Raw genomic sequence first — 72,089 nt, 5'->3', positions numbered from 1 at the left:
GACTAAAGTTTAAAAAAAGAATAGCTGCCAGAATTTCTAGTTGGAATGTGTTTTGTAAGTCGCTTCACAGTATTGTTTACTCGACAATTGAACTAAAGATAATAATAAAAAGGACAAATGATAAGCATTACCAACTAGTATATTATTGACGTTCCGAGAAATCTGCATGTTATAAGGAATAACTGACTCATATTTCTTCCAGAGATGACTGAAAGTTTCTTAACCTTTAGAAACGACGATTGTTGCTATTTACTTTGCCAGAACTCAGCTAGACCAAAAATAAACAAGTTCAATTTCTAGCCACCATTATATCTCCAAGTTCAATGCATAAATTGGCTAACAAGACTCAACTTACTTTTTGAAAAAAAAAATAAATCTTGCTGTGAGCGGAACATCTCTTTTCAGGCTCTCATTATAATACTGTGGGCCTTAGGGTTAATTTTTTTATGGTGAAAAGCAAATATACTGTCGCGCAGAAGTTCCTTAACATACACTTTAAAGATACCAGCCATTGAAACTAGAGAAACCATGAGGTAGTAAAGAAGTCCACCGAAGCGCAGCCATATGACTAGAGAGGAAACAGCTCTTGCCGTATCATCTGCTAGCCATACTGGTTGCAATAGTTAGTTGGTAGAGAGACTGCACCAGACAGATGGAGGTCCCGAGTTTCAATTTCTAACCAGGATGATTTTTTTTCAGCTGCGAATTTATACAAAAGCTGCATAGATTTTCTTTCTAATCATATGCTCGTATGCCTGCCCTTGGGTGGGTACTAATGATTAATTGTTATTTTATTGCAAACCTACTCATTGGGGAGTTCCTCGGAAAACATTGGTCTGAATATAATTGTGCCCGTACCGGCACATGTTCACAGAGGGACATAAAGAGAGAGAGAGAGAGAAGGAAAAAATCTAAGCAATTGGTCTTGCGCTCCCTTTCCCAGCTCTTTGCGCCCGTGCTGGATAAAGGACGGCTGCAGCTGCTCTAAAATAAAAAAAATGAAATTTGTTTTTTTTTTATGAAAGAAGTGGCGCAGTAACTGTCTCATGTATCTCGGTGGACCCCCGAACCGCACCGTCAGGAAGGAAAAAGGGAGGGAGTGAAAGAAGAAAGAGGTGCCGTAATGGAGGGATCCGGAATAATTTCGACCACCTGGGGATCTTTAACGTGCACTGACATCGCACAGCACACGGGCGCCTTTTTTCGTTTCGCCTTCATCGAAATGCGGCTGCCGTGGTCGGCTTCAAACCAGGGTACTCCGGCTCAGTAGCCGACCGCCCTTACCACTGAGCTACCGCGGTGGGTTAACTGCGGTCGCAACAGCTTTTTTCTTTTGGTCAGAGCGAGTCAGGTCTGGGAAGAAGTTTGTAGCAATGTTCTCAAGACAGCATAAGGTTTTGGACATTTGTTGTCACGTTGTGGACGACGCCTACATTATGTGTGTATGACATGGGCATTCCCAATAAAAGACGTAGGAAGATTATCCGGGAAATTTTTCTGTGTGGTGTGCTGTACGGAGGGTAATTAATGTGCGAGTGTGTGGGGCGCAATGATTACCGGACCCTATGCTCATCAAGTTTGTTGGAAGATTTGAGACAGCCGTAGTCAATTTTTAGAGTTCTTTAACGGCAGCTGTCCCTCTTTTTTTTTGGTGCGGTCGTTTAAAGTCGTCGTGAAGCTCAGATGTCCTGGGTATACATCAGTGTATCTGCATCTTGATCATGTTGAAGGCTTATTGTCAACCGTGTGTTTATGTTTTCGCAGAAGGTTTAATACTCCTAAGAATTACCTATTCCGCAAAGAATTTGCCTTTAGGGTTGGGCCCAAGTCTGGTTTTGGAGGGTCATGAATATATCAATGCCTTTAGAGCTGCTGCGAAAAATAGAAATTAGGCTGTATACAGCAGATACAGTCGTTTCGAAGGCGATTGAGGCGGAAGTACTTGCTGACTCCTGCCAGGACGTGCTTGTGGTAACTCTGGTGACGTTAGCTTAGAGGAACCTTTCATTTCTTTGAACTGCAGTGTAGTCGGTTGTACAGAAAATCCAGTGTCTCAGTTTGGTCGACTTGTTCGAAAGGAGATTTCGAGTTACCTTAACAGTAACTGTTGCTGTTCGTGCCCTTTCGGACAACTAGAAGGCAAATTTGAAAACAAAAACACCCATAATGGGATAAAAATTTAATATTTTTGGTCAACAGTTATATTGAGGTTTATGATGCGTTGCATTTTAGGTCGTGTAAACACTGTGTAAACAAAATAACAAGTGCTGTTATGGTTTTCTATACTTTCATACAGCTTGTCATAAAAATGTCATAGAGTCGTCTTACGAATCATAAAAAATGTCCACACAATTGTCATTAAATTTTGGGAAATCATACATTAATTATACAATATCATACAAATTGTACAAGATTTGTATGAGAAGCCTGATTGAGCATCGTACAACTTTTTCCCTCAGGGGTTTTATGGATAAAGTGTAAAAAGACTTTATAGAGGCAATAAACTGCGTGTCGCCCGTCTCTTCGGAAATATCCGTTCTGCAATACGTGTTTAATGGCTGTTTATTTACTGCATTTACCCAAAAATTTCATTATATTTTATTCGTACGCGTTTTTTGCGTTGGGTTAACTTAAGACGGGTGTACCTGTATGCCACAATGACTAGCTCTGCTATTAAATTGGGGTTTTCGTTTTGCGTGAAGAATTTTTATTTGGTAATCGCTTCGCAAGGGCACGAGGAATTTAATAAATTAACAATTTCTGCAAAGGCAGAACTAAACCATAAAATGTCGGAAATACTTTGTCATGACAAACGGGATTTTTCTGTGTACTTTATTATATAAATCAAGAATATTCTCTGTATTTTTGTCGAAATATATGAAAAGCATTCACGTTGAGCTGGAATAAAATGAATACGGCCGGGCGTATGCCATTACAGTGAGCGTACATTAAAAACCACCATTGTCAGTCTAAAAGACGGACATACGAAAAACGCAAAAAATAAATGGTTTTTGTTCTTCGCAGTCATTACTCAGAACAGTCTACCGCCAGAGAATGAAAGAAGGCACGCAGACCTAACGTCAGTCACAGCCGCTACCCACATTCCTCAACCCAAAGCGCCGCTCAAATTTGTTTTGCTCTTTTTTGTTTTGTTTTTCGGACAGAACCACAAGCGACCAGCACTTCTGGAGCCGCCGGAAACCCGTCCCTCACTAAACGCAATTTATCCGCCGCCGGGGCATAATGAGCTCGCCGATGCAAGCGCAGCGCCGTGAAGACCGGAACGGACGCCGGGCTCGTTTGTTTCTACGGTTCGGCTGAAATCAGCACAATCTGTGACGTGTTTGTTCTGCTCCCACTCTTTCCGCCCGGGCTTTCGCCCTCCCCAGGTGTGTAACGTTCGCACGGCGCGACTGTCGCACAGCTACGCAGCGAACAAATACAAAACGAGCTGATGCCGCGAGAGTCCCAGTCATGAGATGCGACAGCGAAGGTTGGAGTCCAGGCGAAAGAGAGGCAGGCAACAAAAAAAAAAAGAAATAGGGAGAAAGAACGAGGTGGAAAGAAGAGGCGAGCGCGGCAGGGAACACTAGTGGGCGCTAGAGGGCGGTGGCGCTTGAACACACAGCCCCGCTTGCCGAGGCAGCAAGCGGCATCAGTCCGTGGCTGTTCGGCGCTATTCAGTCAACGCTTCCGCACGCGCGCGCGCTCACGCTCCCACCTTAGCGCCGGGATCTCGTCGACTTTATATAGGAACATCATTAAACGTCAACGCGGCCGCCGCTTCTGGTTGCGAGCACTTCTCACCACCCCTCTCCAATGCCACCCTCTCCCTCATCCTTCCCCCCACTCTTTCGTAAGCGGGCTGCCTCGAGAGCAACACAAAGTTTAATCATTCGGATTCCGTGCCTGCGAATGTGCGTTTGTTTGTGCTCGCAGGGTGGCCTCCCTCTGGAGCCGACACCATTGCTACTGCCGAAGTAGAGTGGCGCTGCCGCGTGCTCCCCATGTTGTACTCTCCCGCACGCACGGCACGCGCACCTTTGCCTACAGCGCAGTCCGTCTTGGCCGCTTAATACCGAGTCCCTACTGAATTCTTAACGCGCCTCGGAGCCGCATCAACAGAAGCGAACGAGGAAAAACCCTTCCTCTCCCGCCGTTCCCTTCGGCGCCGCTGGGGTGACGGCAAAGCAGCCGCCGCCGGTTTCCCCGCGAAGCGATCTTCCCCTCCACACTTCTTTTCCCCTTTTCTTCCCCTCGGCGAAGACCAAGAGTCGCGTGCGGAGCGCCATCCAGGCTCATGAATAAGCCGACGCTGCGGCGTTCGGCTCGTCGGTGAGCGGGGCGCGAAGCCGAAGTCATTGGCAGTCCCCGAAATCAGCGGTGTAGCGACGAGCCCCGAGGAAATACGCGCGAACAGTGACGCTTGTGAAATGAAGGGCACGAGGGAAGGAGGTTTCTATTCACCTCCACGGCCCCGCCGCCAGCCCCAACCCCATCTTCCCTTACAGCGCACCCTTCCCCCGCTCGCTCTCGTACCCGCTCAAACACGCGTGCCGAATCCTCCGTCAGCCTCTCTACGCTTCGCAGTTGTGTCGATCAAGACAGCGCTGGAATCGGAGATAAGATTAAGGGAACGGAAGGGGAAAGTATTAGGGTGGAGAGGGGGTTGCTGTGTACGCCGCGAGTGGGGTGAAAATTGAAGGACTCAAATTGCCTCTCGTTTTTTGCGGTTCACCCACCGAAACGAGGGAGATTTCCGTGGCACGTGCTGTTGCTAAGTGGCTGCGCACGTGGTGAATATTTTGGCGCGAGTGCTCAAAGGAAAGCGCGAAATTCTCCGCATGGCAACGTGGCTCACATCACGCAGGAAATGCGTCCTTGCTGCTTGCTGTGCTCGTGAATGACGACATCGACAATATTGAAATTGACGCCTTTTTCCGCGCTAAACTGGGAACCGGTTCATAACTGAAAACCTTACTAAGATTTTGTTAGAGCGCGCTCCGTGTTACCGAACGCTATCTTGTGAAGCTACTTGTTTCTGTCTACTGTTGTAGCTGAAATAATGATAGAGCGTGAAGACCTAAAAATTTGTTTTAAACTTTGTTTTTTATTTTGCGTTTCGTTCAAGCAAGAAGAAAAGAAAATGATAAAAATAAAACGGAGGCTCAGTTAAAAAATAATGCGATCAGTAGCTTTAAGTGAAGCCGACTGGGATGAAGCCTAAAAGAAATCGTTTCAGCAGAGTGACGTCTGTGTCAATCGAGAATGAAGAGACGCCGTGGAAGTCATGCGGAAGAGTGCAGTGAGCGGAAAAGAGATATTGGGTGAACAATCATAGAGAATCAAACAACAGAAGCATTGCAGACGTCGACTTTTCAAGAAAGAAATTGATTCCAATTTTGCTTCACCTTGAACTTGACATGCGATCCTCTCCATCCTTTTCTTGGCGAGGGAGCAAAAGAACGTTTAGGCCTATGCTGAAGTACTGAAGCACTCAACTCACCCGTAAACTAACTTGAATTCGGAGTGTCTTGTTTTGAGCGTTTTGTTATGTAAAAAAAAGAATTGTCATGGCTTCTTCGTTGGCAGCAGCAAGAAAAAAGTAAAAACTGGGCTTCCTATGACACCGTTGATGTGCTTGTTTCTATATTGTTTGCGACATTTACGAGCACTATCAAACAAGACGCGTTTAATTCTAAATGGTTTTTTCTCGATTCCAGGTTGTTAACTGGCGGTAAAAAATAGGTATGAGCTCTACCGCCTACTACCAAAGAAAACGTCTTAAAAATTTACTAATGGTCTTTTCTTTCGCAGTTGCCCTCCCAGCTGCTACACATTCATTTTCGACGTTTTCGTTTCAATTTAGGAATCATTGAAATTGTTCAATTTTCCTCCGGACCTATTACATTTTCATTTATTCTTTTTCAGCGCCAAATACGCGCTTCGTAATTAAGATACGTATTTTGCTTGTATTTCCTGCGATGTTTTAATGCCACCCTTAAGTCTAGTTTCGTGACATACTTCTCCCTCTCGCCCTGGTCTTTCGGCCTACTTTCGTCGTGACTTCAGTTCGCTCAACTTTATCCCTTACTTAAATTTCGTTGCCATTTGTACGTTTAAGAATGCTTTGTGTTTTTGATGCAATATTTTGATAATAATATAAAATTTCATATCCTGCGAAATGAAATAAATTGCCGCAATAATTATTTACAGTCTCTAATTCACATTTGTCTTTCGGTCTGATTTTTTTTTTTGTATTCTATGGCTCTATTTCTGTCTTTCATTCTTAACACAATCATATTCCGATTTTATGAGCCGAAACTCAAACTAATTTTGTCTTCTATTTATGCCATGTTATTAGTGATTATGAATGCTTTATAGGGTTGTTAATTCTACTCTGTGCATGTAATATATCGTTTGTACTAGTACATCACTGCTGCTGTGCCCTGCGGGAAAGGACGTAGTGAGGAGACCTTTACTGTCCTTTAGTCCTGCTTCGCAAGCAATACCTATGTATTAGCAAATAAACAGTAAATAATAAAAACTTGCCAAGAGAGGACGTTAAATTAAAAAAAAAACAAAAAGCAAGTTGTGAAGGAGACCAAAGAGCAAAGGCTCGCTCGACAGCCTTCTAAGGGTATAATAACAACGCCTTCCTTTAATCTATCCTTCCTTCGTCGTCTTCTATACTTTGTCTTGTGTCTTCGTCGTAATTCCTCGCCTTGGCTCGCTCCCTTACTAAGTTAACATTTTTAGGGCTCTAATGACTTCCGACAAGAGGCAGTTGCTTTTCGCGTGATAATTATCTTTTGACATGGTAACAGGTGACTTTACTCAGGTTACTCATAGTGTATACTGATCTGCTGTTTTCGCTGTATAAAGTCCAGGATTCTCTGACATAAATTTCGAATATTGTAATAATGTACAGTTCAGAAAAGATTGAAGGTAGTGGTTCATTCTTCGGATACGTAGCTAAATCTTTCTTTTAAAGTTTGTTCATCGCTCGCATCAAGTAGTTAAGACTGGCATAGAAAACCAGCCGGCTTTCTACGACGGTAGCGAACGATAGCAAGAACGACTTTTCCGTTGGAAAATGAATTTGTTCAGAACTTATGGGTGTACCTAAAAGAAACGCGTTCCGACATCCTGTTCTTGCGAATAGCTTTTGTCTTTTATATTTTGATTCACTTCACAAATTTTGGCTGCTTGTGATATTGATGAACGGCTAGTATTTAGTTCCCAACAAGACCTATAATTTGCAAGATGTATGGCTTGCAAATTAATTATGCTGCCTGGTTGTTTGCGTCCTACGAATTTAGCAACAAATACGGCCCGTTCGCCATTCCTAACTAGTGGAAAGTATATCACATCATATCAATTTATTTTCCTTAAAGACCCTAAATAGGGTGTTACATAAGGGGTAGAAATTACATGGTGCAGACGTTGACAGCAGTCATAAATGATGATGGGCAAGTTGTGGCAGCGATACGGTGGGGAAGGCCACTAATCATAATCCACTGAGATAGCACCCCTACGGCCACCCACACCTCTACCACTCGGTAGCGAATGCTAAATGGCCACATGTGGACATAGCTCCGAACATGTACACACTCCGGTGTCCATATTTCTACAGTCTAGGAATAACTTTAGGCACTCTCTAAGCCATCGCCTCACCTCAGCCGGATCTTAGGAATATCCTAAGCCGTAATGGTAGGCATAGAAGTAGTGTGGAGATGGCATACCTTGTGTTTTACGACATGCTTCTTCTACCGATTTGCTGCCCTGTAGTGGATGTTGAGCACCAACGCGTGGAGGAAAACACCGAAGGCTATCTTCCTTATTGCATGGTTTGGGTTTTCTAGTGGCTGTAGCACATCAAGCAGTTGCCGCAGGAAGCAATAATGCCCCTGGAGGAAAACTGCAGGCATATTATATACTGGCGTCCTTTTGAAGCGATATTAGGAGGGTCATGAAGGCGAAAACTGTACGACCTCAACGTCCGTGCGAAGCCTACACCTGCCAACCGTGCCAGGTCCACTGGAGACAGAGAAATTTCCCTCTGTACTTGTAGGAGACAGGTGACAGGAAGGCCGGAATAAGAATGACTAAGCAAAATTTGGCTAAGAATTACTTAGAAAAGAGGAATAAAAAAGCGATTAAGGAAAGAAACGCAATAAGAGTAGAATTAGAATTTGAATAGAATTGGAAGGGGAATAAAATCATAATTGGAATACATTGGTGAATGAAAGAAAAACGCTGTTGTATTTCCGTCGCTCCAATCCAACTGGTCGCCATTATTTTTTTTTCCTGCGATTGAACTTGGTGCCTTCATTGGCACTTAAAAAGCGCAGATTACGCGAGGTATTACTTCTGCCAGCGCTGCTTTGGCAGTTGATTCCAAGACGAAACTTACTATACAATCAACAATATTGTATCTCCTGATTCACTTCAAATTCGACTCATGGATGGAGCAACTAGCTCTACTATCTCTGCTAAGCTATATTATCTTTCCGGTGTCCGTTCAGACGCGAAAAATGCGATCCTGACGACTAGCTCAGAACAAACTAACAGCTCGGCGCGGTGCGTTTGTACTTTAGCAAAAAAATGGTTGCCTTTATTTATATAACCTCCCCGTAGATAGATACTGCTTGTGCGAGGAAGGAAAACTTCTTTCTTTTTTTTTGTAACTGAGCCATGTTTTAAATATTCCATAAAAAAAAAGTAGTATTGTTCAGTGCGGCAAATCAATCTCATTATTGTAGCACTAATCGCTATTTTTTCACTAAATCTAATGTTTAAACCCAAGTTTTAACTCTAGTATTTGAAAACTTAATCCCCTCGTACAATGTCACCCAGTGCAAATAAAATAAAGCGAACCCTTTAGTCAAGAAGGAGCCAGGAAAAAACAACTTTTATTTTTGTCACTACAAACATGCTCATTGATGGCTGCTTCATTCCGAGATTAAGTTTTTCGACATTTGCCAAATAATAGCTGCACAGAACACAGTAAAGCTCTGGCAACATAAGAATGGGATTTCTCTACCTTCATTCGAAACATTTAAGTTCAACCCAAGCGCGAAAACTGGCTCCGGCATTAGTCTCACCGTATAAATCGTACAGAATGTGCGTCGTTCTTATAATTTTGTTACATTGTTGAGGTAACAAACACATGCTGCCTCCTGTGATGAATTCCAGGGCTGCTTTCACAGGCAGTGCCTATATTTTCACCATGACAAAAATGAACAGAAAATAAACACGCTAATTTGTAAACAATAGTCAAGAGAGGCAAGAATTTGCGGCAAAACGGTTGGTCTAAATGTGATTTGCCGAAAACCAAAGTAGTGTTCAGCAGCCTCGGAAGAGAACAGCAGTTTACGATCGGTAGTGACACTTTGGAAGAGGTAAGGGAATGCTCCTACTTAGGGCGGTAAGTGAGCGGATGTGGATCTCGAGAGTGCAATAACTAGAATAATAAGAATGGGGTGAAGCACATATGGCAGGTTTTCTCAGATCATGAGTGGCACTTTACCAATATCCCTCCTAAATAAAGTATATAACCGCTGTATGCTACCGCTATTCACCTATGGGGCAGAAATGTGGAGGCTAACGAAACGGGCTGAGCCTAAATTTAGGACAACGCAGCGAGCTATGAAAAGAGAAATGATAGGTGTAGCGTTAATGAACACGAAGAGGGCAGTGTGGTTCAGGGTAGCAAACGATGGTTAAAGGCATCCTAGTCCAAATCAATAAGAAGAAGCGGACTCGGACAGGTCATGTGATGCGAAGGCAATATAACCGATGGTCGTTAAGGGCGATGAACAAGATACCAAGAGAAGGCAAGCGTAACACGGGGTGGCAGAAAGTTAGGTGGGCAGATGAGATTAAGAAGTTTGTGGGGATAAGGTGGCCAGCTGGCACAGGACAAGGTCAGTTAGAGAGATTGGAAGAGGCTTTTGCCTCGCAGTTGGCGCAGTCAGGCTGCTAATGATCATGCTATGGCACAAGGTTGAAAGAATAAGTTTTGAAATAGTTTATGACTTCATTTTTATCGCAAAGTGATAGCTCGGATTAAAGAGCGCCAGAAAATCTGCTGCACTACTCTTTACTTGTAGCAGCAAAGGAGCATCAAATATTGATGTAACAATCCATACATGCTTCGACAAGCTATGAAATCTACGGACTCGTCTGCCAGCCATGCTGCAAGGTAGTTTGTCATTTTATTTTGCTTTTCGAACAGCAGGTTTTAAGTAATTTTATGTGCTGCATTATGTTCATTGCCGCCGTCACAGCAATATGCCGTAAATGAGGACTCCTTCATATCCTGCAGGATAAAGAGAATGCTATCCTGTTGAAAGTCAAATTTTATTTATTCATTTATTTACTTATTTAATTATTTTTACAATACCCTCAGAGCCCGCAGGGCGTTATAGAAGGGGTGGGTGAAAAAAGTAAAAATACATATTAAAAAGTACAAGCAAAAGGCAAAAATCATGATGCAGACGCTTATTCGATGACATACTTGGCGATAAGTGGCTTGAAGGATGACGCATTTTCAATGCACGTGATATGGGGTGGAAGCTGGTTCCACTCAGTGCTAGGCTTCGGTAAGAAAGAATGAAAAAGCACATTTGTTGGCCGTTTGTTCACCACTGGCACTCCGAATTTTTGTTTGTCCAACTTTCGACTTCGTCGGCATTCGTTTACATTTGCACGAAGATCACTCGTTCACTCAATACAAGTCCAGTACAATTAAATTACGACGAACAGGTAGAGAACAAAGCAAAACTTTCACTTGAAACCGGAAGTTACGTATACGCACCACTAAGAGCGAATGAGACTACCATTCGTGAAGAAGAAAGAAAAAAAGGCCGCCAAAATCAAAGCAGCTAGCGCTCTTCTGTTGATTGGGTCACGACTAAGGTCCAGGTAATTGGGCATCGTATAAACGCCGCTGAACTAAGAAGCTGAGATGGTTGTGCAGAGGATCTCTCTGCTGCTCGCCTTGGCAGCAGTCCACTAAGTAGCGCAGCACAGAAGAATCAAGGGCGCGGAATCAATTGCAGTCATACGGCGTTGCTTTCCCAATTAATGCTGGATTAATACAGGGTGTTTCACGTAAGAGTTTAGGCAGTTTTTAAAAAATAGTGTTTTTGAGTCAGAAGCGCGCTTTTTTCGGTGCACTATTGTCCGCGGTGTAGTTCATCAGAAAAGACGTACGACGTGCTAACTAGCAGCTTGGTTAAGTGATGTTGATTAGTTAACCTTTAACTATCATTGTTAGCCTTCTTAAATATTGAAAGGTGTGTGGCCCACGGTAAGTAATATCCATAACATTTTTTTAGAATTTCGGAAACGTGATTACCCTAGGCGCTCTGACCCAACAAATTCTGAATACTTCGACTAGTTACATGCATTGGAAAGGTTGCTTTGCTTGCAAGCTCCTCGAAAGCGCATGTATTCTGGCGCGATGTAGGCAGAATTTGTTGGGCCATAGCGACGAAGATAAGCGCGTTCTTGAAATTCTAAAAACTGATATAGATATTACATACGGTGGTCTACAAATCTCTCAAAAATTATAGAGCCTAACAATAATAGTTAAAAGTTAACTATTCAATATTAGTTAACAGGCCGGCTAGTTAGCACGCCTTAGCGGTATTCTGACGTACTTTGCCGCTGGCAATGTTGTGCCAAAAAAAGCGCTCTCCTAACTCAAAAAGCCAATTTTTAAAAATTGTGTCTTAGGTGAAAGGGCCTAAGAAGAGCCATTGGAGTTCCCCAGGCGGCTGCGAATAAGGCAGTACTTCATGAGTCCCTATCGAAATCTCTTAGCCTTATCGCTTCTCAGAGACTATTAATGCATCTTGACCGCTTAGGAGAGACGGTAGCTGGGCGATCCCTTCTCCAGCGGCTCTGCAAGAGATATGAGTCGAAGGCTTACTTGGCACTCAATACTCTTAGTTCTTTAGGCATTAATGTCCGAAGGCAAAGGGAACCGTTGAAACCCCGCTGGTCTTTTCCGACCATCGACTCTAAGGTCACAATTCCCCATGTGAGCGCAAAGCGCAGCTCTCCTTTGGCAGCAACGCGTTCGCTTGTACTGGAATACTTGGAAACAGAGTATGCCCGCCATCTTCAAATTTTCACGGATGGTTCTGTGGACAAGGTCAAACAAGCTAGCGCAGCGGCTTTTTACATTCCTTTTTTGGACTGTAAATGGTCCGTACGCTGTACTGCTGTCGTATCCTCCACAACAGCCGAAAGTGTTGCTATTGAGGCGGCTTTACGGAAGTTCGGGTCTGGTCCGGCTCAACCTGTTGTCATCCTAACTGATTCAAAATCTGCCCTTCAGAGGTTAGAGCGCGGATTTCCTACTGACGCCTTGTCTCTAAGCTCTCTGCGCTTGGTGCAGAATCTGCCCAGCAGAGGTTTTACTCGACATTTCCAGTGGGTGCCCTCTCACATAGGAGTCAACGGTAATGAGGTGGCAGACAGTCTCGCCCATAAAGCTCTCTCAAGGATTCCATCAAAAAAAGTACCTCAAGATGGGAAAAGTCTCTGCAAGAAAACGGTGCTCGATCACTTCAGTACCCTGTGGAGTGCGTCCCACAAGCCATGTGTGACCAAGGAACTGAGAAGATTTCAGGAGACCCTTCTACATCGAATTCGCACGGCCTCTGCTCGCACTCCTGCATGGATGCATAAGACCGGCATAGCATCGTCTCCGCTCTGCTCTTTATGTGGTGTGTGCGGGGATATCGAACATTATATTATGTACTGCCCAGAGTACAACGCGGAAAGGCATGTGATGTTCGCTTCCTTCAAGAAGACAGGAACCCGTCACAGCACAGTGCAGGACATTGTCTATCCGAGTGGAAACGAGACATGCAGAAGGGAGGCTGCACGCCTTCTTTTAACATTTCTGCAGATCACGGATCTTGTTTTTAAATGGTGACAGCAGGAACGGACTATGGCCTACTGTGATTGAATGTGTGCGTGAATACTGTGAGTGAATGTGTGTATGGAGTGTGGCACTACAATGGCCTATGTTCTACTGTGACTGAATATGTGCATAGATGGTGACTTCTGGAGTGGACTGTGATGTGAACTGTGTGATTGATTGTGTGCATGGATGGTGACTGCGGGAGAGAATGTGTGCTATTATAACAAAATGTGCGCTTAGCGGGGTAGATGTGACATTGTAAATATCGAAAGGACGCTGCGGTGGAGCAATTGCCGGCAGATATAGCAAGGCTAACCCCACCTGTAGCATTCAACACCTCAACCTCAACCTCAACCTCAATAGCGGAAACTCCCCTAGCGCATACGTTTGTATATCTAGTGACAGCCGTGCGGAAAGGCCAAAAACTGCGTAAAGAGAGAGAGAGAAAACTTTTATTTCTTTCCAAGAGGTTCGCGGGGATGAAGACTTCCTGGTCGTCTTGCTTGGGTGCTGGCGACTTGAGTCTCTCGACTTCGCTTGAGTCTCATAAAAGAAACTCAGTTTTGATGGCTGCTCTGATCCACGGATCCGGAGACAGGTTTAGTTGCCCTCGTGATAAAAGGCATATGAGACTGTAATAACTTTCGAATGGCATATCTTAGAAGAAGCCGCGTAGACAGTTGTTTACTTGCAGACGATATCTCACGTGAGAACTGCTAAATGCTTTAGTACCAGGAAATCCAGACGTAAAAAGCCACTGCCGAGGTTTCGGCCACAGTAGATAACGTTTGGACACAGTCACAGTTCTATTCCTGTCTTTAGGAACTACTCAACCAGGAAGATACGTTCCTTCTAATTTATATACCCTACCTTAGGCAATTGAGATATCTTTAATGCACTGCTTGGTGAACTGGTTAGGCTTTTATGAAAGAAGTAAATGCAGAACGATGCTTAATGCTCACAATAATTATAACTGATGAAGAAGAGAGTACAGATTTTTCGATCTCCTCTGAGATTGAACTTAACACATTTTTATCAGCCAAGAATGTGGAACCAGAATCTCGCGAAGTTGTATACGGAAAACTGTAAGGAAGCAGGTGGAATATGTGAGCCCCGTCTCTTAATCTATCGTATGCTAGATATCGCCATTGGCCAACGCATGAGCGCCGCCTCAGCATGAGCAACTTTTCCACGAGTTCTTTTTGTATGCAGCTTTTCGTCAGCCTACACTGCCTCGAGCACCCTCTACAGAGCATAACTTTATAGGCACATTCTGCCCGACCTTGGTGAGTGGTGCAATGGTGTCGACGTCGGCCTTCCCCTTGGTATCGTCGAGTCGTGTCTTTCAGAACTCAAACCGAGGCTCGCTAACGCACGTACTTGCTTCAGTTTTTTCATTCGTTTAACGCATGTTTCTCTGGCTTCGTCTAGTTTAAACTGATCCGGAGTCGAATAATAGGAGCACGTGATCGACACCTGTTAAGAGTTTTAATCTAAGCTTGCGCTTCCCGGCATGTTGCTCAAGTCAGATTTTCAAGATCACCGATCACATGCGCACCGTGAATCTGCAACAATGCTTAACCTGCGATATTTAACTACAGGCGTTACTAGCAATTTCCAGTCCATTTTTGGGCTTTGCTATTGAGGCTGAACAGAACGTTAAAGAAACAGTGAGGAGAAATTTAAGTTTGCCGGCATCGATAGAATACTCCGCTCCGATGCCAAATACATTACTTTCACAAAAAATGGTGCTGTTAAGCTAGAAACGGGCAAGAAATAAGTACAGGTGTCGTCATCGATAGCCGGTTTCTCAAGTAAAATACATGCGTCGACGCAGTTATCACGGATCTCAGAGGCTAGGCTACACCACCATACATATAAAAACAATGATCACAGAGTCCTATTCGGTGAAGACGTCACGAGTTTGAACAGCGTGGCAGGAAGGTTTCTCAATGTGTTTTTTTTTCTTCAACAATAAATATGTCTTACGCCGCAGGACAGACATCAACCTACCCAGAAATAGCCATATTGCCGAATGTTGCCGAGAACAGAATTTTTATGAAGCTGTACAGAGTCTCTCTCTATTAATTCACAGCACTGGATTAGAACATAAGCCTTAAACAACCTCACAGATTATAAAAGAAGGAAGTGTTTTTAAGTTATGCGATTGCAACCAGTGTTCCGTTCGCAACAATGCATGTTATCTGTTGTTGCTGATCAAGAAGTTTGTAGAAAGGAAACTGAACGAGACACTGGAGGCATTGTAAGGTCAAGATTGCAATGCCATGTCCACGAGCAAGAAGCAGCTCCAAATATAAAGTGTCGGCTTCTGAATGGGTCCAGATGATGCGTAGTTTAGGAATACGTAACAACCTAAACGACTAGGAGCACAACTCTTTGACCGCGCTCGTAAAGGCACACGTTGAGTGCTATAAGCGGCAGCGAGTGAAGAACGCAGAAACGAGACGAAGGCTGTTGCACTATAATGCAGCCCAATAATGTCCCTATTAGAAGACTAGGTCGCAGTAGCAACGTGTTTTACCTAAAAATTTAAATACCTCATTTGGGATAAACGTCTTCTGTTAATTAGGATAGTGTGATGTTGCGGCACTTTACTGCTTGATGAACGATGACCAGCATGTTTCTAATGTAGGTAATGGCTTCTACAGCATGTCGCTCGTTACTACTGTTTCTTCGTGTGCCTTTGAGTTTCGTTTTTGTAACGAGCCACATAAGCAGTGCCGTGTCTGAGAAACATCGGGCTAAAGTTTCAGCTCTCCACTACTGATCCTGACCTGAAAGCAAAGGAAATGATGCCAGAAAAAAAAAAACAACGAAGGTCGAAAATGCGAGCCTAATAGCTGCAGGAAAGTGTTGCTTTCTTTAAGAAAAATAAGTTTCCGGGTAGTGCACAGCCAGAAGTGTTTTGATTTTTAAGAATGTTGTGGTGGCAAAAAATTCATGACACGCGTATGATAGATGAGCTGGCTCGCACACACGCACCCTCGCACACACGCAAGCGAGCACGCACGCACGCACGCACGCACGCACGCACGCACGCAAGCACGCACGCACAAATACCACCAGTCTGGATGAAGGTGTGTTGCAAAAAGAATAAATTGGCAGAGTAGCATTAAGCTTTTTGCTGGGCGTTGACATAAAATGAGTGGTTACTGAAATTCCGGAGCACTTCCGCTAGCACCACGGGCAAAGAGAAGCACTCCATCATTTTAAAATAACAGTCCTTCGTCGCTCAGAGGCAGGATTGCTCATGAGTTTCTTGCGGGCTCTCTGTCCATTCTTGAACGGTAACACTAATGCTTTGTTTAGTTTTAAAGCACACCTTCATGACGAAAACATCGTAACAAACAAAAAGATGTTTTTGTTTTTGTCCTGGGCAGACATGGACGAGAAACTTGCGTAGGATTGAAGCGAATTTTTAAAGTACAAATGAGTAACAGCCATGCTCGTGCCCTTTCATCGACAATTTAGTGCGAAAAACGGGAGTGACTACCCTGAAATCCTATTGTAAACTACGCAACTAGCTTAACCAACAAAGAATGTTCCTGAACATTCATTAATGTATGCTGTTTTTTTCTGAACTGAAGTTGAGATGCTGACGGCCGCGGCCAGAAGTAAATGGCTTCATTACTGCACAGTACTGTTTCTGCAACTCACGCGTCACTGGTCGACAGGGCAAAAGAACGACTCGCTGAAGAGCTAAAGATCCGCGCGAATGCGGAAAATTTTAAAACATAAATAAGCCTCTAGGGTAGGTTAGCCAAACTAAGCTGTCAGGGTTTACCTGACGAAGCCCATCCCAGATCCACTCAGAGAGAAAATACACCTTTTTTCTTGAAGTAAAAAAAGTAGACTGAGGCCTCTTAATGAGTCTTGTGCAGATCATTTTCTTTCAAGTAAATTAAAAAAAGAGGCTCAGTACACAATAAATTCCATTTCTGTCCTCGACACTCTGCAAAAATATATTTCTCCCCATAAACCAGAATTAGCTTTCACGGACGTGAACATGGGCTCCGAGCAAATCAGTTTTATAAAAGTGCGGTAAGACATCAAGGGGAAAGTATGTGAAACTGGAGTGACCAAAGGAACCGAAGAAATAAATGCTCTGAGAGAGGAAACAAATTAGGGCTAACGGGCATCAAATATGAAAGGACCGCAGACTGCCGATCCAAAAAAAAAATGAAAGTGAGGGAGTGAGGACCACGCACAGCAAAAGCAAGAAAACAGACGATAACATTAAAACACGATGGAATGCGAGAACTTTCGCTCTGAAGATGCTATGAAACGGTAAAAAAAAAGACAGGCCAGAGGACGCCACAAAGGTGTCACCAAATGTAAACTCACAAACGCCCGCCAGGAAGCCAACAAGAAATAAAGAGAGAATGTCCACTCGAGGAGTTCTCAGGAAACGGCCTGGCGGTCGTCCTCTATACGTAGCAGAGCGAAGGCAGGCTGCGTATTTTGCTCCGACGAACGCTTCCCGAGTGGCGGTGTTTGTTTTGCGGGAATAAGCGCTTTCGGATGCCGCGTTCCGATGCGACATGCCCGGTGTCGGCCACGACCTCGCTCGCACAAACTGTGGCGCGCCACAGAACAAGGACGCACAAAAACAAAAGGCTTTCAAGGTACAAAAAACAAAAAAAGAGGAGTACTCACAGCTCCGGACAAGAGAGGAAGAGCGGGACATGAGGCAACGGGGAACCGGAGCCAAACGCAGGCTAAGGAAGCAAAAAAGAACGCGCCTTGGTCTTTGGTGGAAAAATAGAAAAGGAAGGTAGGAAGCTTCGGGGGAGAAGAAAAAAAAAAGGACGCGGTCGCAACCACTGCGCGCGTGATCGGACTGGGCGATCAGCCTAGGCAGTTGTAATTCCGCGCCTAGGTCTCCGCGACCGGCTGGCTCTTCTAACGTGCGTCGCTTTGCTGCACGGCTCATGTTGTTGCCCATTTTATTCTGCGGCGGTATTCATCGAAGTTTTTTTGTTTTGTTTTCGTCTGGCTCTTCTTTCCTGTTGCATTTCGTCATTGCGGCTTTCAAACTTACCGAAGTTCCCCCTAGGTGTCGCAGTATAATTTGCTCAATTTCGGCTGGGCCCCATTGAAGTGCAAATTTTTCGCCGTGAGAGGCTTCTCTCCAAACACGTGGAGTTATCTAAATTTTTTGATGTCTTCAGTCGCGTATTTATTGTGCTTTGCGCGGAGAAAAGTATATAGCTGAAGAGGTGCGCATGGCTATATGTTGTCCTTTTTTCGCTTTTTACAGAGTGATTTTGCCCGTTTCCACAGTTTTTTTGTGGTTTATTGATGCATGCGTGATGTTTGCAGTACGCATCATCAGCCCATTCTGTTTCCTTTGCGGGTCAGATTACTCTATATTTTGTAGCATTTTATCTCAGCTCAGTATTTATTTCTTGAAGTATTTTTTCATGCAACAGCTTAAACTTGCGCAGCGATCTTCCATGCTGTAACAAAAAATTTCTCATTGAGACCCCGAAACTTTATTTCAGGCTCTTTTTCTTAGCACTAGCTTGAAAACTTAGTCATTTCAGAGAAGCGAGGAAGTCTGTTCTCAGATTTACTAAAACCATGCAAAATTTTTTTCTTTTCGCCGAAGTTTTACTCCTAACATTCGTTCAAAAAGACAAAATTCTCCGAACGGAACATGACTGAACTTTTGCACTCGTTCCGGTGGTATGTGCAGTACATCTGTTTGGAGTAATACTGTATGAACCCCATGCCTTCGCAACACTTGGCGATTACTAGATTTCTATGCAATACAAGAAGCGCTTGCCCCGTGTCGGTCTTACTCGTGTTTGTGTCCCTTTAGGGCTATTATTTTCTGTATCAAATAATATTCACCATCTAGCCCAAGTTGACGTTCTTTTAAACGAGGGTATTTCTGCATCACACGGCCAGTTCTATTATAGGACGAAAATGATCATTTTGCGAGAAGTCTTGATGATGTGGCGACGAAAGGGTCAGTCATAATTTGACTCGACGACCGGTAGAAGAAAAAATAGGGTAACATGTTACAAGTGCACCAAACAGTGGTTAATCAGGGAATGAACCCACTGAAGAGTAAATGTTGACGAAATAAAAAACGTTGGAAACCGGAGGTCGGAACAAAAGCGTTGCCTTTTGCCATAATCAATGGCTTTTGCCATTGATTATACCTTGAGAAGTGCACCATATGATTCTAATGAACTTAGTTATATGCCAGCTGATTGTCCTGATTGCGCTTTCTTATGCTGTTTCTTTTCAAACGACTTTTGAAATATAATGCGTTTAAAATGACAGCTTAATGAGGCGAACTGCTCTGAAGTTAGCAATAATCGTTAAACTGAAAGTTGAGTACAGAAGTAAATTGTGGTCTTGATTTGCGGTGTTCCATGAAGCTATCTTGTAGCGAAGAGGAGGACGAAACATACAGATTCCGCAAAGCCTACTAAAAAATTTTCGTAAATTTTACTGCCTTTTTCCTTTTTCTATTTAATAAAGAGTCCGAATCAAAGCGTATAATTCAAAAGTAGTTTCTCTCTCATTTTTACAAAGAAAGATCTCGGGTTTAAAGAACGATACGCTTATAAAACAGCCAATATTAGCTTTTTTGCAATGTCGTGCGGCCGTTTCTCGAATGTAGATGAATCCTCCCTGCTAAGAATAGCCTTAGAAAAAAATGCGATTTTCAAAATATTTTCATCTTGGCCAGCATTTGCGCCAGTGCATAAATTTCACCAGTAAGACTATGCTCATCATAACCTTGCTTTGTCAAACTGCGATCAAATCGCTTTGGAGCCAATAATATTGTGCTCCTTACATTTCAAGAAATACCGCTGGCATGTTTTCCCATGCGGCTCTTTTAAAACAAATATTCTTTTATTTCGTTTCCTCAATGCTTGTAATTATGTGTGCGCTGTGCCATATTGTTGTTGTTTTTTACAGCGCAGGTGTCAGTAGATCATTCCCACTGTATTCGTCAACTTTGGTGTTCGAAGCCTCATCACGTAACCAGTTCATGCAAACGCGATCTTTGCCGTCAGTGAGCATGCAGCCTTCCGAACGTGTTGTCCGCTCTCAAATTCTGCTACTACTCGACTCTTCTGATTTGTTGAAGGACTAATGGTCTTAATAAAGTTGCCCACATTGACGAAAGAAGAGTTCAGAGCAGGCGTAAAGAGAGGTCGCGGGCGGAACGCCGCCAGGTTGGCGCCAAGCAGTTCGCGCCAGACACGCACAAACCACAAAAAACCACGCAGCAGCTGCGCTGGTCAGATACAGTAATAGGAAAGCGTAATTGTCTTTTATATCGTATACTAACAACACGTAACAGAAGCTCCTCATAACTACTACAATGGGCCCGAGAGCAAAACCATACTAAATGAAAATTTAAATCCGTGTTGTCAGGGGTGTGTTGCATTCTCTCCACATGGCAATTCTAAGCAATTACTGTGAAATTATGCTTTTCACAGTAATTTTAATCGAATGTGAGCCATTATTTTTCTTTTGTGCAATAGACTTTTTTTTTGTTTTTGATCGCCATGAAGCATAAGAGGGCGCCTCTTTCATTCTCACCTCTATCTGATGTTCTAGTTATTGCGCAAGATAAGCATAATTACACACTCTAAGTACTTTTGAATGAACAAAACGATTCGAGTAATGAAAAAAAAAGCGCCTATATTACAGTACTAGTGTGAATAGCGACACTGAATAGTAGGCACTGAGAAAAACACCAAAATGTGTGATAACAAATTTATTTGAAACTCTTATCCGTTTTGTGAACACTGATAAAGCGGAATTTTTTTCAACGTTTAAAATTTTTGTATGAAACGTAAGCGCGCCATTGCTAGCGCCACTATTGCTATTCTTTGCATTAAAATAGAGAGGAAAAATTAAAATTGGTTTTGAGGAAATGAAATGACGCAATAAATATCTCACATATCTCGGTGGACACCCGAAGTGCGCCGCATGAGAATGAATAAAGAAGGGAGTGAAAGAGGAATGAACGAATAGGTGCCGTAGTTGAGGGCTCTGGTATAATTAATTTCGACCACCTGGGGATCTTTAACGTGCCCTCTCATCGCACATAACACGGACGCCTTTTGCGTTTCTCCTTCATGGAAACGCGGCCCCCGCATCGTGTTCAAACCCGGGTACTGCCACCCCTTATTCCTTTTCATCAACACATAAGTGGCGAATGATCTTGTTTTCATTTACGAACACTTCATAAAAGATGCCAGTTTTGTAGAACATCCGTTCAAAACCCAGTCGACGCAATATTTATTTTATTTCTGCATGGGCTATTGCAATGCTATGTTTTGCCAAGGTTACCTTTGAGGTCAACTTCACATAAACTATGGAAGCCGGTTAGACCTCGTGAAGTAATCCTTTCGCACTAAAACACTGATGAATTACTATTCATGTAAAAAGAAATAAAGGTCAGTGTGTATTCATAAACTATGAGAACCAAGTAAAGTGGTCTAGTTGAGCCAGGAACATTGCTCTAATCCGTGCTTCTTCACGGGCCTGACCAAGAATGATTGGAGCCTGTGCATGCGTGCATCTACGTGCATTGTGCTCCATCGACTTGACCACAGGTCGATGAAAATTCCTATAGACTATAATAATCAGTGGCGCAAGAATGACACTAAATTATACTAGATGCAGTGCTTTTAAAGCTTCATACTAAATAAAACACGTTTGTTAATTCATTTAGCTGCTTATTTTGCTCTGTGTTGAGTTGCATTTTCTATTCAGGTGCTTTATTTATACCCAGTTCCATCATCATCAACAGCCTAAATGCATGCACTGCAGGACAAAGTCTCTCCCATTGTTTACAGCAATAACATCTGGTTCCGATACAGTCGCCATCCATACGACCACCTCCGGCTTATTGCTTCTGTAGAACCAATCAGTGAGTTGATCCTTAAATGTGCAAAGCGTAAAAGTCAAGCTGAAGCCTTAGTTATTGTAAGAAGCATTGATTGTGCAAGAGCGATAGCTGTGTATACGATCTTAAAAACATGGAAGAAAAACATACACTTTTTTTTAGACAGCCACAGTAGAATGAAAGATAAAAATAGCAGGAGATTTGAGTAATAGGGCCAAATGCGAATATTGGCGCTAGCATGACGTCATTTGTCGGTTATAGCTGCGACCTACTAGGTGGTGCCAGGTTAACATCTAAATACCCCCCCCCCCCCCCCCCCCGCCCAAGTCATTCTTCCGTTTAGCTACTGTGCAAGCATAATTCGAATCGCGTTCTCCTATTTGCTGCTGCTCATTCCGCTTAGCTCGGTGTGAATATGGGCGGTGCCGCCTAATTACCACCCCAGGTTCTCGCCTGGTTACCACCGGCTACACCTTGGCAAGTAAGCCACCCGGTGGGCAGGCGGGCAATGCCGCAGTGCTTAAGGCAGGTGCGACACCAGTTGCTCTTCCCGAACAGCCTCTCACGAATAAATGGGGCTGCCGCCTACCACAATGGGCAGGTTGTCCACCACCAGGCGAGCAGCCTGCCACAAAACTGGCTTCTGAGAGACAGACAGACAAACACACAGCGCCCAAATCTGGGGGATGGCCACTGTAAGTGCTAGCGCATTAAAAAAAAAAACTTGAGGAGACACTTAAGCTCCGCCTTAAGGGTATGACATGGTAGCGTTGACGTCTTAATGCCCATATATGCGGAATTGGTCGTTGCCTACTCTGCATTCAGATTTCCGGAAGTCCTCAAACCACTCCCGGCGTAGTAGTGCAGCGATTAAGCGATGCACCCCTGCCCCGGCCGGCGGCCGATTTGAACACTGCCACCGACGAGGATTGTGAGTCCCAGGTTGCTTTTCCCGAACAAACTCTCGCGACGACATTAATTTAGCTGCTACCAGCCACGGTTGGCAGGCAGTTTGCTCACAATTCGATGGACAGATTACAGGTGCTCCCCTTCACGGTTAGCACAGCGGAAGGCTGCTTCGCAATTTTCAAGGGCATGTTCCTTTGAAGCCATTTCGCGCAGGTTTGGTAGTCCCGGTAGCTCTGGAAACCATGGTCAAATCCGGAGTTCCCGGGTTCGAACCCGACCGCGGCAGCTGCGTTTTTATCGAGGAAAAACGCTAAGGTGCCCGTGTGCTGTGCGATGTCACTGCACGTTAAAGATCACCAGGTGGTCGAAATTATTCCGGAGCCCTCCACTACGGCACCTCCTTCTTCCTTTCTTCTTTCACTCCCTCCTTTATCCCTTGCCTTACGGCGCGGTTCAGGTGTCCAACGATATATGAGACAGATACTGCGCCATTTCCTTTCCCCCCAAAACCAATTATTATTATTATTATTATTTGACACTTTAAACAACGTCATTGCGTACCCCATTAGAATAGAGTCAGAGAGTGTGCAACGAGTTAAAGCCAGCACAATGTGCATTGTTGAAATTTATTCGTTGCTTTTTTTTATTTTGATTCTTTCTACTGTCGTGACATTTTGTTGGCCAGGTCTTCCGGCGTTTCCTCTACTCAACGTCCCTTTCTTGTAATACGAAATTGCACATTTCACTCACACTCTATCTGAGGCACCTCTTCGCTTTGATGGGCTTATCGCCTGCTCCTTTTTAGCGCAGGTAAAAAGCGCTGACGTGGCGGTGTTCAGTGCCAGGTCAACGGCCTTGCCAGAGAGCTTTTATTGCCGAAGAAATGAAAAACAAAGGAAAACAACGAAAAAGGGTGTGGGGATGAGTTAGATGTCCTTCAATTGTATAAACTTTGGCTGCCAGGCGCAGATAAAAGAGCGGACTGCGAGCTGTCTCGCATAGCTTGCTTATATCTTTGCTATACACCGGTCAGATAAGCAGCTGGTGCATCTGACACCATTGTACTTTGCTACCCACTAAGACTCAGGCCTCATATTTGTTTAGGAGCGCGGACAAAGGTGTGAAGCAAACGCGTATCAACAGCTGCTGGCGTAACCAAACAACATTAGGCGTTCCATCGTGGGCAGGTTGAAAGCCCCGGCGAAGAAAGTGAACGGCAAACTATCGATGAAGGTGCCTGTGCCGAGGCCTGTCGTAGACAGCGCGGCCGCTGTCGGCAGACTAAAGGAGTTTAACGCCCTCCTCACCACGAACTCGCTTTGTTTAATCTCGTCGCCCCTTCGCCACCTGTCCTGCCTTGAGTTCGACCATTGGCAGGGACACCGCGTCGGCATTAGCACAGCGTTGGTTACGCTTCGGCGGCATGCAAATGAGAAGCCCACGGGAGCGGACAGCGCACTAAGCGGGCGGGTGTGCCCGCGCTGTTCCACAACAACAGCCTGCCAGTGCAGTTTGTTTAATATTCCTCGCAGCACGACGCCGCTGTCATATATGCCTTAAAGCGCAAATGCCGCCAATCTGTCGCATCGCGTTAGACGCGCTCATTATCCTCGCGGTCATGGGATGTAACAAGTTGGTCCGTTAACCATGTGCACAGCGCAGAAAATTCGACCCCCAAAAGCATTAATTATTGCAATTGCAGCCGTACAGTTATGATAATTAAAACAATAGGAGCATGCGCAGAAACAGTGCATGCGATAAAAATGAAGTCGTGAAGGTAGTTCGGTTCATTTGGTTAATAATGCTTTATCGTGCTTTATTACGCTAATTGCCTATTACGAACTGCGAGCAGGAGTGTGCAAGAACAGATAGCAATGGCGCAGGTATGACACTTCAGATCGACGCTTCGGCCGGAACATTTTCACTTAGGAATCTTCGTTCCCTGCTAGACAGCCTCGGACGAATGTATGTTTGCTCTTTTCTCGATGAATAATTGGTGCTTGATACATCCGCTCACATGATCGATCGGTTTTCTCACGTGCCCTCAATTTCAATTTCTTCGTAGTCTTATTCTACGTTATTACTAAAAGTTGGACTTTTTGGTTTGTATTTTTTGAAAATACAACGGACTTTTCGCTGTTTGTATTTAAGAACCGGAGTTTCAGTTTATTTTTCGGCGGATAATATTTTTGGTGCAGGAAACACCGACTATTTTTAGGTGATTTAATGCAGCAATCCTGTGCTGAAAATTCAATTGAAATCTATTTCGGTGTTTTTTGTCATCGATTTATTTACCGGTAATTAGGTTGCAAGTGGAAATATTGGGAGCGGTGCTTGTAGAAGAATTCGCTACCGTCATTAAAATAGTAACTCGAGTTATATGAGATAGACGGCAGACAAAAACAGAAGTTGAAGTTTATTTCTAAGGTTGACATGTGAATTTTGGGTTGTCGGGCTTGGCTCAACACGAGGGGTGGGGCATCACGTGGTCTGCGTGTTGAGGGCAGCGATAGAAATGCCACCCAATTGTCGCGGTAGTCCATAACTTAGTTTTTCGTGGCGCCAATGCATGGTTTCGGGTCAGGTTCCTGCATGCAGGACCGACTATAGCGGCTAGCTGCTCTAAGCAGATACGGATAGTTAACAAACAGGGCTTAGCTAATAGGCGGCGAGGATGTGGTGCTTACCGGTCGTCAGAGGCATCTAAGCTAGCGGAGCAATACATCAAATCGCGCTAGTGTGCAGCTGATCCGACAACACCATTTACGCATCATGCGCCTGGCTTCCTGCTTACTTAAAACCTTTGAATGAGTGCAGCTCGAATTCAACAGCCAGCCATCTCATATCCAGCAATTCTGGACAAAAACATCTTTGAGCGGGAAACCGTTTATTTACGCAGATTTTTATATAATGTAAAATTTCACTATAACAATCAATATATACGCGGATCAGCCGATGGCAGTCTTGTATTTTTTTTTTCGAATCACGTTTTTGGGTATCGTCAAAAGCGTTCCTTATTGGTTTTCTATGGCTGTCTTAAATGTTCGATGCGATCACTGGAAACACTTTAAAAGAAAGATTTTGGTGCATATCAGAATAATTGACAATTGCCTTCAATATTTCCATAACAGTGTCGTACAATTTTTTAAGTTTCAAAAATTTTCCCGAGAAAACTGGGTTTGATATGCCTTGCATGCCAAAGAGCGCCCAATTACAAAGATACTGTACATTTTCTTTCCGAACTCAGGTGTGCGGAATGTATAACGATAGTCTCCTAAGTACGGCCCATGTGAAAACTTACCCTTTTTAGAACTTGTCGGTGCCAATGGCACCAGCTCGCCGTAAGTTTTAAGTTTAACGTTAGCGGCAAGCTTTCCTGTTTTGTTTGACAACGGGCGAGTGTCCTATAAGTGAGCATATTTTTGGGTTTTCACCAGCACCGGTGTTACAGCTTTATTCCTAATACTTATTCTTATATCTCACTGCTCGAAGCAAGGTCTTCGGCGCAGTTCAGCTTTTTGTCATTATCGTATCATTAGGCTGCCCTCATTTTAAGAGTTGAGGTTTTTGAAAAGTCGTCCTCAGCACACGAAATACTATTTTTGTAGTGGAATTGCTGTGTTATAAAAAACTGCGCTTTTTGGAAGGAAAACTATTGATGTCGGCCTCAAGCGTCCGTGGCTGTCCATACGTCGGAAGCATAAAAAATTGCTCCACCGATGCTATGCGCTGGGTGTAATTATTGTTTTAGAGTGACTGATGCATGGGATACGTTCGGTGGAATCATAACGTCATCGTCGTCTTCGTAGTTGTGCGCCCATGCCACGCCACCACATTCCGCCCCTCCTACGCCACTCCTCCCCACCATCTGTTGTTGAAATTTGCTGTACTACAATAGGAAACGCCCGGTAAAGATTTTACGAATCAACTTTGATTTGCTTTAAATTTGGATCTAGATTTAAAATCTTAGTCGATTTAGGCTGAGATGTCAACGAGGTCAATTTTCTTTTCAGTGACGCCAGCGCTCAAACCAAGCGCCAAATGTTCTGCTCGTTTTCAATTCGGAGGACACCGTTCTTCAAATAGGCGATCTCAGCAAAAAAATGAAATAAAATAGCATTGATAACGCAGGAAACATAAAGATAGAAACAATGTAGACAAATTTTGTCTTCCCACATCATGCTATAACTTTTATCAGGCACTAACTTTGCGCCGTCGATAGCAGCCTGTGCTATAAAGAAGTGCGCCGTCAAAGAGAGACCATAAAATATTTTATGTGGCCGTGATCAAATGAAAGTATTCAGAGGATAGGCAGACTTTTGTTCTCCTTTATTGCATGTTGCGTAACATGAAGCCCAACGCAGCGACATAAAGAACGAGCAGGCTCTCGTTATTCGCCCCCTTTGCGCAAGTAGCCATATTAAGCTGGCTCGTGTAAGATGCTGTGTTCTTTTCCCGACCATGTCTAGGCGGCATGGTTGCTAGGCACTTCTCCTAGCGAGAATAAGGAGAGGAACTAGTGGCACGTTTGTGCAGCCAAAGAATGGGAGAATTAAACAAAAATAATCTCGCAGGACTATTGACGACCGGTAACGCGAATTGTAGCAACAGCAGACTCAGCAACTACCACCAAATAGGCTCTCCGTGAATTACTAGTCAAGGCCTTCGTTGCCCCTTCGGCTTCTGCTAGCCGCCTTGCCTCCGATTCAGCGGCACGCACTGCTGAATCTTTGAGCATACGCCGTTGCATCTCGGTCAACTGCCGCGGCAGGTATTGTGAGCCGTATTGCCGCGGCAGGTATTGTGAGACGTATTGGCGCTTAATCCGCGTTGTCTCTGCTTAGTCCGCACGCACTGCTGGTCTTCGTGAGTATGCAGCTTCGTCTCGGTAACAGGCAGCATGGACATTTGGACATTTCGATGACATCTTTGCACTCTTTTTCGGCTTCGGTAAGAGGACGAGTTTAGTCTTCGTGGACTATACCCGCTTTCATTAACGATGTCGTGCCTGCCTCAAAGCGTGGGCGAACCACTGGTCCCACCCGGTGGCGTCGAAAGAAGTCGCTCAATGGATTTATTAGTGGGGCGGTTCATTGTTTCCAGCCCGTTACGTCACCACACGGAATGATTCGTTCGGTAGTCCATGGCGAAGCGAAAGAAGAAAATTCTCGCCCTCACACGCTCCTGGTGTCAAACAATAGGCGTCCCACGGCCAACCAATGGGCGACGCCTTCCATCCTCTGCCTCTCTCTCCAGTGGACGTGTTCTTCCTCTCACTCTCTCACGTCTTCGCACTCATTAGCCACGGCTACACCGACATCGCCGATGTCTCTGGAAACGGGCCATTAGCAGTTGCCCTGGAAACATATTTATTTATTTACAGATACCTTACAGGCCTCCGGAGAGGCATTGTGTAAGGGGGGTCAAAGACAGAAGTTTGTGCAAAATAGGTTAGAAATAAAAAAACATAGTAAAGTACAGCAAAACACAAAAAACAGGTGAGTTCTGATACGATATCGCAATTCACAAAAAGTGATAAAAGTAAAAAACAACTATGCGTGATGTAACAAAAATAGGGGAAATGCACAAAGAGTTATACAAAAGCAAAAGAAAGTATATCAGGCATACATGAGTCAAGCTGCGCATCAACAGAACCAAAGAGGCAATAGTCTGAAGCAGCTGAGAACGAAGTTATATGAATCGTGAGTACATAAATGACGTGCTAAGCGTTATCAATGAAGTGCTTGAGTAGATGTTTGAGAAAGGTGTCATGATTACCCTGCAGGGCGATACAGCCCGGAAGATCGTTCCAGAGACGGATGGCACACGGGAGTGATGAGAAGTTGAAAGCATGTCTGTTGCCATAAATGCGGTCATATCTGTAGTTATTATGTAATCTATGTGATAAGTAGGAGGGACGTTGTAGATGTGCTGGCGGTGAATCAGTGGCATGGACGTATTTGTGATAGATAAAAGGGCAATGTCGCGACGAATTTGCAACGGATGGAGCGAAATTTCGATCTTTTGTTGGGATACACTGGACTGATAACTGTAAATTTGCGAAATGAATCGACAAGCCCTATTCTGGACCGCTTCCAACTTCTCTAATAGATATTTTTGATGAGGTGACCGGATGGGTGAGGCGTACTCTAGCTGCGGTCTGACAAAACTAATGTACGCTTATCTAAGAAATGCCAACAAATGCTGTTCTAGGAGGGATGTTTCCTGCACCCAGTTATTGCGGTACGCGCGCTATTGTCAGCCTGCTTTTGTTGTGTACAAAGTTGTCAGCGTCTGTCGAAGGAGCCAGAAAACATCGTCTAACACACTTTTTCCGGTATCAGCGTATACGAAAAAAAGGAGCAGAAATAAGATAAGCCTTATCACGAAGACGTACGTGAGATGCTTCTGCTTCTCGCCACATCAAAGGGACCGCCCGCACTCGATTCTGTAAGCTAACTTATTTGCTGTCATGTACTACAAATCCTTCAGTATATGATAAACTACAGTAAAACCTCGCTGATTTGACCCTCGTTAAAACGGAAATTCGGACAAATTGGACTGCCGAGGGGTGCCGCCCAACGTCCACGCAAGTCTGTGCCATCGGATGTTCGATAATTCGTACGCTGCTGCGCTCACATCGGTTAATTCGGACGCGCTCCGGCGAGAGGCCCGGCCGAGGTATGACCTGCTGTCGGCCAAGTCGTCCTTCCTAAGCCTGAATTGCATGGTACAGCCTTGCGTGCGCACATCTCACGAGCGTGCAACGGCGGCGTACCGACGTCCGGAGGATCCTGTCAGCGAAACATAGTGCGTCCGCACAGTCTCGGTTTCGTTTCTCTGAGCTTCGCTCCAGACCGCCGCCAGGGCGGCCCGGCCGTGCATCGGACGGCCAGCTGAGTGCAGTCCCGCGCAGCATCGGCCGCTCATTGGCGCTTCGCTTTTCTCCTAATTTTCTCACCAAAAGGCGTCTCGCTGTTCCAGCGCTGACGCGTGGTCATCTCGCTACCGTTACTGTGGTCCTTCTCTTCTTTCTGGTAATCGAAGCTGCCCCCTAGTAACGCACTGTTCACCGTTTGTGCGGTGAAGCCCCCTCATGTGCGACGAAGCCACATGTCTGGTGGCTATACTGCTACCGCGTCGCACCGTATACGAGGCCTGGGGAGAGGGGGGGGGGGAGGGGGGAGGAAAGGGGGGGGGCTTCATCATTTTGGAGCAGTTCTCAGTTTACTCATTATAAACGTGAGTCTGGCGCTTAAAACATGAACATTGGAAGGAAACAGACAGGACGAGTGCTGACCATCAAGTGAATTTTAATTCGGCAGAACAGACAGATACTGCGCCATTTCCTTTCCCCCCAAAACCAATTATTATTATTATTCAGAACAGACACAAATACATAACGGGTGGCAGATCTGGGCGCCACACCGGAAAAACCTCAAAACCCAGACATCATTATAACACACGTGGAAGACTGTTTTCAACATATAAAACTTCTTTCCGCAAGGCGAGGCCTTCCACATTCGAATAGAAGGTGAAAAATGCGTCAGCATACCGTCTCTGGCCTTGTAGCAGAAAGAAGTTTTATATCTCGAAAACAGTCTGCCACGTGTGTTATAATGATGTCTCGGCTTTGAGGTTTTTCCGGCAGTGCGCTCGCATTTCCCACCCATTATGTATTTATGTTTGTGATGTTTCGCGCTCGTCCTGTCTGTTCGCTTTCTATGCCCACGTGTAAAGCGCTAGTCTCAAATTTATAATGAATCACGGCCAAATAGCCCAGATTTCTGCTTTGGCTGAGTTTACATTCGTGACAGTATGCAGCCAAAAAATTATGTGACGGGACTGCGAGAAATGGTGGTTTTCAAGCTGTTATCATCTAAAATGCTTCAAGGGACGCATAAGCTCCGCCTGAAGAGTATGGCGCGATAGCGTTAAAGAGCCCCTTCGGGAGCCTGAGGTTCTCTTTTGCGTATTATTTCACAGGCACAAATACAGCTCTTTCTTTAACTATCAAATAATGCTTAACCTACCCTTACGAGCAGAATGCGATAGCGTGTCCACTAGGTTATGCTTACAAAACCAATATATGCGGAATTCGTTGTTCTCTACATGACATTTATCGATAGTGGGGAGTCCTCATACCACTCCTGGCGCAGAGGTGCAGTGGTTAACCCATACGCCACTGTCCCTGGAGGTGGCTGCTTAAAGAAACAACCCCAGTGAGACCCAGGTTGCCCCTCCCGAACAGCCCCTCACGACCTATCTGTAAGTTATCTGCCATCTGCCACGATGGGCAGCTTGCTCACAATCTTGTGGGCAGGTCGACTGCCACGGTGGGCAGGTTATGACGACGTCATGGATTTATGTGACCTAGGTAGCAGCTAGGCCACCTGCTTTTCGGCCGACAAAGCCGCCAGTGAGCTGTCTTTTTTCGCGCAGAAGGGGAGCGTCAACACTGTCTTGTTAAAAACTGATGACCACTGCCCAGGCTTTGAAAAAGTAAATTTGTTCAGATGCGAACAATTTTTGGCAGCTCTTTGGGATCATTTCGGTAATTCAGACCTCCTGCCGACTGGAACATTTTCCATGGTTCTCTCAAGCTTAATTTCGAGATTTTAATACAGTGCGTGCTCGTGTGTGCGTGCCTATCCCCTCATCGGCCAAAGCGGGGCTCACGCACACAGGCGCGTAAGTTAAGATGAGAACTGGACGCGCTGAAAGTGGTGCTGTCTAGCGGTCTTGGTCCAAGTAATGCACAGCAAAATGAATTACACCTAAGGGACAAGAGCGCACTAGCCCATTTTTAGCTGTGCGGCCGCACTATAATATAGTGCTACGCTGGCAGAGCCAATTACGACAGCTTTAAGCGGCGATTAAAATTACAGCCAGCCCTTCCAGCCCCGCCTTTGGCGTTAAACTTACAACTGTTGCTTCACATGGAAACTCATGCGCTTTCGCAAGCTGCACACTTTATCCATTTCAAAGTAGAACAGCGCGCTTTGGCAGCTGAACAAAGTGTTGTTGAGAAAGCGTCTCTCCCTTCTGTAACAGACCTGTCTGGCGGACATGTCGCCAAATTTATGGGCGTGACGCCAGTGCCGGTAATTGCTTCGCAAGATTTATACTCTTTATGGTCTTCGCTGTGGTTGCATACTCATTGTAAGAGGTTCCCAACGCCCTTGAAACCTGCACTAGGCAAGATAAGCAAAATATGCCCATTATACTAGTCTTCTAACTTTGATGACTATATTCACGTTAAGCATAAAATCTGCTCTATTCATCCCAAGCAAAGACCGAAATGTACATAGTCTTTCTACTGCCAGCATATTTTAAAAGGTGCTGTAATACAGTATTTTCACGATTAAAACGCTGACCAAAAATCAAAAGCTCTTGAAAAATGTGCTGTTTGTCTAGTCTATGCCTACTTTTCCTACATTAATGATTGCAGTGCGCTTAAAGATAATAGAAACAGCCATTCGCTAACGCCTCTTCAAACGAACAGCATCATTGTGCAGTGCTTTCTTTTGCAAGTTAAGTGCAGTAAGTGCCTATAGTTACAGAGCTATCGCGGAGTAAAGATGCAGAAAAAGGGACGTTCTGCAAGTTCTATGAACTAATCAAAAATCACCTGAGTTCGACTATGTCGTTGGTTGTTTTTTGTTTTTAGAGTTTGTGAGAACAAAATTAGATCTATGAATTGGTCTTATTTGTTTTTGGCTTATTGTTAGGCCTCATTATTCGCTCTGATGGCCGGAAAAAGTAACCGAGGTGCCCCGCCGCGGTGGCTCAGTGGTTAGGGTGCTCGACTACAGATCCGGAGTTCCCGGGTTCGAATCCGACCGCGGCGGCGGCGTTTGTATGGAGGAAAAACGCTAAGGCGCCCGTGTGCTGTGCGATGTCAGTGCACGTTAAAGATCCCCAGGTGGTCGAAATTATTCCGGAGCCCTCCACTACGGCACCTCTCTCTTCCTTTCTTCTTCCACTGCCTCCTTTATCCCTTCCCTTACGGCGCGCTTCAGGTGTCCAACGATATATGAGACAGATACTGCGCATTTCCTTTCCCCCCAAAACCAATTATTATTATTATTATTATTGTCACGCCATCTTTAGAAACAAACGTAACGTTGACAGCAATTTTTATATGCAATGCCATCCGGAATATTCTTGGTCAGGTCGACAACCGAGCACCCTAGGTGCTCTACGCTAAGGTATTTTTGAACACGCTGACACTGCGACACTTCGCGGCTGTCGCAGCCTGGACAAAAGAGCTGCAGCATACAAAAAGAGCGGCCCCCACGACCAGAGCAAGCTTCGGAGTTATAGAAAATTTATTTGGTCAGAGAGAGGAGTGGAATTCCTTCTTCCCGAACGCCACTCGAACAGAAACCAACGCAACGGGGTTCTAAAGAGAAAGAGGGAAAACCGCTCGTCGCGCGTCGATTTGGAGAGCTTTCAATTGTTTGCGCTGCGAGGCTCTGTGGGCGGCTTGCGGACCGCACAATGCCAGCGGTCTTCCTCTGAACTCAAGTGGGACACGCTCTGTTGTTTTCTTTTCCCTGTCTCGTCCTGGCTTCCTCGGTCCCAGGGCGACGGTAACGAGATTACACTCCACTGGCTCCCCCTGCGGTGTTGGTTGAATTTTGAAGGACGTGAGCTAGGGAGTGCTGTAAGTGGAACAGATGCGAAAACACAAAGCGGAGGAAAATGAAAGGCGAATAGAAGAAGAAAAGAAATGTGGCGAATCGGCGCAACCGCGGGTACTTTCCGGGTGCCACATCAGAGCTTCTTTAGGGTCAAATCGAATCTATAGCTTCCCCAGGTCCGCGGGGACGGAACGGAAGTCTGACATTCCACTGGAACGCAAGAACAACAATGTGCAGTGAGAAAAATTCCCTCTCTTAAATAACTTGCGCGGTCGCCGCAAGAGGCCAGGAAAAGGAAACACCAAGTTGGTCGCCTGAGGTTTAGTTGGAGTGAACGAAGTAATTCTTTTACGTTGGTCTCGAGACACGTGTCTGAACAGGGAAGTGCAGAGGCAACGTAGAACTTCCAAAGAGACTCGACAGTTTTTGGCGCAGATAGTTAGGAGAATAAGGGAAAAGCAAAAATTAGACTTGGGTGCAGAAACTAACATACAAACTGCGAAAGGCAAGAAAACGAGCAAGAATGAAGCTATTCTCTATGTGGAAAGGGTGAGGAACATGACGGCAATACTCATGCGGGTACCAGACCGGTAGGGTAGCATGGGGTTACTTCACTAAGTTTTGTGCTCAACAATTTAAATATCGGTATGATGAACCATGAAGCCTGAAAAGGGAACGATTGAACTTGCTTTTCTGAATAATGAAATAATGGTTTCTGATTAATTATTTAAATAATAACTAATTACCGAAAATTCTATCGCCACGTTAAAGCACACAATGAAGCCCATATGGCCGTCGTGTAATATTTTTGCTATTTTGTCGATAAAATCCTGTTGAAGTTTCAATGCGACAGATTAATTATGCTGTTGTGGCTCTACCATTTGATAACGTGAAGGCAACGTGGTCGTTATCAACATTCTTAGAGGAAGAACATTTCAACTCCTAAACAGAGTCCTTCATCTTATATTTCTACAGATGATCAAACTGTAGCAAGCTTATTTCACTAGTTCTTTTCAAGTATTTAGAGATGGATAACACGGCAGCCATCTGTGTGTACTTTAACAGACAGCTTGCTAGAATCAGCACGTCTTCCTTTACTCTGGCTTGAAGAATTACGGTTCATTGTCTTCAACTTTAAGACAAATACATCACCTGGCTTCGACAAACTCTCTACCGCTGAACTTCAGAGCAACTTTGACACCATTAAACATGTGTTACTCTCTCTTTAGAACTCAATTTTGACTGCTGGGGGGATGCTAATGTAAAGGAAAACCACAGTCGTAATTCCCCTTCATCAGGAAGGTGCGCGGGATAGTATTCAAAATTACAGACCTATTCTGATAACTCCCTGCATCGCTAAATATTAGAGAAACATGTGGCTCTTATCTAGATAAACATAGTGTATTATCATCAAATCAGTATACATTTGTGCAAAAACACTGTTAGAAGCTTTAGCTGATGTATTAAATTCCACACAATATCGCAGCTGGGTAGCATGTGCTCTCTTCGTGGTCTGAGTTTGGCATGATATTTTGTTGCAGAAACTGTGTCTGCTAGGCCTTCGTGGACTATTTTGAATCTATTAACTAACTTCCTGAAGAATAGACGACAGTGTGTAAAGTTGGGAAATGGTTGTGTTTTTACCTGTAATCATTCTAGAGTGTCACAGAGCTCAACATTAAGCTACTGCTCTTTAACATACGCTTTAAATATAAGATATCAACATCAATTGCGGTAGCACCACCACACCAGGCCCTAAAGAGATAGAGTGGATATAAGAATGCACAAAAAATTTCACACACAAGCTAGGAGTTGGAAAGTATTCACAAAAAAATAAGGAGTGAACACACTCGAGGTGCGCCAGTAGTGACTGCTTAGAATTTAAGTTACACATAGCTCCTGTCCTTGTATTCAAAACTTTCATTCGCTTCACAATTATTTCGATGAATGTTGCTGTTCTCTTCTTTTCTTAGTCTTCAACGGCTATGAACACGCCTATTTCTGTAGACTCTAGGTTTTCGCGTGGAGATATATGAAGGTGCTTAGACCTGTGAAATCTTCCTTGCAATTTAGAAATCATTCATGTTCGCCTACATCTGCTCTCGAAAAAAAAAATACGTGGTATATTAGCGTCGACAACATTATTTTCCGAGTCTCCAAAAACGAGAACGCAGAAATATTGAGAACTCTCCATAAAGAAAAACAACTACAGATACCTATTACACGATTTTGTAATGCGAGCCCTTCCGATGTTTTCGTGATATATTTCTGTTCCTTTGGCACGACATATCGTATGTCACCAGTATGTCAAGAGGAAAGCAGACAACTGTGATATAAGGACTCCATAATGACCCACATACAGTTTTTTTTTTCCATCTTTTGCATCGCTCGAAATGGGGGGCAATTTGTTATGGACTCTAAAGAGAACATCGGCAACAACGTGATCACATTTCCGCTTCCGCTTTGCCAGTGGTGGTGCACCTAAATGGCGTCGCTGGCTCCCGACACCGCAGACGAGACTGGACGTTAAAGTGAAAGACCCCGCGAAAAAATGCCGCCTTTTTAAAAAAAGTGCGTGAAGTCAATATGCAGAGAAATTTACGGCGATGACAAAGTACTATACATCTGAAACGAAACCCGTAATGATACTTTGTTTTTATTTGTTCTCCCTTGACTCCTTTGCGCGCGCAGAAGAGAGCTGTGAAGATTTGTAAACAACAACGGATACAAAATATTGTTCCTTCATTCCAGGGCTCAGCGGAGCACTGGAATGAGGGTCCGACCTTGCGAAGACGGGATCCGGGATCGCCTGATATGAAGACGACGCGGATCCTGCTGCCGCCGAACTACGCAAATGTTCAATAAAAGTTTTTCACTCACTCACTCCTTCTCTGAATTTTTGTTTGCTTGTTTAAAATACAATATTCAGTAAGTAAATTAGGGTAATCAGAACACGTCACTGTTTTCATGGAAGAGAATACACGCAAGACGAATTGTATTTATGTTTCAATATGTTAATTTTTTTTGTGTACATCCGCATCATTCATATCTATAATCTCGTAAGAACAAAATCTCCTGAATAAATGTCACCCTTCTTTTCTGGCTGTCCTTACAGTTCTAAAAAGGGGAAAATTTGCACGTTAAACGAATGGGTGCTCTTTTTTCTGCTAGTTCTTTAATAGAACCATTCAATAATAACTGAAAATGCAACAGTTTCATTCAGGGTAAACAAAACACGACGCGGTAGTATACACGCACTGGGCGCCGGAATGTCCGGACTTAAGGCGCGTTGTCTTGCGGTGTCTTGTATGTCAAGGCGGTGTCTGGTATGTCAAACCACAAAATTGACACTGAAACGCATGCGATATCAAATAGGAGATAGAATTTGCGCATCTCGCAACGTCTTTTCCTTCCTATTTGTATTTGTCGTTGAATAAACCACTGCTACTACGGAAACGCTGAGCCATGCTCACATTATGTCCAAGAAATTTCACGAGTTTTCATGGCAGTGTGCATTGATCTACACGCCCTACGTCGTTGGTTTATGAGTGTTTAACGCCCTAAAGCGACTCAGGCTATGAGGGACGCCGTAGTGAAGGGTTGCGGAAATTTCGACCACTTATAGTCCTTTAAAGTGCACGGACATCGCACAGTACACGGGCCTCTAGGATTCCACCTCCATCTAAATGCGACCGCCGCGGCCGGGATCGAACCCGCGTCTTTCAGGTTCAGCAGCCGAGTACCATAACCACAGAGCCACCACGGCGGCTCACGCCGCACGTCGTGTATCTCTCACTTTTGAAACGAAAATCACCAGAGGCTAAACGTGAATGAGGCTGAAATTTTTGTTTCCTACTCTCTCAAGACAACCAAAGACCGCCATTCGAATTCTATTGCGTCAAAATAGACGCTTCAGATAAACCTTCGCTTACAGGCGTCCTAGAAATACGTGTCAGTTGCAGTGTAGGTTTCAGTAGCCGCACAGCAGGTACTGCCGTCCCACAGTCCTGCAGGTAGCGGCATGTGTAGCACGCCGAAGTCATGGGCCAGAGACCATGAACTAGTCGCCAGCCGTCAAAAGCATGGCCCAAGAGAGCGTTCGATGGTCACCTAGCTGGGCCCGACGCAGCTGCCGCCGCTGTGACGACCGCTACGGCAACGAGTGCGGTACAAACAAGGAGGGAAAAACAACTCGTGTTTCTTTTCTTCATGAGTACGTAAAAACGGGGTCGTGGTGCAACGCCGCCGACTGTGAAGGCGTCAATTTCTCTCATTGATGAATAGATTAAATAAAATCTTGACCAGGTGCACAGGGTGCATAGGTAAATAAATAAAAAGGGCTGGAGATGTTGGCAAGGAAATTGGATAGTATTGTAACGATAACGGGCTAGTATAGATTCGAAATCTGATACACATTACGTTTCATTATATATAGCTTCTCAGAAACTTGCGAGGTATTTTTCTTCCTAATTGTTTGCTTCAGTGATGTCGATCACACACACACTTGTGTTTGCTTGTGCGTACGTGTGTGTGTGTGTGTGTGTGTGTGTGTGTGTGTGTGTGTGTGTGTGTGTGTGTGTGTGTGTGTGTGTGTGTGTGTGTGTGTGTGTGTGTGTGTGTGTGTGTGTGTGTGTGTGTGTGTGTGTGTGTGTGTGTGTGTGTGTGTGTGTGTGTGTGTGTGTGTGTGTGTGTGTGTGTGTGTGTGTGTGTGTGTGTGTGTGTGTGTGTGTGTGTGTGTGTGTGTGTGTGTGTGTGTGTGTGTGTGTGTGTGTGTGTGTGTGTGTGTGTGTGTGTGTGTGTGTGTGTGTGTGTGTGTGTGTGTGTGTGTGTGTGTGCGCGCGCGTGCGTGCGTGCGTGTGCGTGCGTGTGCGCGTGCGTGTTGTGTTCTTAAATTTTGAAGGCTGATTTCGCTTTAGGTCTTCATAGTCCACGTAGACCCCTAATAAAGAAAATGAGAAGGTGAAAACTGTTTGGTATTTACTTGTATTGCTATGGACGCACGCAACCCAACAGCGCTATTAACTACGCTATGGACGCAACAAAAAACATATATCTTCATCGTGGGTTTTAATAAATGCGGTAATATTGCTCATAAAATGGCATGGAAGAAATCGTTACAAACCGTATCAGATATGCGACACTCGCGAGCCTCGTAAAGTTTTATTTCCTTCCTTTTATGAGCTTGACATACTCGGAATCAGTAATGCACTTTTTATGGTGTTACGGCCAGTCTGAAAAAGTTAGAGATGGTTGGTATACGAAACAAGCAAACGAAGAACACAGCGACGCAGAACTACATCATAAAATCTATGTGATACTGCAGCCAATCAGGAGAACTTTTTGTTCTAAGTCCATCTGCGAATTTTTTATTTCTCCTCTACACACATGCCAAGAAAACGAGTACGGGCGCTGCGCTTCATCTGAACAGTCGTGCCTTATAGGGTAGAAGGTGCGGTTCAACCTTCCGAGTCATTGGCATGGGCGTAACGGATCTATCACAACTCTAAAATTATACGGCTATACTTTCCAAAAATTTTCAGTTGACCATATCCAGGAATTCTGGACAGAAGCATTTTTGAACGGCAAAGAGTTTATGAACTCAATTTTTTTTCATATATTGTAAGATTGCACTGTAAAAATTAACATATGCGCAGAACTCCTGTCGACAGGCTTGCATTTCTTTGCTATTAACGCTTTTCCTGTCGTCAAAAGCGTTCCCCATTGGTTTTCTATGGCGATCTGAACGCCTCGATGTGACATATGGAAAAACTTTAAAAGAAAAAATTAGTTACGCATCGGACGAATCGACCATTATGTTCAATATTTTTATAACGGTAGCTTACAACATTCCAATACTCAAAATTTTTGTCCAGGAATGTTGGACATGGGTTGCATTTTTGCTGCTTTACCAGGAAGCCTTGCTATTTGAACAGTAGTTTTTGACATAAACGTTCCTCCTGGGTAAAATGATATGCGAAGGTTTTTATTCGGCTCCGAGCGAACAAATTTTAATTGAGGAAGGTTGAAATTTCTGAAGAAGTTTATGAATAATATGGTGGCATCCCGATATATCGCTTGTCTCTATTTGAACGGTTGAAAAGAAGCAATTGTGCGGCACTATACTCACAAGAGCCTGTAGCTCCTCTCGCTCCGTGCTCGGCTCGCAGGCCATGGCACGCGGCCCCGGAGAAGAAAGAGGAAGTTGGACTAGGCCGCCGCAGCGCCAGCAGCGCAAATAAAACATTTCGAACCTCAACGCTGTCTGGCTGTCTGTTGTTGCGAGGAAGAAAGGAAGGGAAAGTGCACAGGCCTGCCCACTGGCTCAAGCCGAGCCACAATCGCTACCACGTGCCGATAGTAGGAGGGTTGAAAGATGGGATAGAAAGACAGGATAGTAAAGACGCGCTAAAGACAAGACCGATCCCGGAGGTAGTGCAATACCGGGCCAACCGGTGGCGGGAGTGAAGCATCCTTCAAACTCTCCGCCACGTTTCCAAAAATAAGTCCAATATTGGACCCTTAACAGATCCTCTATGGGGTCCGGACTAGGAGCTGTAACGCTGGTCGGAGCTGGTTCTTCCTCGCCTTAGCTCCGACAAGCCTTTCTTACTATGTTGTTTCAAGCTCTATCTTGTTTGCCTTATTTCTGCACTTTGTAACAAATGATATCTATAGAAACAACAGAAACATGAACCCAGCAAATACACAAATTATATTTCCACACATTTGTGAGCCAAAGGTCGTTCGATTGCTTTGAATGGTGAATTGTTACCAAGAAAGGGGCGACCATTATGACTACTACATGAAATAAAGCAAAATTTTTATCACGCGAACCGTAATGAGTGGCATTAAAAGCGCCCAAGTTCGTATGACGAAAGAGTTTTGATATTCATCGAGCCGGTATCATCTCAGAGACGCATGCTTATGTGAAGCACAACAGCATGTTAATACACTTAGTTTTGCAGTTCCTGTCTTACCTTCCAGTGCACCATGTGACGAATGGATCAGCAGTAGGAGTTAGAGCGAAAAACTGCATTGTATTAGTGCGCAAGCGTTGTCATTACCTTCCTGACATGCTGAACTTTTGTGTCCCTATCAGCGCTGCAACTGCCCCTTTTCAGGATTGGCGAGTTAAGGTTTTCGCCTTTTCATACAATCCAACCAATAGCGGCATTCATCACTGTTGAAGTAAATAAATATCAGACATTTTATGATCTTCCTAACGTTTGAGCGGTGCACTCCATGTCCGGACACAAGAATCGCTATTTCCTACTCCCAGAAACGCGCCAACTACGTCTGAGGTTGCTCCTTTCGGGACTTTCAATTCTGCGGTCATGTTTACGTAAGCTCTTCGAGGAAGCTGCTGCATTGCCAATTACCAAACGGTTGAGTAATTAGTTCGCCGGAAAACCCACTTCGCTGCATACTATGCCTCGTACCGCTAACTGAACGCGCCTTTTACTGCCAAGAAGACGTTAATTCCACCGAGCTGCTAATTTTATGTCACAGCCGAGAATTTCCCACGCCAAGCTTCGTGACGCATGCAGCCACCAGTCTGAGAGAAACGTACCCGTACTCTCGAGCTAACTCCTTTTTTTTATTATTCTAGCTTTGCAAATAACAGCGGAGGGAAATGACCCTGCCCCTCAAATGACGAGACACAGGACTCGAGCAAATGGGAACCAGAGAGAGGTCGAGAGAGAGCACACCAGGATGAAGCTGGCAGTAAGGCAGAGAGGGAGACGGAACGGAGGAAGGGGAGGGGAGAGAGGAAGGACGCTCCGAGAGGATGCACGAACTGTCACCGGGAAAAAAGAGTAATGGAGGACGAAGGGGCAGGGCGACTGTTCGCCGAGGACGCGTGGTCTTTGTTTGCACCGCGACTCGGCAGCGCTGGGCTCGCAATGCGGCGAAGCCCGCGTGCGGGCGCTGGCGCACAATGGGGGCTCTCCGCGAGCGGCACAAAAGTTGGACGGTGAAGGCGGAGGAGGAGGAGGAGAAAAAAGAAGGAGGCTGGAAATGAATGGAAAGAAGCGAGCGAAAATGTGGAGAGGCAGCCACGATTCGAGGGTAATAATAATAAAAAAAAGATATAAGCGAGGCGCCGAGATGGTCCTTGTGAGCGCCCTGGCAGCCTTCTCTTCTCTTCTTTCGGGGTTAAAAGTAAATTGATCCTGAAGAACCTGATTATGAGAAAACAACCGCTTCAGGAGGAACCTAATTCTAAGCCCCTGATGGCTACAAAAAGAAAGAAAACCAGCGGATAGTGGGACATTGAACAAAGGGGACGTAAGAGAGATATTAGTAAACGCTGGCTGGTGTTGATGCAAGGGGGTTTGCTACATGTTTACAGACTTTGAGAAGTGCACTTCCGTGGAACGCGATGCATTTTAGTAAACATTTCTGACGCTGCCTATAGAAGTATTACGCATTAATACTATAATGCGTCCTTCGGCTCTCTATTTCATGTGTCTGTTTTCTTATTTAATTTATTTATTGCCACTGAAGCCAGACTGAGGTCGTTATAAGGTGCATTCGCTTCTACATGGTTACAGTGCGTATGCTACAGATACAAAGGCATTGAAGGATAGTCCATAACTACACTCGCTAATAAACAATGACTAATACATAATACAATGGGCGTCCATGTACCTTTTTGATAAGCACTTAATATTGCCGGAAATAAAGATGGTACAAACAAAAAATGTAACAATACATGATTAACTGCTGCAACCCAAGCCAAATGAACTCGGTTAGAAATGCCAGCAAGTGCAGGGCTATCAGCCCCCGCTCGGCGCATTGTAATTCATAACAGCCCTTTCAAATTGGGTTTTGGAGTCCTTTTTTACAATTTCACAATGTAAGGAGTTCCATGCGTCAATCTTATATAGGAAAAAAGCTATTTAAATATTTCGGTCCTCGCAGTTCGAGGCATGATTTGCACCTCGCCACCGTTACCGTCAGGATTCCTTTTGAGAATTCCTTTAATGAATCCTTCAGCGTTCCATTCAGTCATCCCAGCTGTTTTCTCACGCTCGCATCTCCATCTTGAATTCGTGTCGCGCGCTTTGTGTGATGACGAGCCGAATAGAGGACGAGGCTGTGCGCGTCTTAGTTAACGACAGGCGCTTTCCGGCGTGACTGAAAGACAAAGTGCTTGTCCGCGCGGGCGCATCGCCAGTTCGTTGTAGTGAGCGCATGGCACGTGCTCTGAATTGCGCTCTTTACAGCGTGCGCCATAATAAAATAAAAATAAAAAAACAGAAAAGGTTTCTTGATACACGCTTCTTTGTAGGCAAAATAAAAGTTTAGTATTTAGGCGCCGCCAAACGAGTACGCTATATAAATGAACCCTTGAAACCTGGAGGTAAAAAATGACTCCACTAAAAACTTCTGACAGCTCTGCACAAGGAAGCAAAGTAAAGTGCATGCTTTTCATCGTCGTATAAAGTGCTGCTTAAAATTTAACAGAAAGTACCGAGTCTTGAAGAAACAGCTATACGTGGGTGAGCTGCACTCTCCGTGAGTTGAAACTACGAAGGGAAAGAAAGGCGATAAAGTGAGCGGCGGCGTTCTTTTTTTTGTTTTTTTTTAAAAGAGGCTTGACAACTCTTTAACTCCAGGAGGCAAGGCCGTGTCAGTTTCAGAAGTGTAATCAAGACGGAGGCCAACGGCTCCATCGATCTCTGTTTCGCTCTCTCGGTATCCCGCAGTTTCTTTCGGCGTGTTTTTGGTGTGGGTTCATTTTTAGGTGCATCGCTTCTTGCCCCAATGCGCCAGTTTTCTTCAGGCTACCTCGACAGCCTTTCCCGGTTCAGCCCGCGGCACTGGTGGCCTGCTACGCACTTTTCCACAGAGCACGGGCGACGGGGAAGGAAGCAGCGCTCTCCCCTTGGAAACAGCTCATGTAAGAAAAAGTCCCGCGGCTGCGGATGACTTTGACTTTGGGAGACAAGACATGGCCGCGCGTTGGTAGACGCGTGTGAGTGTGGTGCCTTTGTTAAATATTGTTCTTTTCTTTTGGACAAAACACTTCTATACCAGCCGTTCTTACTAAGACAATCTTCCCCTTCTCTGTTTACATTTCCTGTTGCGATTTTTCATAACTCGGGTGCCCTACTTGAAGGGAGAATGCGTGGTTGTTATGAAGTGATATCTAGAAAAAAAACGTTAGAAAAATGTTTATTAAATGGTTTGTGTAATTCTGGTGATGAATTTAACTTGTGTCATTGAAGTCGTGCTTGGTCGCCACCCGTAAAAGGCACGTGAATATAATTAACAATGGTATGATGATGAATAAATCATAAAATTGTTCAGAACACCGCAGGATTACCTTATAAGTGTGGTCTTCTCGTTTCCATTAGTGCATTGCAATAAGAAGTAATAAAGGTTGCTTCCGTGAAGGTTATCGAACAGAAATGCTTGCTAAATCGGCACCTTGCAGCCTCGAACGCCGAGGCTAGTTAATTTCTAAACATTTAGTTTTCAGCTACAGTACACACACGTGTGGACCGCAGGGTGAAGTTCCCTTCATTAATTAATATCCCCCTAATGTTTGCGATGCCGTACTTAAAAATTAAACTGTCAAAATACTTTCTTAATTCTTCTGAAGCTTCTCAGAAGCTTCTGTGTGTGAAACTAATTATCTTCGTCTCGAATTGAAAGTAAAATTTGCTCGGACCTCCCAAACATAGGGTTAACAACCAGGTCTCCCTGTGTTGTGCCATTGTTACACGCTAAGGTCCCCTGATAAAGTTCAGTTAAGACAGCTTTTATTATCTTTGGTTAGTATTACTATAACGGCTGCAACAACGTGGTCAAATGATAAGCGACCGCGATCTGGGAATCGCTCCGCGACAGTTTAGAGTTACGTATATCCGTACTTTCAGCCCCCTCGCATTCGTACGTTTTGACTGCAGTTGCTGTGTCGCGTTCGTCCCTGATTCGTTTGGTTTTATAAACAGTGAAAAACAAAAGAAAAACAGATTTCTTTCTGCATCGTACAAAGAAATGGCTGCAGTGAAAACTCTACTGCACACATAATATACTGGGTCGCACAAGCCGAAGACATACTTCATGTCTGTGCAGTATTTTATCAATGCACTTAGCATGGGTATAACTGCATGAACTGTGCCGCTCAGTTTATTAATGCGCAAGCTTTAGATGGCTATGTCGCGTCAGCAAAACTTCCTCCGCACTATTACGTCGTTGCGTGAAAATAAATGAGCAAAAATTTGATTGTGTTAGATAGTGCGTGATGATATCTTGCTGTGGGAAAAATTAGGTTGATGGATTGTAATTATTTAATTAAACGCGAAAATTATACTTGGTCGTCACAATGGCCACGGACGTCGACATAGCAGCTGGATGTGAAAACAGCCACGGACGTCGGCATTGCATCTGGACGTCGAAACTAAAAAAAACAAATAAAAATAAAAAAATAAAATTACAGAAATAAATAGAATGGGCACTGGAGTCGTAGAAAAAACCCGGGTTCTAAAAAATTACATGCTTTCGCATTCCTCCACGTAAGAAGAACGAAGTACCCTGGTACGTTTTCAGTTGACACTAAGTCAGTCTTTTCTAAATATCTAATCACACAGCGTGCGATTGGTCATAGTCGGCTTTGTGCTAGCGTTAGGCATGCGTGTTCCAAGCACGCCACCGCCATGGCAGTGTTTCAACGTTATAGCGTTGAGACTCGCATTGTGCAGAAATTCCGGCGTCGGTGTCGGCGGCTTGGGCATCAAGGTCGGCTTTGTGAGCGAACAATGCCCGGAGAAGCAAGCTAGGTGGCCCAAATAGGTCACATGACCTCGTGTTGTCATCACAACCTGTCCAATGAATTGTGAGCAAACTGAGCACCTTGGCAGGTGGCAGTTAAATTAGTGATCATTTGCGTGAAGTTGCCCAGGAGGAGCAACCTGGGTCGCACAAGCCCCACTGGTGGCACCACTCGCCATCGTAGGGTCCTCGCAAAACCATCGCTTAACCGCTGCACCTGTGCGCCAATGGTGCTACCAGGCGTCTATGAATGTAAAGTCGAGAATGACCAATTCCTCATATACGGGCGTTAACCCATTATCGCTATCGTGTCGTACCCTTGAGACGGCGATTAAGGGTACCCTCCTATTTTTCGACAGCAATCAGCTGCTATTGGGCGTTCCGTCTTTTGCGGCTTTCGAGTGCGGAACACACCGGATGAGCAAAAACGCCCATCTACTTGGCATTGCCATGGCACCTTAAAACTCCCTGTGTGGTCACGATTATTGTCAGCCCTCGACTGCGGCGTATTAACGGGATAACGGTAATGACCCCGTTCGGCGGAAAACATGGCGTCGGCGTGACTGGACAAGCCTGATTGGTCGAAAGGACAGTGACATAGAAAAGCAGTGTCGAGCAAAAGAAAAAAGGTGGTCAAGCGGAGACGAACAGCTGTCGTTTGGGTCGGGAGACAGGTACGCTGTCTCCGCCCACTGAGGGACGTTCGTCACAGAGGGATAAATGAAGGCCTTGTACGAGCACATCCCACGGCGCAGTAGGCGAATTAAACTGCAGGATCTCTTAACTATTAGGGTCCTTAATTAACGTCGCGAATTAGTTGGACGATGACGTGTAATAAAGCTGTATGTGATGGCAACATACGGGTCGATGTCTGCGAAAGGGTGCGCCAGGGGTCCCCCAAGCGACCGTAGGCACCCTTTCAACGCTTTAAAATCATACTCTTAAGGTGAACTTCTTTTTCTTCTCACTTGCTTCTTCAGTCGTTCCTCCGCTTCTGAGCAATAGAATGCGAACGTTTCGATGTACGCAAAGTGCGCAACGCTGCCGTATACTGTATAAAAGCCAGCCTGCGTTACAGAACGCAAGGTGGACGAAATTATTTCCTCAGCCCTCCACTGGAGCGGCTCTTTCTAGCTTCCATTTGTCACTCGCTATTTCGTCAACCCCTTAATGGAGCACAGGTATTGACCGGGGTGTGTGACAGTTACCCCGCCTTTCCTTTGCCCTGAGCATCTTTTTCTGTTTTTCCTCACGATCCGATTGTTGTGTCTACCTTTCCTCATATCCAGTTTTCTTCTTTAATCTTCACACCTCTCCCCACCTCAAGACCTCGATATTGCCACGGGAAAAAAAAAAAAAAACTTGCGTCCGCTAGGTTTTCATGCCAAAAAGGCTATCGCTTTAAAAATAGTTTTAATCAGCCTTGTTCCTCCGTGCAGCATACATTAAGCGAGGCGCACGTGATTTGGAACTATTCTCGCTCTCTGCAAGAAGCTCGTGCTCAAACACTCGAATGTGCCCAGTCATAACCATAGTTGCAGTCGTAGTAACTTTACTGGCACATTGTGGATGACTGACAAGAACCGCCATTTGTTATAAGTATTACGCACTTGGCACGGAATAAGCCGTTCGTTACTGCCTCTTCGAATTCCCCCTTAGTCTAACCGCAGTAAAACACTGCAAAGTTGAGGTGTCAGTTCTGTTGTACTTAGTAGCATTGCCACTGTTGACGCTGCCTGAAGGCTACCGCGAAGGGACCAGTGATTCACACTGGGAATCAGTGTTCACGCACGCGACTGTCACTTACTTTTTGCTTGATAAGTTTTCAAAGTAACGAAATGGGTGATGTCCATATTAGACAATAAGCATGGTTTCTTTTGGAATGATGCAGGTATATTTGTTAAATTAGGATAATGCTTATCGAGGAACTTGTTATCGATCGAGGAATGTTTATCGAGAAACGTTATGGAGGAAGATTCATGCTGTTCTTTAGAGGCCAATAACGTAGTAGTCACCCAGATGCTATGCCTGCTATCATGATAACTGTAACGCCAGTTATGTATCTACGGGAGCTCTACAGAGTCCTGTATAACGTCGTCTGGGCGCTATTCAAACTTTACAGGCTCTACTCATCCTTCTGTGTGCTCTGTTAACATTTTATGAACTTCTTTGCTACATTTTTATTGCACTAACGTTATTTGAAGTTAATTTGCTGTGTTTACTCGTTACGTAATATTTACATTGAACTTATTTGCGGGAATAATTTCTGTTGCCATCCCCTCACTGAACGAGAGATGACTAAAATTTATTTCTGAATATTCTCGCGCTGCAGAGGTTTTTTGTGATACGCCCTAAATGATAGCAGGTATGATTTTTTTCTGAAAAACCTTGATTCGTCAAACCTTCTCTGCGACCACATTTCTGCTTTAATTCTGCAAATATTGCTTTATTATTCTATCATTCTTTAGAACACCTGTGCTGTTCATCAGCCAACAGGTGACGCCCCTGCAAGTGCGGGTGTTTGTGTTTATTGAAAACATAATCTGTGGGGTCAGTAATGAGGTTAGCTTTACATTCCTTGAAAGGCTTTACGCTCTCTCCTGACAAAAAAAGAATGTGTAGTGCTATCACACAAGGCCACCTTTAAAAAAGAATTTGTGCAACTTTTGCCTGTTCTCTTTCTGTGACATAAATTTCAACACTCCCCATTTAGTTAAAGTGACGTAAGTTACAAGGCTGTCGAGAAGGCATTCAAAGCATGCTCAAGAGCGCTGGCAACCGCAGACGGCGTTGCCGGCGCAGAAGAGATTGATTTAGTGCGAGCACACGTGCGCAGAAGTGTCTGGATAATACACAAGTTAGCGGTTCACCCTGATGTAGTGTGACACCCCAACGCCGCTTTATAACTGCTGATATCTCGTACCATACATGTGCCCAGACATGCTCTCGAAAATACACTAGAGGTTTTGGAGTCTTCACGGCAATCTTGTTGAATTATTGTTGACTATGTTTCGTGTAAGGAGGACGAAATTGTGCCGAGGCAAACGTTCTTTTCTTCGAGCACAAAGAAGGGAAAGTTAGTAACAGTAAAAGAGCAAGAAATTTTCAGAGCCGCACTTCTGTTGCGACATGTGTTTGCTTTTCAAGGGGAGCGCTCCAAAATTTTGGGTCCTAGGTGTTGCGCAAATTTCTTGAAGAGCATTTTTCAGAAAATGAGTAGCACGGCTTGAAAATCATCTTATCTTTTTTTTTTCACTTTCGACGAGGTTGATGGATGTCGCAAAACTGCAATTACGAAAGGAATTTTGTATCAGCCTACATTTAGTTTATGTTGTTTAGGGATTTGTTCTTTTTAGGAATAAAAATCGCAGCCATTACACATTTAGGCTGCCGTCATGAAAATTGCTCTCAACGTTTACCTCACTAAAATTTTTCATCACCGTAACACTCATACCTAATCATACCTAATATTTTTCAGAAAATGAGTACCACGGCTTGAAAATCATCTTTTTTTTCCACTTTCGAAGAGCTTGATGGATGTCGCAAAACAGCAATAACGAAAGGAATTTTGTATTAGCCTACATTTAGTTTATGCTGTTTAGGAATGTGTTGTTTTTAGGAATAAAAGTCGCAGCCATTACACTTTTAGGCTGCCGTCATGAAAATTGCTCTCAGCGTTTACCTCACTAAAATTTTTCATCATCGTATCAAACGTACCTAATCTTCTTTCGCATTCTTTTTCCACATCTAACTGGCCTTCAAGTGGTAAGATGCATTCTTAAAAATTTTTTTGGGGGGGGAAATACAAACTTTTGTGGGATGAATTCGACTAAAAACTGTTTAGACAAAAAAGGTAAGCCTAAAAAGGTCACGTATTGCTCATCATTTCCAGAAAAAATTTTAAACGGATACTTAAGCATTGCATACTGTTGATTCCTCTACCAGAAATGACATTTCCGATCTGGTGACACCACTTCCCTGCAGCGAATGGGTGAATTTTATGACCCACCAGCAATTTTTTCTCTTTGAAGCTTTTAATGTTCTCTTAGTTTAACTGTGAACTTGTGACTAAAGAATGATAGTCTGTTCTTGCAGCAGCTAACAGAAATCAAAGCGCTTTACAAACAAGGTCCTGGCACATTTTCACGCATATATGGGCCGTTTAGCTGCAATAAAAGGTGAAGGCGAGCACTAAAAACTTAAGACGCACCACTGTGTCCTTTGGTCAGTACGAGTCATTCCAAAACGTGCAACGTGCGATCACCTAATAATTCGGTTAACCAAGTTTGACGCCTTGGAAGATGCTTTTGGTAAAACGAGTAGCCAACATTCACAAAAGGCCTTCAGAAATGACATCATAACTGTCATTTCCCAGCACTCCATTATTGCCATGCCTATATTATTAGGTACATTTGTGAACACGGTTTTCACCTATTTTTAGCATTCAAACTTCTACAGTAAATTATTCTTTACAAAAAAATAATAAGCAACCATAATGAGTTACCTTTCTGGAGCTTGCATTTTGGTCCCCAAAAAATTATTTGGTATTTCTTTAATCAGCTCTGTTCAGAAAAATAGGAATCTTATATTCAGCGCTCAATCGTGTACATTCTTCTCAACTGACTTCTGTGCTAATTTTCTGCCACCATTAAAGGTTGGATCCCTGCCAAGCTGTTGCTGCAGCGTTCTTTACTATTCCTATCATTAAAAAGAGTTTAAAAAGTTGCTTTATTCTCCTGCTCACTGACCGGCTGATTGATTGGTGGATTTATTTACTCACGGGTCAATCGATTAATTTCTAACTCTTTTATTTTTGTACAGCGCAATTATTACATTTTTTAGGCCTCAGCTTTTCAAGGTGTACAAAATATTTTGTGAGCGCACATATATACCTAATAATCTAAGGAGGCATTAGACAGCACCAAGTTGAGTGCAAGTCAAGCTAGCGCTTTGATTCGGCACTCGCGAGATCTCCGGGAAGCGGGTGACTTTCAGCATTAGTGGCGCGTTTCTGAAGCCCTTCGCATTGGCCCAGCGTCGCACTGAACGCGCTCTCTCTGTTCTCATAATGCACTCACGCGCAATTTAGCTACCAGCGCGCAGAAAACTTCGCGGTCCATTAAGCTTCTTCTTCTCTTGAGGAGAGTCGCCCGTGCTTCAACTTTGTTTCCAAGCGGGTTGGGAAACTTAAACGCGGCTCCACTCCCGCAACCGACTGAGCTCGGCAAACAACTGACTCACTCCGCTCTGGCTCCAAGGTTTCCGCATAGCAGCCCTCCTTTTGCTGACGACAAACGCACACCCGGCGGACATCTTACTCGAGTGTTCCCGCTCTGGCAAATGAACCACATCTGAATCGACGAGAAACAAAGGACAGGAAATGCGACAAGGCGCACAGACGGTGAAGAATGCGTGTTTCTGGCCCGATGGCTATTTGTTTTCTCCGTTCAGTGAGGCTCATGGGTGACCTTGATACTGATGCGGGCTGGAAAGGTCGAAGAGAAGCCCGCTTGGCGCGCGTGGGTGAGGGCAAACAAAAAGAAAAGGAAAAAAATACGTCTGCACGTGTGTTGTCCGGCTACGTGAGTCGGTTACGGCCAGTCGCGTAATGTATAACCATGGTCAGACTGCCTGCGACGTTATGTTCACGGAATAAAAGCTTCCAGATTGCACTTTGTGCGCACAGCCACCGACTACTTTTTCGGGTAACACCGTAAAACTGATTTTTTTTGTGTTCTTGTGAAAAATAGACTTTTAGATAGTTGGTCTTGGTGACACTAATAATGGTCGACAGAAAGTTCATTTCGGCCTCATGGGTTGCTTTAAACGCTCGGATGAGTACTTGTGCTTCTTAAAAGCGGCAGATTATGCTTGTAATGACAATTTTGTTGTTACAGTAAAGGCCTTCTAAGTTCAACTGTGTGTCGTAATTTTCATCTTCATTTGATACTACTTTTTCGCCTTACTCACCATCTTATTCGCCTAAACTCATCGAACTGTCGACCGCGTGTTGTAATCGTTATCCTTCGCCTACTATTACTTCGTCTTGTTCCCCATCGTGTTTTCCCAACCTCACAACCGAGATATCATTTTATTGTATCGTTGCCTTCCAGTCCCGCCAGACGCTACAGAATTGTATTGTTCGGATTAACAACCTCGGACGCAGAGGAGGCTGAGGGACCGCAAATATAGAATTTAAAAGCGTGCTTGCAATACTTGGCAAAAAAAGAAGTTACAATAGTTATGAATGTTTGAATGAAGGAAATAAAAACTAAGGGTGGAGAGTCTTGCGAGAAAGTGAAACTTTACGAACTCACATGGAAAATTTGGAAGCAGGGAAAAATGACATCCACCTTTGCCAAGTTTTTACGAGAGGCCTCAATTGCTATATAGAAATTATAGATATGCTTTCGACCACATTCCGAGAAAACTTCCAAATTCCAGATAACGCTGTAGGAATGTGCATGGAATGAATATAGAGGTCAATGTATTTACAAAGAGCTCACCCGTGCGGCCACCACCTGAATGCGGAAAAGCTTGAAAGAAATTTAGGGACAGCGTAGCGTGTAGTTGAAATGAAACTGATCGGTGTAACTTTGAGACGGAAAGGGAGAAACATGGATTAGAAAAAGAAAATAAGTGAAGGTGGAAATTTTATACCCTATAACAAGCGTTAAGAAATGGCCTCGAGCATGGTATCCAGTGCGTGGAAGAGATCAAGATAAAACCACTCGGTGTCATCTCAAGTCTCTCTCTCTCTCTCAATTCTACGCAGTGCGCAGAAGACCTAAAACACAGCAATGATCTGTTGGGTTCAGTATCCGCGTGCGTCGGGTGCGGCAGGTGTGGATTCGGCTCCCCATGTCGCCATGTACCCACTGATTTTGCAGAGGATACAAGCTTTTTCTTGGTTTCGCGCTCGGCTCCTTAGAGTTGAAATGCTTGTGAAAATGTGCATTTTATTTCACTTCATGCAGGCTAAACGCGGTAGCCATGGCGTTTGTTGGCCAACTGTCCTTGTGCCATTAAAATCGTCATCATTAACGTCCTCGTCGTCATCATCCCTGTATTCATTATCAGCGGGGAAGAAATAAAAAGGTAGTTGATAAGTTATAAGTTGCATGCAAAGCGAAGATTAACACCGTTGGAGTAACCGGAGAAACAGCCTAAGCCATGGAATGAAAAAAAAAACTGAAATAGATTGACCGAGGCAGGCCTTAGCAAAGACGCTTCGTTTGTACTGGTTTGAGCTTAGGTAGGCTACTTTTTGACAGTAATGTCGGCAATGCTGAGAATTTTTCTTTGATAATCAATCCGCTCTAGCGCACATATGAAGAAAATATGCAAATGCCGCTTGGAATGGCACATTTCACCAAGCATTAAAAAGCAATATAAAAAAAATGTTACCTACAGAAATTCTCTAGAAGTAGTAGCAGAAATGTTGTGCACGAGACTACCGTTTATGATCCTGCTAGGAAGCTTCTAGAGAAAAGCTTGCATGACTTCGTGATCTTTGTGCATCGATACGCGGCCGGCACGGCTCAAGTCGTGCCTGGCAGCTCGTGCTTCGCATCAAAGCGCCCCTGCCGCTAGATCACGTCAAAAAAGCACTTATTACGACTGTGCGGAATTCTTTTTCAATGCGGAGAGCATATAGGTGACCCAGCGGACGATAACATATTGGATTTGTCAACGTATATCTGCATTCAAGCTGTGCTTTGCATAAGACGGATGCGGGGAAACGTTTTTAGCGGAGCCGAATAAAGTGCAAGTTGCCTTCTCCAGTGAAGCGAAGCTCGCGAGTAAAGCCCCACACTTGACAGGCTCACGAATAGAACTGGAGCTATATCCTGAGAATCCAAAACAACGCTTCATATACTTCAGATGGAATCACCCGAGCAACACACCGTCTTACAACAGCTGCAATTTCCGAAGTGCCTCCATTTCCGAAGCTTTTCCTTCGACTTTCTTTATCAGTAAAATGAAAAAGAAATGATCGCGAATCACACGTTCTTTCTACAGTTTTGTTGCCTCCAACACCCACGGCTGCTTCGTGCGCGATCTGTCGGCTAGCTGCGCGGATGTGATCTATAGATCGCATTTGGAGCCTTGAATTTCTTGCATGTCCCGCTTTCCGAATGCATGAGATACGTTCACTTGGCGAAGTGTCATGAAATATGACGGCCCGCCGTGTTTGCCTGGCGGAGCGGGAAGAGCATCAGTGGCTACCGTTTCCTAAAGCCCAGGAAGCTGTGCGGAAGCATGGGGACAGGCGGCATAAAGCGCCAATGGAGAAGCAGTTTCTTTTTTTTGTTTTATTTCGCCTCCTTTGACCCTATCCATTTTCAGTGTTTATCGCAACCTGTCAAGGCCTATCACTCGCATCGTCCGCTCAGAATGGCTCTTCTTTTTCCAGCGTTTCATAGCTGCTTCCTTTGTTCATTGTGCGGAAGGATACCCTAAAGCTATACGGTGCCGGTTTTCGATCTCGGCATTTTTGGCTCTGTTTGCATGCGCGCTTGTGGCCGAGCGAAGAGCTTCTTGGTTGGCCACAGACTGACGTCTCTATAGGGATCACGCTTCTGTTAACACGGAACCCTGACAAATAAAGAATAACGGGCATTTCATTCTTGTAGCTTACTTTGTTCCATCCCGTTTTTGGCGTTGCAGTGCTTTTTAATGACCCGTAGAGTAAATAGAATAACCATAAATGCTTTTTAATGGCTCGTAGCTGCACGCTGAGTTAGATGTGGGCGCTTTAATTTTGTCAAAATAATGCCCGTTTTTACTTATATTGTAGAAATGCGCCTTAGGTCCTATTTATGGTAAGAAAAAGAAAATAAATTTGTAGGTTTAAAAACAAAATAAGCGAACCAGCTGAAATTGCTACCAATGCCACTGCATGTCGCCATCAGTAGGAGGACACGCTGTTTAATTATGACTCAAGATGTTTGCCTGATAATGCACCTTGTAGACAGCTCAACAATGCGTACCCTATGAAACATTCTTATATAAGGTATACAGAAAACGTGGTACGTAAAGGTTTTGCGCTTTACTGAGTTTCCAATTTCACATTTTGAAAGGAAGAGAACCGTGCAAAATATTCTGTCGGCGAACGTTGTAACAAGGTGGGCGAAGTGAAAACGAAAGCACTTCTTAGTATGAGCACCAAAAAGAAAGAAAACTTTTCAATAACACCAAACGCAATTTACGCTGTTCGTTTTTCATAAGCAGGAGGAGAATAAAGCGAAGCAGTGGAGGTGGTGGAGGCTCTAGAATTAACGAACTAAAGCGAATGTCTCGGCGTTTTGCAAAGCGCACGTTTCGCGAACGTGGTGTGTCACGGGCCATTCGCGAAAGCTTGGAGGCACGAGGCACTACGCGCCTCGTGAGCACAAAAGAGCTCTGAACTAAGCTTTCAGTCTTTCCTTTAAACGCACACTGTGCCAGTTATGCTTGGGCAATATTCAAATGTAACAGCGGGGGTTTCAGGCTTCGTCGGTGCTTGCACAACAAGCGCACGTCTTCTCTGCAAGCGTTGCGACTAATTCCAAGCTCGACACTGCAGGAACAGCACAGCGCGGATCTTGAATTTCCAAGTAAGAAATGGATTTTAAACACGTCAGAAAAAGGTCTTATGTCAGAAATCCCCGTGATATTGTAAAAAATGCATTTGTTTGCCCTGCGCATGTTAAGCTTTGTTCGCAGCGGGGCTAAAGAAAGCTTGCTCGCCTTTTGAATTCAGAAGGGGATGTCTCATCTCCAAAGAACAGGTAAAACCGAAGGCAAACGTCGGAATTACAGGTTCGATTCATTTTATCTTCTCGCTGCTTCCAGTTTCTGAGAAAACAATTTAAAAAACATGGCCCAGAGGCACTAAAAATGCTGACGCTTTCGAAATTGATTTCGGTGCAGGTCCAAGGCTTTTCGAATTTCTGCCGCAGATTTTTAAAAGTGCTATTTGTGCGAAACCTTGTTATGTTTATTTGTTTTTAGCAGTGCTTCATGTCGCCGGCGGCAAGTGATCCGGTTTCGTTTTAGTTATGCTGGACAGTTATAGGCCATTTGGCCTTTAAACGCAACTAGACTCTTCCAGATGACTCGCAACCACAAGAGCAAGGCTCTGTGATGTTCGCGGTTGGCGATGGTGCAAGTGTGTCATCCTTAAAGTTAGAGTTTACGTTTAAGTTGATAGCGGCCGACAATTACAGCCGTTTTGTTCCTGATGACAGCCCAGTGTAGGTGTTGCTATCACGGCAGACTAGCTCGCTCGTAATCACTGTCAGCATATGCTCACCTAATGAAGAGTTGGTGTGTCATATTATGATACGGTACGGTGCGGTACGGTACGATATGGGATGGTATGGTATGGGATGGTATGGTATGATATGGTATGGAAGGTATGGTATGGTACAGTACGGTACGGTACGGTACGGTACAGTACAGTGCGGTGCGGTGCGGTGCGGTGCGGTGCGGTGCGGTACGGTGCGGTGCGGTGCGGTGCGGTATGATATGGTACGGTACGGTATGCTACAGTACGGTATGATATGGTATGGATGGTATGGAATGGTATGGTAGCTGTGTTGGCTGTGTTTTCTTTTTCTTCTAAGGGGGGGGGGGGGGGGGGCACAGAGCTAAGCTTACGAAGCAACGCTCGTGCTAGGGTACACAATCTGCCGTTTCATCATCTACTGTAGTGTACACCGGAAACCATTGTTGCTTTATCGACATGCAAACTAAGTTGCAGAGATTGGTCTTGAAAGAAAAACCTTCGTTCATTCCTACCTTCTCTTTATTTTCTAACGCTACTACTAATAAACTCAATAAAGGCCAAGTTTGGGCGAGTTGGTTTACCATGCTGAACGTAAAAGCGCAAAAAACCAAGGACATAGAGTAAGACAAGCGCTCGTGTTGTGTGTCTTATTCTACGTCCTTGTTTTTTTTGCGCTTTTAAGTTCAGTAATCAACTCAGCCCTGCGCGGAATAGCCAGTGCATTGAACTTATGGCTAGGCTTGGCTTGTTTCTTCCCTTGTGGGCGACCTGTGCCAAAGCTACTGTTTGCCTGCTCGAATCAATAGCAAGCCTAGCAGGGGGATGGACAATGGTGGCGATTCTGGCAGCAGTGTATTCATGCGAGAAGTGCTTTGGAGAGGAGCAGGAGCCGCAGAGAGAAACGGTTGGAAAGCTGAAAGGATAACGAATAAGAAACTTGCGTACGCATGCGCAACTGGACTCCCGGTCAGGTCAAGGTCACCCGCGCTCTCCTATCGCTTAAAAATCACGCAGGCAGTTTTATCCCGCCAAACTACACCCCTCAGGCGCTCATCACATCCATGAAAAACGACTACGAACTTCCCTCACTTCTCGTCTGACTGTTAGTGTTTTCGCCTTCTCTTTTTCATGTCATAGGAAAACAACTTTAAAAACTTTCGCTCGCCGACTGTACTTTTCGTCTTGCCTTGACCACAGCTTCAAAGTAGGCATCCCGTCCTGCCGAACGAAGACCTACAGTGGCTGCTTCATTCCAAATACAAGCAATGACAAGAACCACCTTCCTGGGGCCGACATTTTAGCAACCCTGGACAAAGCGAAATTCAAGTGTTTATTATTGAAAGCACATCTCTAAATCTAGCTCTAGCTTTATGATTAGCACAATTTTCTGCACATTTTCTTGCCTCAATTCTTTCTGTAGCGCCATCGAGCCTTTAAAGTAGGAAAGTAAATAAAGAAAGATAGACTTCCAAAGGCAGGCCTTGGGATGCAGGTTTACTGGTTGACTTCGATTAGTATTAATATTTTTTAGGCGTTTGGGGTGAATTTTTTTAAAACGTCGCTACGAAGCTGAAGGGGTCGCTGATGAGAAAAGCAGCTCGCGCTTCTTGCAGCCCGTACGCTAGGCTGTTGATCTGAGTAGTGTGCTTCATAAGGTAAGGGATGGTAAACGCATCAATTCAGCATAATTCAGCCGGAGGGGACACGGCACTGTGTAGAGTGTTACATGTAGTAAATAGTTCTTCACCAAAGAAGAATCCGCTGTGCGAGTCCTGCCATCTAGCATGTTTCACGAGCCTAAACACTAACCTTCAAATAATGAGTGGCATCGAGAAATTGTAAGCTACCAAATGGCTAAAAATTCAATTTACGTAATCAGAAGCATGCCTACATGCCTGTTCGCTTCCTGTGCACATGTATGTTCACGGAGCAGCTGAAAAGTGAACACCACTGTAGCAAGGTTAGAAGAATGTTCCGTCTTCTTTGTTCAGTTTAGCGATGTGGTGCTGTGCTACTTTCATGCCCGAATCATATAGTGGACAGGTATGGTACAAATCTTCTGGTTGCAGGAGAGCTTTCGAGCCCTGCCTAAGCTTCATCCTTGAAAAATATTCAAGAACATGGCAATGAGTGTATGACTGTGACTAAAACGGTGGACAGAAACGCCAAGGTCACCGTGAAAAAAATTTCTGAACCTCGATTACCTAACCGATAACGAAGGTTCGTTTGTGTTTCTGTTTATTGATCATGCTAACGGCAGCCACGCGTGTTTCCCTAATTCGACTGCTCCTGAGAAAAGAAGCTTAACCATTTAATTAATTATCTAATCAAGTTGACCAAGTAGTTTTCTACTGTCCAGCCGCAGACACGAGAAGAGCGTATCGGCCACTAATTTTGTGTAGTGCCGCAGAGGTTGTAGTATAGCGTCGCTTCGAAACGCTAGGTTCTCCAGTTAAGCAGATTAAGTTCTTTGATCTCCGACAGAGCACCATCCGAATCGTCGTTTTTCATTCGCCACGTAGAGTCCGAGAGGATCTAACTCGAGCCGGTATTGGTTAACGCAGTGAGCAACTCCAGGTGCGTTATTTTCATTCTTTGCTTGCCCGCCACGTGGCGACAATCGCAAAGCACGCGTGCGAGCTCTAGCGCAGGCGATCGATTCGACCAGGGACAGTGCGGACTGTGGAAAGCGTGCTAGCATAGAAAGTGGACGTCTGTGCCGTCTTCTTGCTCTATTTTCAGCGAAGGCATACGAGTATTGGAACAAAAAAAGCACCCGAGAAGGCAACCAGCACCGGAATACTGCGTGATAAGTGAGGGACGTTGGAATACAGCGAGTGGAAAAAGGCAAGTCCGAAGGGGAAGAAGGGCGAGAGAGGCGAATGAGGAGGAGAGGGAAGGCTGGCGCAGAAGGCAAAGAAGCACCGCGGAGACAGGTGATGGACCGGTGCCGCGCGAAGAGGGATGTTTGCGGATTCGGGACACTCCCAAATTCGCTGAGCCTGCTGCGCCACAAACATCTTAGGCAAGCATTTGGTCCTTTCTCGCTACTATCTCTTTCTCTCTCTCTCTCTCTTTCCGACTACCTATCAGACCTCGAAGAGCGTTTCCATATCCTTTCAGCTTCTTTCTCCCGAAAGAGGCCTTCGCTCTTCCACAAGGCAGAGGAAAGAAGGAGAAAGAATAAAAGCAGAAACAACAATCTCCCCTATTCCTGGCGCTAAACGGACCATCTAGTCATACATTTATATTATAGTTACTAGAAAGAGCGGGCGTTTTCTTACAAAAATTGTATCCGAGTCGTGATGAGCGAATTCTGCATTCATACTCAGAGTTGCGCATCAAAATAAGTGTGGAGGTTTTGGAAATAAAGACCTTGTGGTTTTTTACAAGCTATGGCCTCGTAACTTTTAGGAGAACTTAAACCCTTTTCAAAACAAAGCGCGGTAAAAATAAAAAAAAAACGTGTTTTCAACGAGCGACTCCCGCGCTGTCCTGTAGTTTGTCATTAAAAATTTGGAGAACTTTTATAAGAGATAACGTTTGCGAGTGACCGAAATGTTCGCGGGAACGCAAAGCCGTATTTGCGTCACTTTATTTTACTTTCATGGCATCTTTATTTCTAGTTTTCTTATGTTTTTCAAGTAAACATTATGAAATGATTTGTAATTTAAAAAAAAAAACAATATTTCTCAGCATGTGTCAACACGTCGGAATGAAAATAATTGAATTATACCGCATCACCATGTGCTTTCTATGTATCGACAAGTAGTCTACTCTCCAGAAATTTGAAATGAAGAAAAAGTAAAATTTTTTTTTTCAATTTTCATGGAAATATAAAATTCCCACTATATTTCGCAGTTATCAGCCATATGACTTCTACAAGCGGATAAACAATTATCAAAGTAGATTATCAGCTCACGTTTCTAAAGAGATTTTTGACCCACACGTGCTCTCAAAATCTCGATGATTGTGTTCTTACACAGCGAGACGGGTCTTTAACCCTGTATATGCCTCATTCATTAGAGAACCGTGTGAATAAGCCATAGGCGAAATCCCCTGAGTGAGATCTAATACTCATTCGAAGCAGATCACTAAAAGCTCCCACTTTCACTTTTGCTTTGGCACAAAAGACTTTCTTTTATGCGGCCAGTATGCTTTCACATGTAAAGCATGCATTAAGAAGTAATCGATCCCACCCTCCTTTGACTGTACGCTTAAGTCAATGCCCCTGCCTCTGGCATTGAAGACCTCAAAATTACCTTTTAGTCTGGATGCTGAAACAATAATGCAAACCTCAAGAAAAGGGTTACAAAAACTGCATTCCGTTAGCCATTCCTACGCAAAGCACTCACTAATGCAGACCCGGCAACCGACGGCAAAATGAAGCAGGATCAGTGGAGGTAATATAACTCTTCTGAAACTTGGCCTCTAATTTGGATATACGGTTTTATATATACTTTACGCACTATTGGGCCCTGCGGCGTTGTGTTTTCTAATGAACATTAAGTCGGGAGCTTGATTACTTGATTACTGCCGCAGTTATAGCGCTTTAATGGAGAAGTGCAAAAACATTTCAGCACCAATTTTATTACAACCATATATATATATATATATATATATATATATATATATATATATATATATATATATATATATATATATATATATATATATATATATATATATATATATATATATATATATAGTGTCATAAGCAGAACCCCGATTTGAACAGAAGCAAACGACAAAAAAAAAGAACGGAAGACAAACGAGTAAAACAGTCAGTGGGAACACCACGGTAGCTTAATTAGCTTTGGTAGATTAAAAAAAGCGCCAGTAATAGTTTCAAGCGGTTGCTACCTGCGGCTTTCATGGGCCGCACTGATTCATAGCTTAGGGCATCAGGGTCTGAATACTTTTCTATTTGGATGGGAGAGCAAATTATTGATTACACAGCCACACTAAATGCAGAGATAAACTCATTATCCTGTGACATTTTGTTCATTTCACTGTCGGAATAATGTTCTGCTGCTTTAGTGTCGCCCTTTTCCGAGAAGGCGATATGACCCTTCAACACGACAGCACCTTGGCCATTGCATTTGCTTTCTTTATCTACCCTGAGACTTTTCGCAGGCACCCGCAAAGAGCTTAAGCCAATAAAAATGCTTATTCAGTCACTAGAGCTAATAGTTACGTGAATGCAAGCTTGCTTGATTTCACTCTCTAACAATGTTACACAAGCGATGATTATTTTTCAACCTTTTGTACACAAGTAGTGTCATGGGAATCTCAGTAGAGTTGAGGCAGATAATTACCAGACTTATGACGTGAAGCTAACAAGTACTGTTGGCCGGAATAAAATTAACAAAAGAGAAAGGACAAAAGAGATGTGGTTTCACGCCGGGTCAACAAACTCTGAGCTGTAGGGACAAAAGATGTGTCCAAAGCGACATTCGAACTAAGTCCCGGGCATCTGAGTCGGATCACAGTTGGGACGGAAATGAGTTTGGTTGTCCCTTCCGGTGATAAGAAGCCCGAGCTCTTTTGCGCAACGTCGACCGTGCTTAGCAAAGTAAACATGAACTGTTAGGGAACTACCAGCTATAGTGTTGCACAACAATCCTATCTAAGCGCGTAGTCCTCTTTTTTTGGGTATATGTGTGGCGTTCTGCAACCGACTGGTGCAGGAGTTACAAGCGAAGTAAGAAAAGAGCGCTTCCGGTTATTTGAGCCAACGTTTGCCTCCGCAAATGTGAGCCTTTTCATTCTGCCAGCGAGAGAGAGCAAAATAGTTTGTTTTGTCTCGCTTTGTTTGCAATGCGTTGTTCTCGGCGCTGTTGACGTAGGATCAAGCGAAGAAAAAAGAAAGAACCCAGCAGATATTGTAGATCGACGCTTGCTTTGAAACCGTACAGGCCGTACCAGCGAGTGGATGATGTGTGTCCACATTACTCGATCTTCATTGTTGTCAAATCTTTATAGACAAAGGTAAAGCGGTTTGCACGATAGGTTTGAGCACTGAAAACGTTATTAGTCGCGTTCTAATCGATTTAAGAGGAACCCTGCAACCACAATGAAAAGAGAATATCGTGATCCATAATAAATAAGTTCTGACCGCCACTTCGAATTCCAAGAAATAGAGGCGTGTTCTCAGCTGCTGATCAGATAATGATGAAGGTCATGAAGACAAAGACACTTCCGCTTCTCAAAACGTTGGCTAAGCAGCCTGCTGATGGTCCTCCTTTCCATGTTCACTTTTTATGATGTTCATTTGTTACCAGTGGTTTTTACAGCCATGATTGTAGATGCGTCCACATTAAAAACACAAAAAGTGCGCATATCTTTAGTTTTGCTGAAACAACAAAAAATGCTTACGAAAGCAATTTTTAGTCAGTATTTTAATTTCTGGTTTGATAATATTGTCACGTAGTGGTGACGGCAGTCGAAGCAGCGATGAAGACGGACGAAAGGGTCTTCTAAAAGAACTGTTTATTGGGCTGACTTGCACCCAAAATGGACTGAATCACTCGGCGGCGGCGAAGCGACAAGCGTGCTCGGCGGTCGTCGAACAGAATGCCCGCCGCTGTCGGCCGTGCTCAATTTAAAGCTGATAGCGAACATTCGAGATAAAGGGCGCAAAGTTACTAGAACATTCCGGAACAACGTAGAATCAGCTTTGCCTGGCTGCGATCAATCGAGATAAATCTAGTCGCGTCTTGCGTCGCAAACAAAGCGATAAAGTGGTGTCGCGACAGATTTGAAAAACGAACAAACACTGCAAATATTCGCGGCATTACTCCCCTCTCAAAGAAACATCGACCCGATGCATTAAAACAAATAATGCGACTAGTAAGAGAAAAAAACGGATCTTGCGAAAATAGAGCATGGAAACGCAGCCTTCAATATTGTCAATATTGTCAAGTGTAGAGAATATTGTCAAGTGTAATATTGTCAATATTGTCAAGTGTAGACAAATGCTTCTGGACAAAGACCAGGGAGGAAGCAAGACCGCAGAGCGGCGGGCGGCTTTGGAAAGCGAACGGCTCAATCTCGGCTGTCCAGGTTTTACGTCAACTTTTTCACCTCGAGGAGACCCGTGCTCGAGAACAGTGGAAAGCGAAGACGAGCAGTACACCGTGTGAATATGAATCAGAATCAGTCTTTATTGAACCACGAAATTGATGTGCACACCTTATCATACACAAGAAGGTCATAAAGACACTGTATTGGAACCTCCTAACTAAATATATCAGATGAAACACGGGACAGCCCTTTTCCTTAATTTGTTATGACCTGTACACAGGCACTCTATACGTGTGCAAGAGACAGTTCGAAACCTTTAATTCGTCGTACGACCGCGCGGCCCACCTCCTGAGAGCAGAGGTTTTACGAGACACGAGGCACGCGCTGCACGCTCCCAATGGTCGCCTGATCGCGTTATCCGTGGATGAATGTGTCTCATAGAAAGCTGTTGCGGTTAAATGGGTCACCAGGGGCCGTTTGCCTCAATTACTTTGGTCTTGCGCCGTAAGAGGACACGGGTGCGATTCAGTTCCTATGCTTTTCTTGGGATAGCGCTCACAAACGTCTGCCGACTTTCAGAGTTTCGCGTACGTTTCATGGGGAGACTGCATATACAGGTCTCGCTATTATAAACACGACTATCATGTATCATACAGCGCCGCAAAGTCCAGTGAATGGACTTAAGCCGCGCGAAAAACAAGTACAAAGCGACCGAGAAGACACGACACGGGCGCAGACTATCAACTTCGTGCCGTATCTTCTCGCTTGCTTTGTCGTTGTTTTTCGCGCGGCTTAAATATTAATCATCGCTAAGTTGCCCAATTTTTTTGTCCTTGTTGACCTATGCCACTTCATTTAAGCACTGGGCCATCACCACTTTGTTTTTTCAGCTTGATAATTATTACAGTGATGCTGTTTCATGAACATGAACTATGTAGAAAAATTAGGAAAACAGTGACAAATCAACAAGACACGTAACACGACACACCTAAGCAACCAAGAACGAGAAAACAGGCATTGAAGAGCACAGCACTAGATGTGAGTGCCACTACGGTTCGAGCTCGGTCTGAGCATACACTTCTTTAAGTGTAAGGTTGTACTTCGTCATCATCGCAGCACATCATCCCTCGAGCTGAACTGCCAGTCTCTCGCCCCTGGTTTGGGTATCGTCGTATTCACCAGCTTTCACTCGGGCGCCACCACGAATAGTTCGCTGGCCACTGCATTAGAGTAGTACGCCATCGCGGCTGGCGAACACTTCGCGTGCATGCTTTCGCATACACAGCATGGAAGTAGCCCTAAGTGCCCTCCGTAATATTTCCCCAGTACCCGATCGAGAAAACACAACAAAAATATTGTCTTTCATTACTACAGATTTGTTTCCGTATTTCTGGCCAAGAACATCTAGTAACAAAAATTTCACTAGTATTGTGCTGTCCCTTGACTTAGCTACATAACTACAAAAAGATAGTACAAAAATTTAACTGCAATTCAGAAAAAAATACTACAGCACTACAGAAAAATCAGTCGTTAAGACAAAACAACAAATAATTTTGTCGTAGAGGCATTGGGATTTTTCTTTTACACGCATACGGTTTGCTATCTTGTTTCCTATGAGCCGAAGCCCCAGCAGTACGTCCGCTATTTAAGCAAGATGCATATGAGTGGCCGAATGCATTTATTTCATTTTTAAGTCAAGTCGATGAATAAGTGTTCTTGAAAAGATGCCAGTAAGTGCCAGTAAACACGCGTAAAACATGTCAGCTGAGCAATGGCGACGGAGGAGGAGTGAAAGTTTTATAGTAAAAAGAAACAAAATACCATGATAGGAAGAATCGTGCTGGACAAGACATGTTATGATGGGCAATTTTGAAAAAAAAAAAACACTGTACAGCCCACACGTTTGCATAGTCTGCAAAGCATACAATACTAACCTTTAAATGTATACACGGCTTATTGTGTACCAAAAATTACGGTATGTTCTTTTTGCCTTTACTCTCCTTTTGCGCAGCTCCTTCTCCGTGTTTGTTTCAGCTCCGTAAAATCAATTTTGTCTGAAGATTTGATGGAGATGTTTTCCGACTTTTCAGAGGAATACAACCAGTTCAGAAAACCATTCTAAGTAGTGCAACACGAACATTGCCTAGTGCGGCAAGCCTGTAAATTGTTCACAAGACAAGCCAACCTGTTTTTTTTTTTTTCAGCGCAATTCTTAGATGTTATGTGCTGGTAACCTAAGCGTGATTATCCTATTCTCCTGCTCGGCTGCCACCTTTTGTGAAGCAAAAAAGAAAAAGCCAAAAGGCGGAGGTACCGTACACTCTTCACCATGCGACTGTTGTACAGCTATGCTCGAGAGGCGTAAATAACCACCTACTGTCTATACCGCACATCACCGCTTCCACGTGCATTGAAATTTGTTGCTTAAACGTTCTGGCGGTTGTGCTTAAGTGAAATGAAAGTGCTCTTGGTAATTTATCGTCAATTTCACTTGTCTCTGGCTTAATGCTTTCCGTTTACTGTCATGCATTTGCCCACAGGCGCGCTGTCAACGCCACCTGTAAACCACACAAAATGGCCTCCCCCCCCCCCCCCCCCATCTCCTTGGCTAACCGCTTTACCTTTACCAAATTGCCCTACGCCATTCCGCGCTAGCGCAGCCGAAGCGAGCGCCCAAGGGTCCTAACCCTAGTCGTGGCTCGTGGAGCCATAAAATCGGAATTTACTGCTTCCTCGCGACAACCGAAAATTGCGCGCAAGGTCATGCCGGTCGCGCCGCGGAAAGCCAGCGACCGCGCGGTCCGGCTGCCCGGTCGCGGGCACGGACTCGACACAAGCGCCCCGTCTCAGCCAGCCTGGGCCCTGCAAAAAGCTACCGCATGCGTGTGTGGCTCGCCGCGCTGTTTCGCTGCTGTCTCCAGTAAAGGCTGTGACGCTTGACGCGCTCATCGGTCCGTTTGCCTCTTTTTGCTCCTCCCCTTCCTCCTCCTCCTCCGCCTGTTCGTTCTGCGCGCGATAGAACAGGTCGTAAAGTTCAGCCATTTCTACGCGCCGCCCTTATTTGCCCTCCTTTGGTGCGGATGCCGCGTCTTCGGCAAAGGCAGTTTTTTTTTTTTTGTCGGGAGAGATTTACACCTGAGGCAGTCCACAAAAGACGAGAGCCCGGTTAGCCACGGGCCATAAAAGGGCCGACGTGCCTAGATAAATCCTCCGGAGCGCGAAAGATCTCGCGCTATGCTGCGTGCCTCTGCGAGGCGAAGCCGTAGTCATCTGGCTTGGTTTGCTGGGTGGCTCCCACATTGCGTGCCGTGTTTAGGAGCTGATCCCAGTTTCTGTGCCGCTCTTCTTTTGTTCTCTGTCTAGCAGGAACGCTACGCGCGTGCGTGTGCGTGTGCGTGCCGTAGGTTCACCCAGCGTTGAATGACCTCGACTTATGTTTTCTTTTTTTTTCCAATGTCGATGACTCGTCCTGGTTTACGGCCATTTTGCCTCTCGCCGCCAGTCTGAGCAAAGATACGACGGGCCGTGAAACATTTTTTTGTACGAGCTTGGGCAGTAACTGCTTAGGTTTACCGAAACGGCAGCAATATCACTCGGCTTTTAAGAAGGGGAAGAGCTTCGTCAGAACTACAAGTTTTTTAAAGCCAAACAACTGTGAAAATGTTGTGAGCATTCCGCTTTGCCATTTTAAGGTTTTCATCAACGTCTTTTAATAGATTTCTTGACCTGTTTTTTTTTTTTTGCACTGCTGCCCTGGCACCACTCTTCTTTTTACAGTGACATGCCGCTTATAACACTCGATCGTTTAGTCTCGACTGCTGGTGAGCTCGAAACGATCCCGCGGAACTTGAAAAGTTAAGCAAAAAAGGATCGTATAAATAAAGGCCAAACAAAAAAACACACACGCCCATAATGTGTCTTGATAAGTATTCTGAACCTGTTCCGCCTCGTTACTCCTGACTTTTTGTTCGAGTGTCGAACATTCAAAGCCGTGGGCTCTAGTTTTGTTATTATTATATTCATATTAAGAGGAAACGGTATGTGTACACGACCTATTGTTACACTGGCTAAATAATGGTGCTCACGACAAATAATAATTGTTATCTGGTCTCTATTACCGAAGTACGCCACAAATGTTCTACCCATGTGCACCATTCGATTGAAGCTAGACATATCCTCCCATAGATTTATACAATTAGTACAGAAGCAACACTAAACAAAGGATCAGCAGTGCGGACCGATCTACTACAAAGTCATTGCCGTCAAATACTTCCTTCAGCTGAAGCAGAATATAACTAGGATGCGATTTTAAAAATAAGCTTTTTTTTCTCATTTGGCACCTTGAATCATCCCCGGAAACGTGCAGATTACCTGTGCCAACCATTTGCACTTTTGTTCTGTCCACTTGGTAAGATGTGGATTGGATCGGAAAATGTTTATTTCGTCAATGTGCAGATGCAGACGGTCCGCGCTAGATGGCCTCCAGCCCATGGCTATTGGCGACCTTAGCGGCCCACTCGGTGGCAAAACCTTGAATTCCCGGGTCGGAGCTGACCAGAATGGACTCCCATTGCTCAAGGGAAGGAAGTTGTAGTAGATACTCCGGTGGGGGTTCTTCGTTACATTGCCATAGTATGTGAACATGCATGGCTGTTTCGCCACAGAACCTGCACTCGGGGTTAAATGCATCCGGATATGATGTGGGCAACGCTAGGCCCGCGGATGTCAAGTAATGCCTTTGTATACACTTCCATACATTGCGTTTTTGCTTCTACATAAAAGCATTTCCCTTCCTGAGTAGAGTAGCACGACATAAAATCATCACTGCGGCCAACCTACTCGCTTCTCTTTGCAAATAAACGTGCATCTGTCTTTGAAATAGATAAAAAGAACATATATGAGATAATGTGCACTTCTCAGTTACCCTGACGGCTACTTCCCAACCAGCGCAGCTAATCGGCCGAATATTGGAAAAGTAATGGCGAAGGCCGGTCCTACAAAGGACCAGAGTAAAACCATCTAATTCCGCGGTTAGGCCAATTACCTGTGTTGCTCGGGTTTTTCGGTGCATTATTGCGCCGGAATTCCGTGTCCCTTTGTTAATGGGTAGTCAGCTAAAAATACTAAATACTAGGCTGTTTCTTAAGTTACCAGTCCTCATTTCGCGTGTCTGTAACGCATCCAGTAAGCGCCATGAGCTTTTAACGCGAGAGATTTAAGTATCCCGTTTTGCGGAAACCCCGGCGTCGTCAGCGTGTTAAGAACAGTATGTGACCCTCCAGACATCTAGGTCACATGGCCTTGTGTCGTCATCACAACTTGCCCACCATGGCAGATGGCAACCTGCCTACTAGATTGGGAGCAAACTACTCACTGTGGCAGGTGGCAGTTAAATCAATGATCGGTCGCGAGAGGTTGCTCGGCAAGAGCAACCAGTTACAAGCCCCACCGGTGGCTGCGCTTGAAACAGCCACCTGGCGGTTCTGTGGAGCAGTGCTGAACCACTGAATTGCGGCGTTAGGAGTTGTGTGAAGACTTTCCGTACCTTACAACCTCCGTGATCTATGAATGTAAAAATGGAGAATTACCAGTTCCATTATATGGGCACGCAGGCAGAACCTCTTAACGGTAGGTTAAACGCAATAGATTTGTAAATAAAAGAGCAATGCCCATGTCTGCGAAGTAATCCTCAAAGAGGATCTCAGGTGGCTGAAGGGACCCATTAACGCTAGTGCGTCATACCCTTAAGGACGTTAAGTGCCCTCTCAAGTTTTTCTTCACCCCTGAGTAGCATGAGTGCTTAGCATCAGTGGTGAAAAACACTGTTATCCAAAAAATATTTCTTCCAACGGCTTCTGAAACGCCTTGTAGAAAAGGTGATCCACGCATTTGAAGTTATAAGGTACTGCTTTATGAATCTCCGTCAGCAATAATTTTTTTTAATGCGTTTATCAGAAGCCGAGTTACCAGGAATCAAGTTTTTCTTTACGTCCTCTTTGCATAATTAATTCTCCTCGCGTGATTCCTAACACGCTTGAACCAGACGCCTCTCCACCGGTATTATCCAGTAAAATGTTGTCATTGGCATTATCATAAAATTGTTCGACACTTAAATTTCCTATTTATTTCACCTGAGTCACGGAGCATGCGCTTGACTGATCTGCCGAAGCTGAGCGGCAGCTCTTCATCTCGCTATTTTAGATTAGATTATGTTTCGCCCTATTTGTGTTCATAATATTACGTAACTTCTAAATATGTCTGACAAATAGCCATTTCGAAACCTATACGCGAAGAGCGTGCGAGTTTTAAATAGTCAGAGGAAAGGGGAAGTCACCTTTCGATCGGTCTCCTGCCTTGTATGCTGCGTGTGGAGGTCCAAAATTTATCTGCGACATGTATGAAAACACAACCTAACCACTACTGTAGTAAACTTACGATCTAAAAAGTAGTTTCCGAGGCCCCTAAAATACGGTGTTTAACGTAGAGAGTAAGTGAAAACGTTTCAAAGGCAGAGCTACTATCAGTGCTAAAAGCGTTATTGAAACACATTTTAATTGCTGCAAACGTCATGATAAGCTACAACCAATTGAGTACGCGTTTGCGAGAAGATGAGTGCAGAAAATAGCCGGAACACTGAAGAAAACTGCCAGTGATAGGGAGGTCAACTGGAGCGCATTCACTACAAACCCTTCACAAAAGGCAGGCTGAACGCTTTTGCAGCTGCACCTAGAATGGGCATAACGCATACATCAAGCGCTACTTAAAGTTGTTGAGCTCGGAAGACATGTATAAACGGGTGAATGGTGCACTGTAGAGAGAAGGCAAAACCTGACAGCATATACTCATTGATAGAGAAAACCCTAGTGCGCATTTGCAGCCGTTTAGATGTACCAATTATACCCGCACTTTAAGAGCTTGCCATGAACCAAGCGGCTGCTTCATAAGTTTTGTTTTGGCTCAACAGTGCGTGGCTCTAACGCCTTAGAAAACGTGAAAATTTATGGACACTTTTTTGTTATTGGAAGTGTGTATTTCGAAGCAAGAATCTTAACTTACAAAAAAAATCCACAAAATCAGTTTTAATGCAGCTTGATGCCTTGGAACGTTCACCATTCTGTATCTCCCTTAGTAAAGCTGTCACGTACGCGCTGCTTTCGCGCAGCCCCGACTGAAAATTTTCGGCCCTCACAGTTCGCGGAATCTGTAGAGTAGTGCCTCCGAGTATATCTTTTCCCGAAAACGTAATTACAAGAGTCAACACGCTGTCCAGAGGCGACGTCCGGGAAGAGCCTCAAGATTCATTTCGCTCCATCACACTGGACGCTCCCTCTTGAGCGAGCCTGATTTTCCGCGAACCCTCCTCGTCGGCTGGAGTAGTCGCAGACGGCAGGCCGCCTTATTTCAGTCTCTCGCTTCGCCGAGCACACACGGTCGTCCAGAGGAGGAGTCCGCGTGTGCTGGTCGAAGCGGTCGAGAAAATAAGTGTCGAAAGAGACGTCGCCACCGTATATACTCGAGGACAAGCACAAATGGTCTCTGGAGGCCGTAAGCGTATATAGACTGCCGCTGCACACTTAATAACAGCCTCACAGTCGAGCCAGAAGTACTCCCGGGGAGCGTTGTGCCCGCAGCTAAGCAACCGTAAAGCATCCCCCCCCCCCCCCCCTTCCAGCTTATAGGGAAGCGTATAAGGCGAGAAAGTTGAGGTAGGTGAAGGCGGGTAGAGAGCTTCTTTGCCGATCAAAACATGACAGTCGGCTGCCCGGCTCTCGAGCTAAGATGGAGACGCCAACGCGCGGGCTGCTTTGGACGTTTCGCCTGCTCTCGCCATCACCATCGCCTGCTGACGTGCACTGTTTGCTGCTGACGCTGAACGCAGACGCTTGGATGCGGGGGCTGGACTGTCACGTCTAAGTTTGCGCGGGTTGGCCTCCGTGTGCGGTGTTTTAGTTTCTGCCCATCTGGTGTATAGCGACGTTGTGATCATTCTCGTTCATCCTGCCTCCCCACCTTCTTCGACTTCCCCTCCTCCTCGCCCCTCTTAGCAGCTCTCGCAGCCCACTTCGTTACCGACGTTAAAACAGGCGTCTCGTCTTGCGAGCTTCACCGAAACCACTCGCGCCTTGCCTCTGCTCGTTCTTTTCTGAGAGATTTATTTCCTCCGTATCACTCGCATAGAATGCGCCGAAGCAGTGCAGCGTTATTCAAAGTGCAGAGTCTCTAGAGCACGTGCACGTTACATTTAGAACTGGGAAAGCGTGTCTGCGCAGAAGGCTTTGCGAAGTGGCCGACAAAGATAAAAAGAAATCGCTCCGGAGCGACGTCCATGTCTTTGTGCCGACCCTACTCTCTCGCCACCATTTTGAACTGCCATTTCTTGCGCTCTTATTGGCGCATGGGCAGCGCGCCGTCTCTCTTATTGGAGTCGCCTTTCCCGTCTCAGAAAGGCATTAGTAGAAAGTAACCTTTCCCAGCCTTCTCTTTTCACTGGTGTTTTTGTCGCCAAGTGCATTGTATTTTGAAGCACCTGAGTTCAGCGTATCCTTCATTCCTCGCAGTCGTATTTTTTTGTTCTGTACATCAAATAGAGCGACACGCGGCACTGATGTCAGAGAGGTTAAGAGATTGACACATCTGTACTTACGCCTGATATTTGCAGCGGGTTAAGTGCGCTTCTACCTCCGGGCACCTTAAAGGATAACTGAAGTCAGTAGCTGGCTTGGGTAACTCGAGTTCGTGCGCTATTTCCAGAAAGCAGGTATTTTCTTCAGAATAAAGCTTTCTCAAACATTTTTTTCTGAAATCAGGAGCTCAAGAAATCAAATAACAAAGATTCGTGCAATGGAGATGTCGTGTCAGTGGCCCTGTTAATGCGGTCACTGAACTTCTTTCAAGCAGAGTGTCTAGGTAGAATTGGAGAAAGAGGCTACGACTGGATGGAATTGTGTTATTTTTGTTCAATAGAAGACGGGAGCCTATTAGAATACGTTAGACTTGATTCTGCGCACTCTAGTTTTTTGAGGGCGAGTTTTTACAACGTAGGTCGCCACGTACTAAAACCACAGGTGTAGTAAATGTGATGAAAGTAAACCAGATGTCACGATTTAATTGATCTTGCTCATTGATCAGATTAAAAAACTCTCTCACACATATAAAAAAGCTTAGAATCAATGTGTTCGCGCATCATAGTATGAATAGTTGTTTCTAGCGTATCCAGAGACCAAGGAGGAATGAATGATGAGAACGCGGGCATTTTGCGCAACATTGCCTCAACACAGATTCTCAGCACGATGAAATAAGGAAGCCAGAAGAAGAGACTATTGTACTTCTAAACTGAAATTGACACCTCTGTCTGAAAGATTCTGATACTAAAGTTCTGACGCTGAAGAACCAGGTGCTAATAATAACGCGACGAACGCAACGAATGCAACACAGGATACGAAAAAAATCGCCAAGTGTCTAAGCTCTGCTGCGTAACCTGCTAGACTGTGTGAAAGTTAATGCTGTGCCTCTATTGTTTCGTTTTCTCTCTGCCTCTATTGTTTCGTTTTTGCTTATTTAGCTTTCACTTTTCTTCCTTATTGCCTAAAGCGGTAACTCGTT

The sequence above is a fragment of the Amblyomma americanum genome, chromosome 3 (assembly GCF_052857255.1).
Source record: "Amblyomma americanum isolate KBUSLIRL-KWMA chromosome 3, ASM5285725v1, whole genome shotgun sequence".
NCBI classification, from domain to species: domain Eukaryota; kingdom Metazoa; phylum Arthropoda; class Arachnida; order Ixodida; family Ixodidae; genus Amblyomma; species Amblyomma americanum.
Note: the sequence above shows the minus strand (reverse complement) of the source record.